Raw genomic sequence first — 72,089 nt, 5'->3', positions numbered from 1 at the left:
TACTGGTGAGTGTTGTTTTCTTTCTTGCAGTGTGTGAGTGTATATAGATTGCAGCAGAGTGGGGGCTGTTGTTCTTTTGTCTGTTCCTTGCCTGGTTGGTGGGGGACTGCAGCTAATCGCATTTGCTGATTTGCATTAGTTGGCAGTTTTGCCTGGGGCTGACTGCTAGTTCCACCCTCTGCTGGGTGGGCCTTAGTGCTGTAAAAGGCTCGCTATCCAAAGGGCAAGAACTAAAGGGCTCTTGGCTTGTGGATCAAGCGGGGGGAACTCTGTAAGTGTTCCAGAGTTTTCAGAAGGGATCTGTTTTTTCCCACAGTGGATCAAAGCAGTGCACCTGGTGATGGATCTGAGGCTGTGACGTGCACTGTCTTTGGCATGTTTGTTTTTTTACCTCAGGGAAACTTTAAATACACATGCTCCTAGTGCAAGTTAGTAGCACTTCTGGAGGAGTAGCGCTTCTGTCCACACTTTATTCTAAAAAGGAGGATGAAGAGTTCTTGGAAGGAACTCATGGAACACTTTTTGAAGGGTGATTGGGAGAGGTGGGAAAGGTGTCAGACCAATTAGAGGAGAACCCAATACAAGAGGGCAACGAATGAAAGAATGTTACCCAGAAGTGTCAAAAAATAAGGAGATGTTCTGATTCTCAGAAATCGTTTCCAGGATCTGCCTGTAGATAGTGTCTCTGGACCACAGGAACAAGGGCTATTCCCCCAATTCCTCCGAAGCTCTGAAGATGTTTCTCAGGCCCCTATAAATGAGAGGAATAGCTCTTCTGCTCCCCAATGTATTAGGACTAGGAGATGTGTGCTGGTAATTGGGGATTCCCTGTTGAGAGGAGTAGAAGCCAAAGTGTGTTGACCAGACTTGTTGTCTCGAGAGGTATGCTGTCTACCTGGTGCGAGAATCAAGGATGTCATGGAAAGGATGGATAGACTTATAAAGTCCAAGGACAGATATCCCTTCCTGCTCATTCATGTGGAAACAAATTATACTGCCCAATGCAGTGTGGAGCATATGAAACAAGACTATGTGGCCTTGGAGGGGAAAGTGAAGGACTTGGGAGCACAGGTAGTACTTTCATCAGTTCTTCCTGTTAATGGCCGAGGGTTAGGAAGGGAAAGAAAAATAATGCAGATCAATGACTGGCTACATCATTGGTGTCATCAGGAAAGGTTTGGGTTTTTAGATCAGGTGACCAGATTTTAAGATTGGTAAAGAGGGACACAATTGACCGGGGGCAGGTCAAGATAAAGCCTGGAGTTCTGGAATCACCACTCAAGCCTGCACAGCTTGGAGACACCAGGGGTTTGCCAAGTTCCAGGCATGGCCTGGAGTTCTGGAATCACCACTCAACCCTCACAGCCAGGGAGTCCTCCCGGTGATGTCATGAAAAGGCTTCCCCAGGGAGGCAGGCAGGGGTGAACCCAGCTGAGAGCCCGTGCACAGGGGTGCAGAGGAGCACTTCTCTGGGCAGGTGGGCCCGCGGGTCGCACTGAGGAAGCCTGGTGGCCTTACAGCTCTGCTCATCTAGCTGCTGCCTGCCTGCCTCTACTGCTTACAGGATTGTCTACCTTCAGGTGTCCTCCCGGAATTCCAACTGATCTCCAGACTACAAGGATCAGTCTCCCTGGATAAAATTACTGCTTTGGAGATTGGACTCTATGGCATTCCATTCCATCTGAGTTCCCCCACCTTTCCAGTTTCTTTCCTACCCAGGCTCTCCCCCAAGCAGGAAGTTATAAACTCATAACCAGGGCAATTGCCACATCTCCCTCTGAGCTCCCCTTCTCAAAGGCAACAAGAATTTTCTAATACTGGTTCTTAAAAGTCTATATTCATTTCTGATATTTGCCTTTGTGTTACCGAGATAGGAGGTATCTTCAAATTATTTTGGGGGATTTAGCTTAAGGATTTGTAGTGAGGGGGGATAACTCGTGATTTGCACCAGTGTTTACAGGGATTGTTCCCTTGCAGAAACTCAAAATTACCAGAACTGGAATGTTAAACTGGAATGCTTTTTATTAAGGAGAATTAAAGGGGCCCTGCAAACACACAAACACACCGAAAAACTCACACACAAGGCTAAGAAAATAAGGGAGGGAAAGGGAGAATTTTTGGGAAAGGCAATATTTCCAATCACAGTGTGGACAGGCAAACAGATTCAGCAGCAAAATGATCAGCATTTCATGGACAAAGATTGATTGTATGTGAAATGCTGTAAGCTGCTGTGAGCTGGTTATACAAATCTAAATAATCTTTAACCACTCCTGCAGAGCGGATAAACTAAAGCCCTAAGGGCTAATGGGGAGGAGTTAGGGCGGGCCCTGTCTGTGATAAAAACCCTCCGAGGGCCATTTGAGGGCCAAGCAGCCAATGGGGAGCCGCACAAAGCGCGGCTCCCCATCGGCTGCTTGCCCCAGCCTCGCCTGCCAGCGGACTTGCTGCACAGGACACCCAACCTTCCAGCGGTGAGTCCTCCTGGCACCTTCCCCTTGCTCTCGGGAAAGGAGCAGGAACGCCGTGTCTTTGACCCCAGAAAAGCCCGTCTGACGTCAACAAGAGCCTTCTCGGTCCTGGCTCCCACCTGGGGGAACAAGCTCCCTGTGGAAATCAGAGCCTTGCCCGAACTTCCACAGTTCTGCAGGGCCTGCAAAAGGGAGCTCCTCCACCAGGCATTCGCTTGAGGCCGACCGACTGAGAACATCTGCTGGTCCACCCCCCCCCCAGACACCGTGCAATGACTGAACTATTTGATCTCCCCAGTGTTGTTGTTATTCATGTTGTGTTGTAATTGTTACTGATAGATTGAGATGTTCTGTTGAAAATTGGATATTGTTATAAATTGTTATAATGTTCCATGTACATTTATGCAGTGTTCCATGTAAACTGCCCAGAGCCGTAAACAATGGGAGGTATAAAAATCCAAATAAATAAATAAATAAGACAGGAAGTTTCTCTGAATAGGTAGAGACCCACACCTTTTCTGTGGGTTTCTTTATTTTGCTGTGCTTGTCGTCCATTCAGGGAACTAGCCACTTCATTATTAAAGGTAAAGGTAAAGGTATCCCCTGTGCAAGCACCGAGTCATGTCTAACCCTTGGGGTGACGCCCTCCAGCGTTTTCATGGCAGACTCAATACGGGGTGGTTTGCCAGTGCCTTCCCCAGTCATTACCGTTTACCTCCCAGCAAGATGGGTACTCATTCTACCGACCTCGGAAGGATGGAAGGCTGAGTCCACCTTGAGCCGGCTGCTGGGATTGAACTCCCAGCCTCCTGGGCAAAGCTTTCAGACGGCTGCCTTACCACTCTGCGCCACAAGAGGCTCGTCACTTCATTATTAGATAAGTAATAAAATGTATCTGATAAAAATATTTTTGCAAGCAGAAGCTATGAGATTCTAGAGTCCTCTTTAACATAATATCTAAACAAGATAAGCAGTGACACCACTACATTGCATTTTTGTGTTTTTGAAGTGTAGAGACGTCAGTGCATAAAACTGCAAATCTCACTGGCATTTCAAGCCCTTCTAGAATAGACTTCTTATCTTTATTTTGTTCGTGATAATTGTTATTCATTAATACTGCAACATTTCCCATAGTCTCTTCAGAGAATTATTCTCTGAAAGTATTATTTTACAGTCAAAATGCTGTTTTAAAAAACTTAACTCATCCTATGAGTCAGAATCCCTATAAATGTCACATCACTACCTAATGTTGTTAAGGTTTAATCTGAGACGCTAATGTTAAATGAAGAAAAAACCCACTTTCCAATACGGATCTCTGAGTCATAATCACATGAGGTCTCAGAAAATTGAAGTCTACTCTAAATCCTATTCAGGTCTGTTCAGTGTGGCTTACTCCCAAGGATACATTTTTTAGGATTGCCCAAAAAAGAGACAATTTTTTTCCAAGCCTCTGTGATTCCAATGCTGTACGGTTAAGGGTCTTCATGCTTATATGACTTGTAGACCACAAGAATGGAAAAAGTATTATATGTATGCTTTGTTAGTAATTGAGCATGCACATCACTCATTGAGCATGTATGTGAACTACAAACCACATAAGTTTGAATGTCCACTTAGCCATTGGGGCATTGTGTTTGTACATCCCACAAAGGTTAAAAAAAAAATTCAACAAAGGGAAGGTTTCAGTTGCTGGTTCCAACTATCCGGCGGGGGGGGGGGGCACAATTATTTGTGCAGCATAAGTAACAGTGCCAGTTGTGATCTGCCAAGGCACTACAAATCAAACAGGCTCTGGTGCTATGGGCCCTGTGAAGCCTTAAACCGTGCCTGATCATTGGGAACATCTTTTGGAAGGCCAATCAAAACCAATAACGTGCCATTGTTAAAAATAAATAACATTGTTTTTTTCCAGAATGATAGAAAGTTAGCAAACAAAAATAAATGAAACACTGAAAACAATTTTTTTTAAAGCTCTGTGTCTAGAGAGCTTGTGGAGGTCTCCATCATTTTCAAGACCTCTGGTCCATTATCTTCAGGACTTCTTGGAGGACAAGACAGGAGGAGAGTGAATGTTATTCCAAGCTTCAAAAAAGGAGAAAGGATGATCCAGGATACTACAGGCCAATCAATCTGACCTCTGTCCCAGGGAAGATACTGGAATAGATTTTAAAGGAACAGTTTGTGAGCATCTAAAGCAGTGGTCCCCAACCTTTTTATCAGCGGGGACCACTCAACGCTTGACAATTTTACTGAGGTCCAGTGGGGGGGATAGTTTACTCCTCTACTCTCAACCACTGCCCTAACACTCTCTGACTCTGGTTGCTATGGTAATGTTTAAACATCCCTTCAAAATAAGATACAGACACGCCACAACAATGAACATAAGGAACATTTGTTTTCATGGAAATTTTAACTCATGAAAATGACAAATCAATGGGAACCCTGAGCTTGTTTCTCTGCAACGAGCTAGTCCCATGTGCGCCTGCCGGATCGTGGATGAAGTAAAGGGCCGGGGGGGGGGGAGAAGGCGTCCTTCGCAGCCCACCTCCAGTTAGTAGACGGACCACATGTGGCCCGTAGCCCACAGGTTGGGGATCGCTAATCTAAAGGACAACTTGATGATCTGGGGAAGTCAGCACAGATTTGTTCCCAACAGGTCCTGCCAGATCAATCATGTTTCCTTCTTTGACTGAGTGACAGACTTACTGCATTATGGGAATGTTTTCAGTGTTGTTTATTTGTTGTGCCCCGTTTCTATTTTCTGGATTTGGGAAATGAGCTGGGAAAGAGGGGGAGGGGGTAATACAGAGATCTGAGCGCTATTTTTTAAGGCAACCCTTAACACAAAATGTCTTTCTGGGCTCCAGGGTTCATGTTCAGTATCTCAGAAATCCACCCAGACAGAAATAAGATCCCAAAGAACAGTACAGGATACCCCCCCCCCATTTTTTTGGGGGGGGGTATCCTGTACTGTTCTGGCATTTCTCCATAGCAATGCGGCAGCCTCACTCTGTATGAGCAGGAAAATGCAGAACTTAAAAAAAAAAACTGCCAAGGCCACCTGGAGCTCTTCTGCTAGGCTGCCATTTAACCACTATTTTAGTAAATAGTTGGGAGGTGTGGCTACTCAAAGAATCATTTGCCCTGGGGGTCTGTAAAACCAAACCCCTTTGCTCTGTCTTCTTGAAAATGGGGAGGGGTAGATTGTTGTTGTTGTTAGATGCGAAGTCGTGTCTGACCCATCGCGACCCCATGGACAATGATCCTCCAAGCCTTCCTGTCCTCTACCATTCCCCGGAGTCCATTTAAGTTTGCACCAACTGCTTCAGTGACTCCATCCAGCCACCTCATTCTCTGTTGTCCCCTTCTTCTTTTGCCCTCAATCGCTCCCAGCATTAGGCTCTCCTCCAGGGAGTCCTTCCTTCTCATCAGGTGGCCAAAGTATTTGAGTTTCATCTTCAGGGCCTTCTAAGGAGCAGTCAGAGCTGATCTCCTCTAGGACTGTCCGGTTTGTTCGCCTTGCAGTCCAAGGGACTTGCAAGAGTCTTCTCCAGCGCCAAAGTTTGAAAGCCTCAAGGGGGTAGATTAAGGGTAAGTAACACCCTCATATACATTCCCCACTGAAAATAATCGTTCCAAACTCTGGGACTATGCAGATTTATATCCCAAACTGGTCATTTGCTATCTGACAATAAACAATCATGGTCACCCCCACCCCCAAAGGCCAAATCCTTATTAGGTGCACACCCCTAGTAAGAAGCATCATTAAAAAAATAAAAGCTTAGAAAATATGGGGATTTTTTTTAAATACTTGATTCCACTAAGATCCTTATCAGTTTAAAACCTTACATTATTACTTCCTACAGCATCTGGGACTAACTAATATGCTCATTCATTAAACAAGCTCTAGTATCCTGTTTTGGTAATGTTCATTAATACATACTGTGGTTCCCATAATTGTGTTTGTGTCATTCAGAATCATTATTGGGTTACTAAATTGAATTCTTCCCTATGGGATAGGCTATCTGTTATCATTCATTTCACAAAATGGTAGTTACAGGAGGAAGTAGAGTTTGAAGTTTCTTATTCAGTGTAATTTTTTTATCTATCAACAAGAGGTCTAAATCCAAACAGAAATTAGGCAACTTGTTTCCTTATGCTCCCCCAGCTTCATTTAAACATGTCACTCAATGTATGGCTTTCTAAGATGAGGCTTGCTTTTACTATCTCAGTATGGTGTCACACCAAATTAGTATTTTTTTTAGTATTGGGTTGCACCAAATTAGTATTTTTTCAACATTATTTCAACAATTTGGATATTTAAAAATGGTTAATATGATGTGAAGCATATTTCATACACAGATTACAAACATTGTTCCCTCAAGGCTTGAATTCAGAATAGGACTTATCTTGTTTTCTAGAGTAAATTGGGTCCACCTAATGATGTGCTTATCTCTTTAAATGCATCAAGTTAATGTGATATTCAGGCCAATAATAGGAGTTGAAAACAAAAACAGGTGACGCTCAAAGTGTTTGCCAAGAGAATTCCTAAGAGACGGGGAGTTGTTTAAAAATGTGTTTGACTCCTGTATGTCTAATGGTGAGTCAGCAATTTGATCGTAAGTAACTGTGTTTTCATTTTGATATGCACTTATAAAAGTGATGCATGTATGATACAAAGTAGTCTTTGAATATCACTGTTTGTATTCATTTGCATTGTATTCATTTGCATTGTATCAACTGTTCTGAGGAAGACATATCTGAAACGGACTTCTCTACTCTTGAGGTTACCCTTTCTACTGTGACAGATGACACAGAGAAAGCAGAAAGGCTAAGTACCTATTTTTCCTCTGCCCCCCCCCCCAGAGCAATATGGACACATCTAGGGATGGTAGTAGGTAAGTTGCAGTGTTTGGATGGTGGGTTGACATGGGCAGAGAGGGTATCAAGAGGCACCTGGGTGTGCTGGATTAATTCAAATCCCCTAGGCTGAATGGTATACACCTGCTCAAAGAACTTTCTGGAGAGCTTGTGGAACCTTTGTTCATCCTCTTCAGCAGCGGTCCCCAATCCCTGGGCCGGGGACCAGTACTGGTCCGTGGATTAGTCGGTACTGGGCCGCAGATTCTTCTTATCCTCCATGGCTGCTGCCTCGGGGGCTGCCCTGCCACTCTGTCGATGGCTAACCTTTGGTGCTCTCCAGCGGCTGTCATTGCTGGGTCTCTCCCTCGGTGTGGTACTGCGCAGCTGCTGCTGGCAGCACCCCCCAGTGGGCAGCAGCAAATCAGGGCCACTGGCAGGAAAGCAAGTGGAACAGGGGCTCAGGCGGTGGTGGCGACGTCCCTCGGCAAAAGATTACCCCCCCCCCGGGCCTCAGTAAAATTATCAAGTGTTGACCGGTCCCTGGTGATGAAAAGGTTGGGGACCACTGCTCTTCAGGACTGTTTGGAGGACTAGAGATGTGCCAGAAGACTGAAGGGCAGGAGAGATGACCCGGGACACTATAGGCCAGTGAATCTGACCTCAACTGCAGGGAAGATAATGGATCAGATTTTAAAGGGAGCAACTGGCAAACATCTGAAAGACAGTCTTTAAGTAATTGAAAATTGTCACTTAGAGCAGGGCAGAAAGTGGTTCCTGTTGGCAACAGAGGACAGGACCTGCAGTAATGTCTTTAAACTACATAGAGAGCCAGTTTGATGTAGTGGTTAGGAATGCGGACTTCTAATCTGGCATTCCGTGTTCAATTCTGCACTCCCCCACATGCAACCAGCTGGATGACATTGGGCTTGCCACGGCACTGATAAAACTGTTCTGACCAAGCAGTAATATCAGGGCTCTCTCAGTCTCACCCACCTCACAGGGTATCTGTTGTGGGGAGAGGAAAGAGAAGGCGACTGTAAGCTGCTTTGAGCCTCCTTTGGGTAGAGAAAAGCGTCATATAAGAACCGACTCTTCTTCTATTGGCTAGATATCAGGAAAAAATCACAGTCAGTGTAGTTCAGCAGCAGTCGACTATCTAAGGAGGTGGTGAGCTCTCCCTCACTGGAAGTCTTCAAGCAGTGACTGAGCAGATACTTATCATAAATGCTTTAGGCTGATCCTGCATTGAGCAGGGGGCTGGTCTAGATGGCCTGTATGGCTCCTTCCAGTTCTATGATTCTGTTCTATGACTCACAATAAAAATGTCTTTCCTTTGCAATGGAAATTCTTCATTTGTCATATTTCTGTTTTATCTTTTTGTAGCATCCTTTCACATCCTTCCCCTATCCCTTTCTATTGGTCTGCCATAATTTCCTATGGGTGACTACTTTTCAAACAAATAACTCCAAAATTGCAGTGGAGTTTGTGCTGCTTGTCCTTTAAAGGACCACCATGTTTAAGCAGATTGAGTTAATGGGACAAACTCAATGTGCCCCTGAACAAGTTGACCATAGCTTCTTTATTTTCCCAGACATAGGACTTGCAAAGAACAAAAAGGGTACACCACCACAAAGGAAAGAGGGCCCTCTTGGATTGTTTCCAAAATTGTTTGGCTAGAATCGTTCAGTGCTCCTCTGTTGCAAGGATCCATTGCATGGGAAATCAATAGAATCAAAGAAAAACATGACCAGATGTAGCCAGCTAGCTACATCTGAAAATGAAACACAGGCGACTGTTTCCACACTGGGAATTCCACTGCTCTGGCTTCCCTGTGGAAGCACACATCCAGGGTGGATGAGGTGCACCGGGCTAAATGCTCCACCATGCGGGATCAGGAAGAGGTGGGCAACTTGCCCCAACTCAAACTCCAGCCTGCAACCTGGCATGAAGTCTCCAGTGGCTGGTTTTGGGAAGGTGGTTTCATCGCCCTAGAATCTTGGCTTTGTGTTATTATTCCAGAAATGTATAGTAATGCCCTGATATACATTTTTACATATCTTCAGTTTCATAATTTCATTATGCACAAATCTAATTCTTATAGCTCTGCATGCCAGATATGGTGTTGTGCAGTAACTCCAATAAACCATATCTGTTTAATTTTAAAAGGTGAGACTATGGTGACTCGTGCACTACAGATCATCACAAGAGTCTCTGAAAGTGAGAAGATTACATTACTGGAAAACCTTATTACGATTTCAAAGAGTTTGGTTGTTTATATTGGTTGAATATATTCCTGTTTGGAGACCATACTATTTTAGAAAGATAGAATGCAATCTCAGTAAGTAGATCTGTAATGGCTGTGAAGAGTTAATACCTTACTACAGTCTGAGAACCTTATTTATATTTATTTGTTTGATTTATATACCGCCTTCCTTGCAAACTGTTAGTATACATCGTTCTGCTCAGTAACAATAATATAAATTAAACAATAACATTTTAAAACTACTTAAAATCAGCATCTGCATCTAGCAGCAACAACAATGATTATTATTTCTAGCACAATCTCCATCAGTAGATTTATTTCCTGCTGGTGTTTCGTGAGGGTGATTTTGTAGGGAGGGACACTGATGACTATAGAGAGTCAGATACATTTTTACAGTTGAGAATGAAAGTTAGGAATGATAGTTGGGAGTGGACTGAGAACAGTGAACTTCAGTTAAGCAGAATGAAAGGATCAAGGAGGATCCTGAATTAGGAATCCTTCCTGAGGGAAATAGCTCCTAATAAAGGGAGGTTGTCCCCATCAAGTGGTTAAGGAAGAAAATTGGAATGTGAATGTTTCTGCATTTACAAATTTAAGACAAAGAAGCTGATCCTTATTTAAGTAGAGACTGTCAGGAGTTTTAAAGACCAGTCTGTTTACCAAAACAGCTACTTGATTGTAATAAACTATTTTTTATAATTATAGTTACCTCATTTCTGTTGCCTGTTCACCTCCTAAGTCCTAAACGTGATACCTACCTGACCATTTCCTTGGGAAGGGTAATATAAAATGTTAATAAATAAATAATGTATTAATGATACTTCCTGGTCTACTTTCTGATATTCAACATGCGGAAAAGCAGTATAACCATGTGAAGATCATTGGCTTTAGAGGCTATGGAATAATATTCAATTTGTTCATTAACTCTTCCTTGTACATGAAAATGTCCATGTCTGGAACAAATATTTCTCTATATATAAGTTCTAGGACATGATTTTGTGACTGCAATGCAAAAAATAAACCAAAAAAACCCTGTTCAAGAATCCATACAGGTGAAAAACTAATTAACCCATTAATGCTTCTTGCACAATTCTGTCATTCTGAGATGAACAATGCAATGACATGGGTTATGTGTGGAGATGGGAATGCACTGTTGTGAGTTGAGACTGCATGTTGAAGGCACTGTGTACACCTTGAGTGCAGGAAAAATTGTTATCTTGAAACAGACTAAGCTGCTACTTCATTGTGGTTTCCTGAAAAATATCTCTCTACATGAAGAAACCTTCCTTCTCCCAACTTTTTGTTTAATATTCCTTAAGCAAGTAAGATTTTGCTCAGTTTATGAATATTTAGACAATTTTGTCAGTCTGCAAAGCAATTGTACAAGGAAGTATGCAAGACTAGACCCTTTCTGAGAAGGAAAAATGTATCATAATGCAAAATGATTGATGAAAGGATCTTTCAAGCACCAACTCATGTGATTGTCATAGGGAAAGAACCGAGGACTAACAAACCAAAATCATTATGTGCAACAGTGCAAAATTCAGGAACTATTGATTTTGACAGTGCTTTAAAGCAGAGAAAAGCTCCATGAACGCCACCTGTACTAAGCCTATTCTCTCACCTCTACCTGTTTTGTCAATTTTAATATGACACTACAGAAAATTTAGGAATTGCAACATAATGTATGTACACTCATGTTGTGCTAAATATTCTTTAGTAACTCAGGCCTGTAAATGCCAGAAATGCTTTGATATGTTTTTCACCATACAGAAATCTGCAAGATTAAATGAACTAAAGTTATTAATTCAAATGTAACTCTTCTTTCCTCTCTTCACAAGAAATACATCATATAGTGTTGAATTTATCACAATTTAAATTTTTCCAAAAATAAACGGACCTTAATGACTCCTAGATGAATGTCTTCATCTGCTCCTTATGTTGTACGCTCATAGAACAGCTTTGGCATTCCAACACATCATAATTACCTCTCCCAAAGTGACAACATTCCCATGGCAACATTTGCATCTTTTTAATTCAAGAGCTCATAATGCTCATAAGTGAAAAAAGGCACAACTGGGATTTTAAAAAGCCCAAAACTTAAGTTGTTAACTTCTGGAGGAGGCATAAAATGGCAAGTACAGTTATTTTGAACTAAAGCTACACAAATATAGCTGGTACCTATGTTACTTTTATGAGACCTTTATCTTGTTTATTTTTAGTCTGTAGAAATGATCCAACTAAAGCTAATACAACATTCTTATCATATATGACATCACTTCCTTGTAAAACAGATCATAAGTCCGCCAACCATAGTATCTGCTCGCTGAGACTGGAAACACTCTAGAATAACAATCCCCAACCAGTGGGCCCCGGACCATATGTGGTCCCTCGACTACTTGGAGGTGGGCCGCAAAGGACGCCTTCTTCCCCCCCCCCGGCCCTTTACTTCATCCCCCCCGGCCCTTTACAACACACTTCGGGTGTCATTGTCTCCCATCACTCCCAGATGGGACTATCTCGTTGCAGAGAAACAAGCTCAGGGTTCCCATTGATTTGTCATTGTCATGTGTTAAAATTTCCATGAAAATAAAATGTTCCTTATGTTCATTGTTGTTGCGTGTCTGTATCTTATTTTGAAGGGATCAGAGAGCGTTAGGGCAGTGGTTGAAGCGGTCAGAGAGCGTTAGGGCAGTGGTTGAGAGTAGGGGAGTAAACTACCCCCCCACCAGGCCTTAGTAAAATTGTCAAGCGTTAAGTGGTCCCCGGTGATAAAAAGGTTGGGGACCACTGCTCTAGAAGACATCCCAGTGCTGCCTCCCAAAATCCTGTAACCAAAGATTGTTGGCAATTCAGTTTAGGACTTTCTGTATGCAGTTCACCAAAATCAAAGAAAAACATGTGGCGATTTCACATGAAGATTAATGATGGTGACAACTCATGGATCCTCCAATAGAACATGCATACTTATTACCTGTAAGCTTTGCTCCAGTTTTTTGGCCGGGATCACTTCTATAATGAGATATTGAATCCATTCTTACTTGGCAGATCAGCCTGAATCATGCCAACACTTAAAATATGCAGAGAAACACATCAGTTCAGAAGATTTTTCACAAAACACAGTAGTCTTTTCCGTGATAACTTTCACTTTTGTACTTTTATAAGTCACTTACAATTTTATGTCAGCCTAACAGAAACACTAGAGCATTAAGGCTTGATTTATGTGTGTAGTACAAAGGTCCTTCATGTCACCACAAAATGGCTACCATAGGGGCCATTTTTCTTTGACAAAGATTATTCCTATTTCCAATGAATTGGGAGTTATACTCTTTGTGTGAGAGGGTACTATTAAGACACATAAAAAGTGTGCCCATGGCTAGTTGAAGGAACACAGATATGGTAATCTTACTTAAGATGAGCTCAGTGCTGTGCTAGTGAGTTCTCATTTGCAGAATCCCCCCTCCAAAACAGCCATTTTCCCCTGGGAACCTGGGATGACCTCCAGTACCAGATTTCCAGGCCATACCTGGAGGCTGGTGACCCCTGGGTCAGGTATGTTCTTTGCAGTTCGGAGGCAGGGCCTCAAGACTCCAGGGGAGGGCAGGAGCTTTTGGCAGGTGTGCATCCTAGCACCCATAGTTTCCCTGGGTGCAACAGACTTTGCCTCATTTCAGTTTATAATGCATAAGTCATCAGTTCAGGTTGGTGCTGCAGAAGTGTAAAGGAATATAGGACAAGAATGGAATATTTCCCTGACCATGACTTCCAGCAAAATTAGTTGGTTTACTGTAAACTGATGATTAGTTTCCAGAAACCATCATTAAGCTTTTATTTAAGAATTCAGTTTTAACCAATTTGGAACCTACTCACTCACTAGCATGCCTCTCTTTCACATTTTCACCTGCTGGAGAGACAATTCCGAGTCTTAGGGGTATCAACTGAAAAGCCTTTTTCTAGTTGATGACTGTCCTATTTATAACCTGAATCCAAGCCATTTTATCCTCTGAAGATAGATCGCACACTGAACTGGGCACCCACTGTGACTGTGTCACTAGAAAACAGGGTTGCACTTAACTGTCTTCTGCAGACACACATTGGGACTGCACTTGCGTAGGCCAGACACAGAGCATTTTCCTACTAGCTGAAGTTCTAAAAAGGGGTTGTTCCTGGCTGGAGGAACTATGCATGCACCAGTTTTCCCACTGGCGGGATCACACATTCTCTGGTCTGGATGCTCTTTCCCTTGGTTCTGAATCCCCACCATGAACACCAAATCCTGAATGGTCAGTGTTTAGCACCAACACAACCCTCTTATATGGGCACAATACTGGGCTTGCAATGAGGAGAGGGACCTTGCGAAGGTGTTTCTTGAAGCACCATCTTGAGCCTTGGGAGTCATACCTAAGGAAACACACTTGTCTATGTACTTTGACTGCTTATGCTTCTTGGGATGACTCAGAGGTTGAAAGAGTCCTCATACCCTTAACAGGGGACTTACATCTCTCTGAGGTTGCTGGAACAGGAATGATCAAAGCCACTCTTTTCAGAGCCAAAGGCTGCTTAGATGGCATGGTTGGAACTGACCGGGCCTTGGAATCTAACGTCCATTCTGACGGAACCAAGGACTCAGACTGGGATTTTGGAGGAACAGATCGACAGACTTTCACTCCATGGGGCAGGTTTTAAGTGAGCTGCACAACCAGACTGCACATTGGTAGTAAATTTCTGGCAAATTATGCAAGTTTGCACATTATGGGATTCAGCTAGGCATATGAGACAACAATCATGCTCATTGGAATGGGCATTTTAACCCAGCAAGTTGAAGATTTTTAAAAGCTGGCCCTGGACAGCATGCTGGGGACTACAGAAAGAAGAAATTCACACCAAAGTCTTCCAAGCACCAGGCAAAATTTCTCCGGAATGCTATAAATACAAGTCTAAAGAAATAGCAGGCCAACGCCAACTATGCAGAAAACCAGAGCACTAGTAAGCTGCATGCTCCTCTCATGACAGCAAAAAAGGAGCTGAGGGAAGGGGCATCCTGACCGGGAAACAAGTAATCCTGCCCGTGGGAAAATTGGTGCACTTAGTTTCTGCTACTAGGAATGCCCCCATTTTAGAGCTTTAGCAAATTGGGCCGGCCTGTACAAGCTGAGTCTCAATGTGAGGCTGCTTGTTAATGTGAACCCTGATTAAAACTCTGGCTGCTGTAATTTGGACCAGTTAGTTTCTGAACATTTAAGTGACTGCTTAATGTACTGCCGGATACTTATTTTGTGATTGCAACACAGAAGAAGAAAGAACCTGGGTAGCATATGTTTTCCAGGATATATAACCAGAGTGGTGGTGGGGTGGGGCAACCAAATTGGGGAATGGAGGTAGCTTTGGGTACTAACCTTATGCATCTCAGGTCAGCTTACCGATGATGTAGAGTCAGCATGTTGTAGTGGTTAAGAGCAGCAAATTCTAATCTGGAGAACTGGGTCTGATTCCCCAATCCTCCAGCTGGGTGATCTTGGGCAAGTTAGTTTTCTTAGAGTTGTTCTCACAGAGCAGTTCTCTTAGGGTTCTATCAGCCCCACCTACTTCATAGATGTTTGTTGTGGGGAGAAGGAAAATATGTTTGTAAGACACTTTGGGGCTCCTTTGGGTAATGAAAGGTGGGGTATAAAAACATCTATCCTCTTAGATCAAAGAACCAAGTTGTAATCTAAATTCACAAGAAAAAAATGGGGTGCGGAAACCAGAACATGGTTTACAAGCTTGAGATATAGCACTGCATTCACATTGCTTATGGATTTAAGGCAAACTGCTTTCCCATTAATTTTAATTAAGTGGAAGCTTCATGTGCAGGATATGTGTATGGCCTAGCACCCTCCAGTGGAATGTGTGCATACAATGCTGGGTTTGCAATGCTTGATGTTTAAACTTAAAAAAAAAAAAAAAAACAGCAATCGCAGTCCTTTACTATTCTTTTTGAAATCCTTGACTCAGCCTTCCATCCTTCCGAGGTCGGTAAAATGAGTACCCAGCTTGCTGGGGGATAAATGGTAATGACTGGGGAAGGCACTGGCAAACCACCCCATATTGAGTCTGCCATGAAAACGCTGGACGGCGTCACCCCAAGGGTCAGACATGACTCGGTGCTTGCACAGGGGATACCTTTACCCTTACCTTTTAAACAAAAAGAAATGTAATCATTCAACAGGTCAGTAAAACCAACAGATAATTTTTTTATTAATTTTGTGGGGAAAGAATACATAAAGGAGATTATACAACATGACATCTAAGAACAGTGAGAAAAAATTAAATTTTTATTGACAATGATCTTGGATTGGTGAGTAATCTACACATTATTTGCTGGAATGCATTCAGCACAAGATCAGCTTCTACAACAAAAGAACATAGAAAAATACAAGATGTTCTGAATCCGACAAGCAACGTTCCAAGCATTTAACTGTAAATGTTCAGAAGAGAGTTCTTAGATTCACAAACTGGCTTTCTTCTGAGAGAGATTGATTTTGTCTCCAAGACTTAGAGCCATTCCCTGCAAAGAGATAAAATGGTCATCACTATTTATATTACTGGCCCATAACTAATGGAACTATTAATATGTAGATTTTTTCTCTACCCACAAACCTCCATTTGTACATTTAACCTCTTATACCAAGGATTAAAAAAAATTGTTCTGATTAACATTACATGGAAATGGTTAATGGTTAATCATTCTTCTTGTAGAGTGCAGCTAAATCTACACTAACTACTATTTTAATCCTTCATCTTCTCAATTTGAATGCTGCCAGGCAAAAAGGAGAACAGTGTGGAATTGGGAGGGTGGGGTTGGGTGGGGACCCAAGCTCAGGGTTGTCAAATGCTATTATGTAACAGCATGAGCAACCAGCTTTCCATTATTGTTCCTAATACCTTCTAATAGATATACTGGATACAACCAGACATTTCAATACAGTGATATTCAGTGGTTTGGGAGCTACAAGTGGCTCTTCTCAGCACTCTTCCCCAATGTCATGAACCCCGATTCATGCCATTCAAGTTTCGTTTCTCACCAGCCTGGTGGATCCGAGGCCATAAACCTGTAAATCTGTCTGTAGGCTTCCAAGCCTCCCTTCTTTTCCCAGCGTGAGTTTTCCACTGTTGATGTATCAATCTCACTATAAGTGTCCTTGTGGAGACAGCTCAGTCTCAACAACATGGTAACAACTTAGATTAGATTCCTGACAATCTGGCGTCCTGTGAACCTACTCACCTTTAATGCCCTTTCACTCTCCCGCCAAAATGCCTTTGTGCCCCTCCCTTATGAATAGGGCTCTATATCTGCCCTGGGTTACCCATTGCTCTTTGTTATTATCAAGATCTTTGCTTAGGAAGATCTTGGCTTGCTTTAGCATTCTGTGGACTCTATTTAATAAAGCTCTCTTTGGATTTTCAACTATCTGTTGGATCTTGGATGTGTCTTCAGGCTTGGCTCAGCCTGGTTCCTGACACCCAATGTGGCACCTGTTCCATATTTCAAAAAAGTGGGCAAGGCCCTTGCCAGTGGGGCTTGAGGTTGGCAGGTGGTTCCAATCTTAAAACGCAGCTGCAGGAACAGGTAAACGGTGAGCCTAGCTTTAAAGAAACTGTTGCTTGCTGTGACTTTAATAAACAGTGGTTTGTTTTTTGACTTATATAACAGAATCATAACCACAGTTTAATTCTGGCTTAGATTCCCATTTTGTGTGGTTTTCATTAAAGCCTGTAAATCTTCAATCTCAGCTCTGTGCATGAGGCAGAATGGACATCTAAGATAAACCAGGCTTGCTCATGCCACAAACAACTGGAATTTGTTCATGGTGTCTGAATGCAGTAATTGTGGGTCTCTTGCTACAGGAAGAATTCTATTTCTAGGCTGTGTGTCAGAACCAAAGTTCTGTCCCATAGCCAAAAATCCTTGCAAAGATGGATTCCTCCAACTCTGAATCTTCCTTCATTACTCAAGATCTTGCGTTATTCTCAAGGGGACAACTGAAATTTACCACAACTAAAGAAGCCCACTAATACCAAGCACTCTGCTATTTAAAAGGCCCTCTATATCACTGGAACCACATTTATAAAAGTTTTACTTGTAGCTGTATTCCTGTTTGCAATTTGAGCAGTACTGTCTACACATGACACAATGCAATAAAGTGCTTTGAATTATGGGTTTATCCTACTACTCCACTCAGTTACAGATCACTACAACACATGGCACATCCTGCCAATACAAGTGAATCCTTCATTGACAGACTAGAAGTGCACGAAAGATACTTTTCGACACCACACTGGCATCAGAGCAAGTGAACTCCTACACCCTCCCTGTATAATTATCAGTAATCTCAGAAGTATCTTGCCTCACTTACATGGATCATTTAACCTGTGTCCACCCAAAGCCCTGTATGGCACCAAAGTCCACCCAAAGCCCTGTATGCCACCATTCCAGCTATGAATGGTCTGTGTGCCAAGGGTCTGGAGAGTAGAAGTCACTACGTGAGAATAAGTAAGGCATGAGAGGATCTGAGCCGATCAAGGATTATGTTGTAATGCATTAGGAAGGTCATTTGAGGAAGGGGAGGGGGGTTAACTATCTGTATGGGAACATCTTCATGCAGAAATAGGACTGTTTACTTCAAAAATAAAGGTCAAAATGTGGGGGTTTTAAACCTCTGATCCTATATGTGCAACAAATCAGTGCAATGGTGTATAAGCTCGGAATGCATATATACTATATCTGAATATATCAATGAATAGACTTCATTGATGCACAGTTTGTACATGTATAAAATTATTTCTATAGAAAATTTACACCAGAAGCATATTTTTATGAAAAACGTGTAAATTGTTTCACAACATATAGCACAACTTTTGACCAAAAAGTTAAATACTAATGACATGCAACTCCATTTAGTCTGAATACCTGTTCTGTATATTAAAGTAATACTTATTACAGCTAAAATATAACTGAGTCTAAGGGAACCCCCATCCACCTAAAAAGTACTTAAGGCACCTTCAGGTACCTCCAGTGTTCCTACTGATAACTATGAGACTGTGAGAAACTCTGGTAGACATTCAAAAGCCACAAAGATCTCTGGATCCCTCTTTTTTATATCAGCACTGCTTCCATTTCAAATAACAGATCTCAGTCTCAATCCTAGACAACCTTGGACATTCACTTACAAGAAAATGTGCTTAAGATCCCAGTCTCTAACATATAAAAGTTAATCAGATTACATTACGTTATATTGCAATTTTCAATCAAATTCTGAACAACCAGTTTGGAAGTTTGCAAGACTGAATATAATACATAGTTACCTGACTTTTTGCACGAATTCTAATGTGTCCGGTGACGGGAGCATCAGGGCCAAGATGGATTGGTTTTTCAATGCTAACATTTGCAAGTGCATCTTCTCCAAATATAGACCGTGCATACAGATTGGCAGCCATAAAGCCACAATAACCAGAAAGAGCCTGGAAGAACAACAGATATTTCAAACACCTTTCAAGAGCACTCCCTCCCTCCAAAACCTTAAAGCACATCTAAACAGGACAAGTTTTAAACCTGAAGCCTTGTTTGTTACAAGCATTTTCAGCTGTACATTTTTAAAATATATATTCTAAAAGTAAAATATGTGAGGTCAGTGCAGAAGCACAGGGAAATAGTTTAAAAACCACTCTAATCGTCAGTACACTCTATTCAAACAATATTGGATATCAAAACAAATAATTCAGTGAAGTAACATATGCCGCTTGAATCAGAGCCACAATTTATTAGCAAGGTTCCTACCTTCTCAGGAGTAAGACATTTCATATTGGTTGACTTTAGTATATGTTGTAGGTATTCATTCAGATCCACTATGTTTGTGTTCACTGTAACCTTGAAAAATGAAATTTAAGGACTCACATTAAGAAATATTGGTACAAATCAGTATTTTTTACAGGCCTGCCATAAGTAAACTCACTCGATATTCACATAGATTAAAACAATCTGTAAATTACAATCTATAAATTTAGAGCCTTCTGAAGTTACACACTGTATAATAAAGTGTCATTATATATTTCCAGAATATTGGAATAAAATAGTCCAGGCAACTCAGAAGTTCTTTAAAAAGCGCAACCACAGCCTGCAAAAGAGCATTCTCAGCTGCATGGAGTATATCCATGAACTAACAGGCAAGTGGCCCTACCTTGCAACAGAAAACTTTATGATTCTGTATTACTGTTCTGAAACTTCCGACAATTCTTAATGATAATCATTTATTCAAAATTTTATCTTCCATTGTAGAACAACTACAAGTACTGTCTCAGACCCCATTACATCCCGCTATTAGAGATAACCACTATCCTTCAAAGTTTATACATTCACACTGTACACTATTGGAGTCAAGCTTGCAGATATTTTCAGCTGCATGGCTTGCGAATAACATTTAAATGTGCCAAATAAGACAACAGATAGAGCTCACTTTGTTTTCCCATTCAAATTCTGCCCACATCTGGCGGAACTCTGCATCTGTACAAGTAGCTGGTTGGATGTAATCCATGATGTCAATGTGGATGTCACTGAGGACAACGCAGTTTCTGTCACTGGCAGCTCCAGAAACGTCATATACTGGAAAAACAGATCAGCAGGCAATGAGCCAGGCTACCCTTCTGAGGTTGTAGGACACTGAACCCTTTCAATATGGAGCAGAAAAGTAATTTTGAAAACAGAATTTCCTACTGCAACAGAAACTACCAATTAACAGTAGTTCAGTTTATGAAGTCCTCCATTATGATCATATTCTTACAAGAACAAGTTAAACATATCACACACTTAAGACTCTTGAATTAAATAAAATACGGTGCTTACCAATATTACCAAAAATTATGCCATTCTCTGTAGAAGCTACTTTCACATTAGCCTTAATATTGGCAAAATCATGTGGAGCAAGTGTTAAAGGAGAAGGTTTTTCCACAAGCTTCAAGTCACCTGTTCAAAACAGTTTGAAAAACAGTGCTTAACAATGTACAAGCAAATGGCTGGATCACAGGCAAGTATTTATGGGTGTCTCTGTTGGGTTATTTACCTAATGTAGCTAACTCTAGAGTGCAGTTCTGCAAAGTATCACCAGTTTGATTTACCACCAACACATCCAGCACAATATCATATTGATTGACATGAACATAAGCTTCTGCATAGACTGGATCTGAGAAGCCTGTCAACTGAGTGACCTGTAAAACACAGAAATTAAAGGTTAAGGAGCTACTGGATGTGGCTGAAAATAAAGAATGCTACCCAAATGTTTGAATTGCTGTGTTTGATTTTTGCTAATTGGTAAAACTCTTCTACAGTTCAGACAGCAACCCAAATATTAAGTTACTCTCTCTAGAGTTTGCTTTTGTAAACAGCCCTTTTGGGAAAATTATAATGCAAAACACTCCCATGAACTAAATTTCCACATGTCTAATATTAGTTATTAGTATTATTCAGTAAAACAATTGCTGTTAAACAGTTTACACCAATCTTCCCCGTTCATGGAAATGTACCCCATTTGCAGATTTTCATCTGAGGCTTTGGTTGCTTGATTACAAAGTAACAATTATACATAATCATCTAGGAATTCTAACAAACCTCAAGCACATTTCAGAATCTTGCTTCAATACAAAGGTAACTAAAACATTAACAGCCATTAGGGTAGTTTTATAGAAAGCACATTATTACATACAGGACTAATAGGTCAGTTCTAACTACTTAAACATGGCAAGTGGAAACAGTGCACAAGTTATGGACACAAAGGTTGTCTGGGAATAATTAGATTTAACATAACCTTATTGAGTTTGGAAGCTAGCGGATCAGCGGCTTCTTTTCGTTGTGTGTTCCCCATCGCTGCTAAAAGACTCAGCTGAAACTGATCCTCCTTTGAATTCATTTCATTTTTAGCAGTAAGTTGCATAAAAGAAATGGGATCATCTGGCTGAACTGTCACATTTCTCTTCTCAGACTCTTTCTGTGGCGAGGAGGAATAAAAATAAGTTATCCCTACACATGAGTGACAAAGCAGATCTTTTATTCAGCTCCCAGGGATTCTGACCTGCTTATAATGCAATCCTATGCAGAGTTGCCCCACTGAAATTACCTGGAGCAATTCTGCAAGGAACTGCAAGGGTTAGTCAGGGCCCCTAGCAGTGTGCCAAGTACACAGGACATCAAAGAGTTCACCTTTTGAGAGAGTTTCTCCTCTTCCAGCTTAGCTGATAACATGTGAGAAAGGGATTGCCTACACTCCTTGTTGAAAATGTCATTCATAAGAGGGGAACATTCAGAGAGCACTTTCAGGCACAGAGAAATCCGATCCACATCATCATCTGTGATTGGCTTCTTGGGAAGAGAGGACTTGCCCAAGTGGAGAATGGTGGCCATGACCAACATTGCCTCAGCAACAAAAGACTAAATGAGGAAAGGAAGAGAGAGACAATAGTATGACATTTCCATAATGGCTACATGTTCCTAATTCCAATGATCGCAAATTGTATTTAAAAACAGACTGAAACTTGGCACACACATTGTGTTGAAGCTGAAAGGATTATATGCAGTGATCTGTTGTCCTGAAACCAAACTACATAGTTTAACGCAAATCAGGCAGTCAAGAACTTATGCTGACTCAGATGCTGAGTAATGGTCAAGAAGTAGTCCATTAATGGTCTACTTGTAAGATTTCATAAGGAACAAATCTATTCAAAAATCTAACTTGCATTTTGTTTCTTCTTATCCTGAAGCAGAGTCACGTATCGTAAAGCAATCTTGGTCAAAGTGGTGGCAAGGGAAGCTGCAACAAAAAAGTCTCCATCCAATAAGAACCCTCTCAGTGGAGGTCTAGAAGGAAAGACAATCATGAAATTTTTAAAAACACTTCTTTAAATCCCTAAAGAGTCCTACTTCAGGCTTATCATATTGCTTGTTCCCACAGTTAGTATGATCAGATTTCAAAGGAAAGGATTCCTTTGCTGATACCTAAATAGGCTTTTTATAAATCAGCTAGCTATACTTCTAACCCAGATTCCCATAAATTATAAATATATATTCAATAAAACATATTATTAAACAAGAAAATGTTACCAAACAATGATTATCCCACCCATCCAGCCTGCACCAAAATGATCAATCCATACAGATAAAGGGGAGGGGGAGGATAAAGAGAGGGAACAAATCCATATACATAAACATGGGAATTCTGAATAACTCATATTTGGTTACCACAATAGCCTTCAGATTACAGACAGTTAGTGACAGATGATTTTCTATTTTGATGATGCATCAATTAAAATTTGATAGCGTCAAGGGTGCATTGGCTAACTTCTGTGTTTCAGCCTTATCCAAAATGGAGCAACAGGAAAGAAGTATCAGCATTTATAGAACAATTGTGCTGATGCCTCAATTCTGGAATTTGCTCCTTGCAACTGTTTTCCAAGTGGCTGGCTTGTTAAAAGCACTGGGTGAAACATGTTTCATTTTCCCAGGCATTCTGTTCATTTTGGTCTTCGGTATTATCACTCACTTATTCTGCAGTCTTACAATTTTATTATTTGGTTTGTTTGTTTGATTTATTTATTTATTTATTAGATTTATATACCGCCCTCCCCGAAGGCTCAGGGCGGTTTACATTAAACTAATCAACAATACATGATGCTTTTATGATGCTTTTACATGATGCTTTTATGTTATTTTAGTAACTGCCATAGCTTCTGTAGGAAAGTATGCTATCTGCTGATGCAAACTGATTTTTTCAAAACACTGTTCATTGCGTTTAATTAGTTTTTGGTTTTAAAGATGTATATGGTTAAGACAAAGAGCCTCTTGTGGCGCAGAGTGGTAAGGCAGCTGTCTGAAAGCTTTGCCCATGAGGCTGGGAGTTCAATCCCAGCAGCCGGCTCAAGGTTGACTCAGCCTTCCATCCTTCTGAGGTCGGTAAAATGAGTACCCAGCTTGCTGGGGGGTAAACGGTAATGACTGGGGAAGGCACTGGCAAACCACCCCGTATTGAGTCTGCCATGAAAACGCTAGAGGGCGTCACCCCAAGGGTCAGACATGACCCGGTGCTTGCACAGGGGATACCTTTACCTTTACCTATGGTTGTCTTAGATGCTCTTTTTAACAGTGAATACGGACTGCGTTTTGAGCAAACAAAAAAGTTCCCACTTGTGGCCCATATAATTAATTGTACCATTAATCTTTCCACTGAGAAATAAAATGAGTATGCTGTGATAATTTCATCACCTATTAAGAATGAACTCAGCAGTAGTTTCATGCTACAATTAACACCATACTGCAATTTAGGTAACGGTAAACTATCATATGCAATTAAAAGATAAGGAGAATGAAAGTGGAAGACTGTAATTACACATATCTAAATTTGGAATAAATGATATACTCACACCATGCCCATTTATGATCAAGGGCTGCAGGAGACTCCCCCCCCCCCCATCTAAAACCTAAACTTCCACTGAACAGTCTGAGGGGAAGCGAAAAGCTGTTACAGCTGTTTCCAAAATGCTTGCAAAAAATCTGCACAAAGCTGAAATAGGTAGATGCAAGCACAGAAAACTCTCTGAATTAGTTTCACTTTTCTTGTGTAATGTTCTTGAATAAGCAGAAGAGTCTTTCTGCATGCAGAAAGCGGCCTTTGGATTCAACACAATGGCTTGGTAAATCTCTGCTGACAGAAAAGATTTCCATCAGCAGAATGAGACTACTTGCCCTGTCTGCCTCCCCCCCCCCCGGCAGCCCAAAACAATCCCTCATTGCATGATGGAAGAATTGGTAAATATCACACTCTTCTTTCACTGCATTTGTTTCCCCCCATGGGATTCAATCCAGTGCTTTTTGTTATCACAGAACTTTTGCAGATGATCATGGAAGATCTGAAATTAAGTACAAAAGCTATGAAAGTATAACAAGCAATACTGGAACTACGGGCAAAATGATATGGAACAAGTCCAAATTAAGGCAAGATTATCCTTTATATTTTAAAGGCTAGGCACACTTCTGCAGCCACATATAATTAAAATGATGGCAATAGCCTGACCAATATTCAAGGTTAAAAATTTCTATGCAGAGCAGTGGTTCTCAACCTGGAGGTGGGGATACCTTTGGGGGGTAGGAATGACCCTTTCACAGGGGTCGTGGCAGGGTAAGCAGCTTGGCTGGGTGGGGGGCGCCATCCACACAAAAGACTTGTGGGGTAGATCGAGATAGAATGTTCGTCTGTCTGGACCAGCGGAAAAGAGCAAGATTGGCATGGTGGGACAAGAGGCTGAACTGAGCTGAGAAACCCCGGAAAAAAACAATTTGTATACAATCATGAACAATGGATCTGCACGCCATTGGTCAATTTCAGTTTAATTTCTGTTAAAGAACACTTGCATAATTTTATGATTGGGGCGTCACCACAACATAAAGAACTGTATTAAAGTGTCACAGCATTAGGAAGGTTGAGAACCACTGATGTCGAGTCATCATTTCTGCATATCATAATTCTGGAGAATGTTTTTAAGATAGTTACATGTATTTAATTTACTGAGAACATGATATTTTATCCTCTTTCCAGATACTTTTATACTACATTTCTATAATTAATGCACAAAGTTGTGGCAGACGTGGTTTAAACATATAACTGAACAAGGATTCAAGGATCCATAACTATCTGCAGCTCCCTTTTTCATATGCAAACCTCACACATTTCCTATCCCAATTCATCAATACATGTGAACAATGCCATTTAAGGTGAAAATGCTCGGGTATGCTCTGACTTCTTTGGGAACCATGGTTCTCAGTGGAGAGTTTAGACAATTACAAGTTTCATGTTACACTGGTTTGGAAACAGGCCCCAGGTAATACTAATGCAAGGAGGAGTGACTACACATGAAAGGGTAAGTTATACATAGACTTGTGGATTACCCCTATTATTTATTTATTTATTTGATTTCTATGCCGCCCTTCCATAAGGCTCAGGGCGGTTTAGAAATCCCTAGTCTCTAAAGGTCCTCATTTGCTTGTACAACTTAGGTATACTGTTATTGCCTTTCTAAAGTATAAGGCAAGAAGCAGCCCCAATGAAAAGTTTCATATAAAGCCATATTTTACTCACACAATGAATCTGAGTATTGAAAAAATCTAAAACTGGACCAAAATTATTGTGTTAGGGATGAAGCTGGAAGTGGGGGGGGGGGGGCATTCTAATCACAAGGAACAAAACTTCCCCAGGGGCAAATATCATCTCAAGCCTGGCTGCACAAAATTAAAGTCACCCTGTCCTAATATAGAATTAGCTAGCCTCGAGCTGGAAATTACAGTTTGTTTTTCAGAAGCAGCTGGGCCCATCAATGCATGCTTTTCAGAAGCAACTTTGCTCAAGCTGGAAACAACTGTTTGCTTTGTAGAAGCACTAAATAAGTGCCTGGGACTACTGCTGACCAGTGTGAACTTACCATTTGCTGCCAACACTGTGCTTTTGGCTCCCAATGTCTGATAAAAGACGGAAATGCCCTCAGGAACTGTATAATAAGGGTCTGTCCCTAGTAATCCCTTGTCAACACTTGCTGTATCTTGCTGAATTAAAAAAGCCACATTTCTCTGGGTTTTCTCACAGAAAAAAACTGCTGTAGTCTGTACAGGTAAGTGTCATTACTGGAAGGTTATCTGATCAGAAAGGATGCACTAACACAGAGCACACATTAAAGCATGGGGGACAGCTAAAACACCAAGAAATATAAGCAAAAACTCATTGGTTGTGATTCTGCTTTAAAGAAGCAGATTCTTGTGAAGAAAAAAGAATTTGAGACATATTTGTTCTTCATAAAATAAGCTCCAGAAGCAAAGACAAATGTGTTAATTAATCACCTGTCTTCTTCCTTTTTGGAAGGTCTGGAACTACTAAGGGCACTCTGTGTAGCATAAGTTCCCATTTCAGTAACCAATTTTTGGGTAGGGCCCACAGTGATTTCCTCTTCAGGTTTCAGCTCACCGGCTTCTTTCTTGATTTCAGATTCTACTATTGGGATCTGGAAATGAATAAATAGCAATATAGTTCAATCAATAATCCAGATTGTCTCAGATTCTCCACAGAAAATCTACTTTTAACATAAATGTAGCATAATTATATTTAGCATAATTACATTTAATGCTGCACTGTAAGCTGACCCATAAGATAATACATAACATTTATACAAAGTGATTTCCATGTCAAAAGACTTTCTACTGATGATCTTGTTTTCATTCTTATGATGGCCCTGTAGATCTGCGGAGGGAGGGGCTGAGAGAGATTGCCTTGCTTAAAATATCCTAAGGATTTGAGGGAGGAATAAGATTTGAAATGGACCTTATAAATATTTGCCATAGAACTAACATTTATTTCATGATTCATGAATCAGAGTATCAGAATATTCAGCAGTGATGCTTTGAGTCACTGTCTATTTATGTTATTTACAGTCAACCTTTCTCACTAAGATTCAAGGTGGATTGCATAGTGCAAGTCAAATACAATCAACAGGAAATTCTAAACCGTTACTAGCTTGGTATAATATTTCATTTCAAAAGTACATAGTCTAAAAATGCATCTTCAAGAGAGCAGTAACCACCACTGATCTTAAAATGCTGCATCTTTCACAGGTATATTTTCTTTTTTGAACTGTACAAAAAAAGGGACAACATTTTTTCGTGGACAATACATACCTCCCCTAGTGATCGACGAACTTCTGTCATTACACTTTGTATATCTTCCTTTGTACTGCAGTATTCTCCCAGGATCCAAAGTGCTCCTCGATAAATTCTACAAAACAAAGTTAGAGGCCAGCATCATTACTGAAATGAAAGATTTCTTTTGTACTGTAATGGACTACAAGAAAAGCAACATTCATTTCAGCTGAAAGGAGCTAATTCAAAGCTTGTCAAAGTATATATTACTTAGGTGAGCTGCAAATTGTACTCCTGTCTTTTTGCCAAAGGTGAGCAGCAAACTGCCCACTGGCAAGCAGAAAAGGCAGAACCTTGTTCTTCTTCCACCACTCTTCCTTTGCCAAAAGCAGAACAAAGACCTACAACAACTGCAGAGATGCATCACAGGCCTTTTAAAGGAGTGGGACTCTGAAAGTAGATCTGGCAGCCGTGGAAAGGAAACGAGAGAAACAAGAACATACAAATAATGGATAAGCAGTCACTAATAATAAGGACATAACTGGGTTAACATATTTAACTTGGATTGGAGCCATTCTATGCTCCCCAAGCTAGTATATGTAAAATCAATGCATGCATCTCAATATCCCTTACAGTTTCTCCTTTAACAACTTAAATTGCTTTTTAAATTTTGAAAATTTAGTTTCCACCTTAACTTTATAGTTTAATATTAAGCACCCTTGATTCACAATATGTTCATTTGGTATTAAAGAGCAGTCAATGTAGCTTCAGTGATTTTTAAATAGACATGGGTTAATTTAATTACCCTGTGAAGTTTGACCGAGACTTCATCATCAATGCTACTTGTATGATAAATATGAAGGCAATGCAGTTGACAGTTACACATAAAAGCACTGCAACTGACACCAACAGTTTAACCCAGTAGAAAAGCACCCCCATGTCAGTAACTCTGTAGATATATAATCATCTTTTAACTATAAGGAGTAGTACATGATTGAGTTGCACGGTCAACATACTTGACAGATTTAATAGCATGGAACACTTCCAGCATCTTCTCTACGATAAGTAATCTGAGATTATCAAAACGCTGAATGGCTTCACGCACAAACTCCAACACATCAGCAGCTGCAGCTTCATTGTAATCACTGAGGAACTCCATCAACTAGGAAAAAAATATGAACAAACTGTGGCATCATACAATTTGAAAGAGATGATAACCATCACAGAAAGATACAAAATAAAAGCAAACAAGATTCCTATCAGAGCTACTTCTGAACTTCATGGATCTTTGGGCTCAAGTTTCTCTAACACATTGTTTGACAGGGCAAACTGAACAAGGGGATGTTTAGGAATCATTCACCAGTATCTTCTCATTGCACAACTCCCATTAAAGTAGGTAGACCTGTGTCAGGATACAGAAGGTAATATCACCAAGATATCAGAAATTCCCAGGAAACTGTTCCTTTTGCTAAACTGTAAAATTTCTCTTCACCTTTATATAACTGAATTTAACAAAACATACCTGTGTCTAGCCATATTATACATGCAACTTTTAAAGCCAAAATATTCTTATAAACAACTTATTTATCCTTCAATCTACTTATGTAACTATACCTTTTTCTTTCTCCTTTTTAGTAAATGAGAAACTATAGCTAATTTACAGATCAGTTAAACTAATCCAGGCTAGAAAAAAAATCTGATAGATAACTATCTTTACAAAGGCAAAGATCTCCAACAGACTTACTTGGAATTAGTCCTGAATGACAGGTCTAATTCGGGTAAGTTTATAGAAGCTTATTGTAAGAAGAATTTTGGAATACATACCACAGGAATGACATTTGCAGCCATGTCAGGGAACCGAACACTACAAGAATGTAACGTACGAACAAGTAACTGTCTGTATTTATCCGTGTCTTCATGTTCTGTTACATTATTTGTTTTAATTACTTCTTTCTTTAAAACTATCACCAGCTAAGGGAAAGGGGGGAAGGGGGGGGGAGAACAATTACCAATTAGTACCAATTACTTGCCTTGATAAACCAAAGAATTTTTAAATATATTTAAATATATATATTTTTTACCTCTTCTACATTTCTGGAGGATACAAGATCAAGCGCCAGCTGCAGGGTCTTTTTCCGCACTTCCAGATCTGGAGTACTCAAAACTCTCAGTATGTCCATTACCAGATCCTGTAATAAAATACATTTTATTTGCCACCAATTTTTAAAAATGCACATATTTTTCTGCAAAATTAAGATGGCAGTTTTCACACATTAAAATAAATTAATAAAGCAAAAGAGAACTGCCTTCCACATAACTATGGGCCAAACTATGTGATGCAGAAATGTACATAACAAAAGTACAGATTTTAAAAAGAAAAGAAAATCAGCCTTTGGAAATAGAGCTTTGGAACAGGGGACAGGCTGTCTTCCCTTGCTGGATGTTTCCCTACTCAATCTGTCTCTTTCCTCAAGCAGTTTTTTCCACATGCAGTGTTCCCAGTGTATAAACTAGCACCAGGAACCCACCACAGTAGATCAGCAAGTTGGTGAAGAGGTTAAGTGAACAACAAACAAACCCAGTGTCAAGAAGTCCCTTTTCAGCCCTTCCCAAAAGTATTTTACTGTTTCCTTACTTGTAATACTCTTTCATGAGCAGGGTGCTCCTTGAGTTCAATCAAGCGATCCAAGACAATAAGCTTCACATTATTGTCACTTTCTTTAATAATCAAGTCAATGTAGCACTGAGCTGCTGCCTTAAATAAAAAGGATGAAAATCCTCAATTGTAGTATATGGAAAGCATCAAAATGTGGAAAACAGATCAGTTGACAGAATCAAAGTGTTCCATTAGTGAGATCTTTTTCAGTAACTGCAATTCTGTTTCCCATTTCAGGCTTTACCTTAAATATTTGCAATGAGAACTACAAGGAGCATTCAACACATCTCTAACTGATTTATGAAACAATGCAGATTTCTAGTCTTCGGGCGGGGGGAGAAACACCTTTAAGTTAGCAGAAATTTTACAAACTAAATCCAACGGATCAGTAATTCAAAGTGGCTTCCTTGTATTTTAACCTGGAGCACTAGCATGCAACTGAAAAACAGTTACCAAATATCTAATAAGCACTATTAAAATGTTTGCATATTAATCAAAAATAAAATGATCACACAATGTTCATACCCATTTGCCAGTCAAGAGGCAGAATTCTGAAGACTTTGCAAAACTCAGAGGAATTCAAATTGGCTTCCTTGCATCCTGATCTGGAGCAATAGCATGCAACTGAGAAATGGTCACCAAATCTCTATTAAGCACTTATATGCAAGTTGTTTGCATATTAATTTAAAATTAAAAAATTGTTTACATAATGTTCATATCCCTTTTATATCCATTTGCTAATTAAGAGACAGAACTTTGAAGACAGTCTTAACAATTTTTCTTTTTAACTCACAAATCTTAAACCCATTATATTAAATGTATTCTACAGTCCAGAATAGCATAACAATATTTTATAAAGTCATAATTCAGTTCAGTACCTTGATTGCTGTTGGCGCACTGGAGAGTGTAACTAATGTTCCTGCTGCTTCATATTTCACAGCAGGACTTGAAGACTGTAGTAAATTGTAGATACAACGAATAAATCGTGCTCTTTCTGATGGATTAGCATGACAAACCTAGATGAGAAAGCAAGGTTAAAGCATTAGGAGCAGACTGAGCATTTTTAAAAGAAAAAAGCGAGTTATGCTGTTTAGCACTCCAAATTACTATACACACTGTAGGCAGTGAAGCCAAGGAGAGGAGCTGGGTAGTAAGTCTACAAATATATTAGCAGTAACAAAATAAAGTCTATCACTGATGCAAGTCTATTTAAAAAAAATGTCATATTAGAGAACACAATGGGTTAGATCCAAAGCTCTGCTAAGAGTTCTGCTTGTGGAATAATTCTTTCCCCACAATTCTCCCTTTGTTTGGCATTTCTTTGTAATCTGTGAAAAGGAGTTTCTGGAGTCCAAAGAAGCCTTGGTAGCAGCATGTATAACGTGGCGATTGATAGTAGAGGAAAATTGGTGAATATCTTCTTTCCTCATGTGAAATGACAGAAATCTAACCCACTTTTTAATTGTTTTACAAATTTAACAAACTTCACTTAAATGTCTGGTTTAGACTACATTCAGTTCAGTCAGAGTGTGTGGTTCTTTGTTTCTTGTACCTTGTAGATTAGCTCCACAATAACCAGCTGGAGAATGTCACCAAATGTCTGGACTTGATCAATGCAGGTACTCAAGTAGTCCAAAGCTCGATCCTTCAAAAATAAACATGAACATATTTTCAATTATGAGCTTTGGTATTTCATAATTCTTAAATATTTAATCACTATTTTGTATAACAGAGGCTTTTCAGTCTACCTTTGCAGTCAGTAATTACTATCTGTAAACTGCTCCGCGGTTATAAATAAAAGCCTAAGGGCAAGTTGGGAGGAGTTAAAAACTTGGAAGGGCGAATCAGGAGCTGCGAAGCCCGTACTTGCTGCCTCGCTGACCACCGCGTTCTCCCCTGGCCTGCTCCGCCCGGCTCCCACACCGCGGCCAGCCTGTGCCACACGCGCGGCTGCCGCAATGGCTACAGACTGAGCCGCGCATGCGTGGCCATCCGCGCATGCATGGCTCGCTTCCCCCACGCTCCCCCCTCCCACCCCCGCCCGCCAGACCACGCATGTGCCGACTCCCGCACATGTGTGGTTTCTCTCCGCCTCCGCTCGAGTCCCCCAAATGCCGCCTCAACTCCTGCTGCCCCAAGCTGGCCCGGCCCGTCCCCACACTCCGCCCTCCACCCACCCCTACCTACCGCCGCCGCGCCACCTCCACAAGCCTATCCTTTTTGCCCATTTTTATAAATGGGCTTTGTTTCTAGTCAAAACCATAAAACAGAATTCAAAATGAGGAACAATTTGCAGGCCACTGTTTTTACCTGATCTGCATGAATTAACATCATGAAAGCATTTCTTTTGCAACTTGCATCCTTCTCATTCACCAGAAAATCATGGATCAGTTCAGGGGCATCAGGTATTAGATGTTCAAAGTTCCTTTTAAAAGACAACAGATAAACTTAACAATTGTAATGCTCAATACCTCCAACAACTAAAGTAGTCCATACTATGAATACTGCAGCACTCGTTCATTCTTTCTGTGTATTTGGACACAAGCCAGACATATTTTATTACATATTCTCCTGCAGGAATTATTAACCTTCCTCTGAAACAGTAAATAAAGAAGGTGAATAGGGTGAATCTTAGCAATGAAATGATACCAAGGCTGTGATGATGAGTAAGGATAGGCACAAACCTAATCACAAAGCAAAACTTGTCACGAATTTTGTTCTGTTCATGATTTGTGTACCAAAGTTCATGGTGGGCCTACTGTCATGAACTTCCATAAGCTTTTAAAGCAGTTCATGGATAGACCAGAAAGCTTTCTTTCCCCATAAAAGCAGCAGAAACAACTGAACAATGGGGAGTGCCTCTCTACTGCTCAACAGTTTTTTAGGCTGCCTTGTGCAGTCTGATTCTAATCCCTTTAAACCCAGCTTTTTTCAAGTTTTCTGCAAACCTTGTTTAAAGAGACTGTGGTCCCTTTCAATGGGGGGAGGGATGCACCATGAAATGGTTCCATTCACAAACTTCCTGGTTTGGTGTTTGGTTCATGGCAATCCCTAATGATGAGGCATTTTACCTGTTCATACCGATTCTTAATGATGAGGCCACAATGTAGACTCCTTGTGATCAGCAAGGCTTCCAGAGCTTAACCTAAAGCATCCCAATTCCCTGCTCAATAAAGTTAGAGCAGTGTTGTTGTTGTATTTTAATTCTAATACAGTAAGATGAGCTACTGTTATTGAAAAGCAGCACACAAAGGGATCCTCCGGACCAGTTTCTGTTCAACTTAAGGTAAAGGTATCCCCTGTGCAAGCACCAGGTCATGTCTGACCCATGGGGTGACGCCCTCTAGTGTTTTCATGGGAGACTCAATACGGGGTGGTTTGCCAGTGCCTTCCCCAGTCATTACCGTTTACCCCCCAGCAAGCTTGGTACTTATTTTACCAACCTTGGAAGGATGGAGGGCTGAGTCAACCTTGAGCCGGCTGCTGGGATTGGACTCCCAGCCTCATGGGCAGAGCTTTCAGACTGCATGTCTGCTGCCTTACCACTCTGCGCCACAAGAGGCTCTTTCTGTTCAACTTAACATGCAACAAAATGCTTGTATTAAATTCTTTTAAAAATCTTAAATAAACCTATGTTCTTGGGAACCATAACTAAACGTAAACAACTCCTAACACACAACTAGTCAAAAGGACTTGGCACTAGCTTATATCTTGGCAGGCCCAAGCTACACACAGAGGAACTATACTTTCATGCATAATTGGAGGTATTAATATATTGGCTCGCTACATCAGACATAAAACAAAAAAACTTTCATAATGTGAGAATTACATATTCTTCCTAACAAAAGAAGTTCATCTCCCAGCTCTACAGATGTGTAGTTGTGAAGAGGTATTTGAATAGGCAGCAATACCATGATCACAGATATCATTAGGATCAGATAACAACACTGTTTTTCATAACCGATTCTATCACACATACACAAAAATAAATTAAGCTCACTCTCAAATAATAGGACAGCTTAGTATAATCAAAAGAAACAAAAGAAATTACTGCCAGAAGTAGCAACCAAATCCCAATCTTATAATTGTAGCAGAAAACATTATTATTTAAGGATTTTCAGTTTATAAACTGAAATATGATTTTAAATTACGAACCCTGGTATTAGAACACTGGTATCACTTTTCCCCAGACAATTTGGATAAAAAAAATCAAAATATTTAGAAATCAGGACTGATAGTTATTAAATGCCAAGGGCTACAAAATCATTTCACTAACTTGTGAGAGCCTACAATTACTGTCTTTAGCAACTTGAGAATTCACCAATGTAATATGCAATTCAAATTTTGAGATCAGTAAATTCACAGAATTTACCTGTAAATAGTATAGATTGCAAGGACTGCATTTCTGCGCACATAGCTATGACGATGTTCCAGACATGCACGAATAGCTGGCATCAAGGGTTCCAGTAGTTCTGCTTCTTTGAGCTTGCAGAGAAACCGCAGAGTAGAGCCTCGAATAAATTCATTTGGATGTTGAAGATCCTGGTCAATGAAACCAACATCTTAGTTTTCCCAAAAATCAAGCGTTACCATGTTTCACTTTCCCTAAAGCTATCAGCCCTCCTAACTGGAAAAGAAAACATAACCTAAAATTAACACTCCTTATTGCAACAGAGATATGACTTAGATCAAAACATCAGTTTTTCAGGAGGAGGATGAAGATGGGAAAAATCTGTACCCTGCCCTTAAGAGGCTTCCTTTTATGCAACAGAATTTTAGATCTGGTACCAAGAATTTTTGATTTATATACTTTATATATTTTATATTTTACAGTTTCTCTAAAAGTCCTTAGTTAATATAATAATTTGTATGTGATAAGCTATCAACATCCTGTTTTTCTCTCTAATGGGGACCCAAAGTGGTTTATAACATCATTCTCCCCTCCCTTCCATTTTATCCTCACAACAACCTCAGTCATGCAACTTTCTGACCTGCCTGTGAAATAGGTTAGGCTGAGAGAGAGAACCAGCCAAAGTAGGCTTCCATGGCAGATTTGGGATTTAAACCTGGGTCTCTCAGACCCTAGTCCATCACACTAACCACTATACTATGATGTCCCTCTATGCAATTATCCTCTTAGTACATTTTCATCCCACCCTTCCTTCAAGGAGCTTAAGGTCTGGCTCTCGTTCCTCAGCCTGTTATCTCAACATCCATGTAAAGTAGGTTAGGATAAATGACAGCACCCAAACTTCTCAAGTAAGTTTTATTACAGAGTGAGGATTTGAACATGGGTTTCCCAGATGACTTCCACCTCTTCACCATCATGCACTAGTATGTCAGGTGTTTTAGTGAGCTATTCTCTCCCCAATATTATTTTAAAAATTTATTATTATTATTGTTGTTGTAGTAGTTGTTGTTATTAGATTTATTTCCTGTCACTCCCTGGGTAGGCTCGTGGCGGGTAACAATTGTATTAAAAATCCCAATTAAAACCCCATTAAAAGACATTAAAAATCATAACATGGCATCAGTCAATCACAATCTACTCCCGCCTGCCAAGGCGATATAGAATGGGGGGAGATGATGTATACTTCAGACCCCCCCGGGGGGGGGCAACACTCTACCTCGCAGACCCCAGCCTCAACCATAAACCTGGCGGAAGAGCTCAGTTTTACAGGCCCTGCGGAATGCTGACAAATCCCGCAGGGCCTGCAGCTCACCCGGGAGCTCATTCTACCAGGTGGGGGCCAGGACCGAAAAAGCCCTGGCCCTGGTTGAGGCTAGGCGCGCTTCTCTAGGGCCGGGAATGACCCATAGATTTCCCCCCGCAGAGCGTAACACCCTGCGGGGGACATATAGTGATAGGTGGTCCCTCAAGTATGTGGGTCCCAACTCGCGTAAAGCCTTAAAGGTTAAAACCAAAACCTTGAACCGGATCCGGGAAGCAATTGGCAACCAGTGCAGCTGCCTCAGCACAGGCTGGATGTGGGCCCTCCAAGATGTACCAGTGAGGATCCTAGCAGCTGCATTTTGCACTAGCTGAAGTTTCCAGATCAAGGACAAGGGTAGGCCCGCGTAGAGCAAGTTACAGAAATCTAATCTGGAGGTGACCATCGCATGGATCACTGTGGCTAAGTGATCAGGGGACAGGTAGGGCGCTAGCAGCTGGGCTTGGCGAAGGTGGAAAAATCTACATATGCCCTCTCACCCAGCTGGTCCAGAATTTTGGGCTGGGATGTCACCAATACGTGGATGACCCAGCTATATCTGTAGATGGGCAGCCACCCATCTGTACCCCCAGATACTTTGGCTGGATGCCTGGAGACTATGGCGAATTTGCTCAAGTGGAGTCAACTGAAGTTAAATGCAGCTAAGGCAGGGGTCCTCTGGCTGGGCAGGAATGGCCCAGGTAAGACACTAAAACTCCTGACTCTTGATAAGGTCCAACTAACAACTTCAGTAACCATCAAGAGTCTAGGTGTGATCACGGACACCTCCCTATCTATGAAGGCCCAGGTCACAAATGTTGCTTACCAGGTGTTTTACCTCCTTTGGCAGGCACGACAACCTGTCAACATACCTTACCTGTCAACATACGACGTGCAGATCTCCAAGTTAGACTACTGTGTCTCCCTCTACACAAGGCTACCCTTGAAATTGCTCTGGAAACTACAACTAGTCCAGAATGCAGCAGATCGGGTCCTTACTGGAACCCAGTGCATATAACATCTGTGCTCTCCCAGCTGCACTGTCTCCAGACTGTAGACCAGATAAGGTTCAAGGTTTTGGTTCTTACCTTTAAGGCCATAAATAGTCTTGGACCTTTATATCTGCAGGATCACCTCTCCCACTATGTCCCCCAATAAACATTAAGATCTAATACTCAAAATCTACTTAGGATCCCTGGCCCTAAATAAATCAAACTGGTCTCAACCAAACTGGTCTGTGGAATTCTCTGCACAATGACATCAGAACCCTGCAGGACCTTGGACAGTTCAACAGGGCTTGTAAGATGGACCTGTTCTGCTGGGCCTATGGCTGAGGCCCTGAAAATAATATCAAGAATTCCTCTGGTCTCCCTACCCAAACACATACAAAATGAAGACTACTATCACCTACCTTCTCAATTGGTTTCAATGGGGGAGGGAGAGGTGTTTAAAGGGATTAGTCATCTTAAATACCTTCTGCAAGTCATGAATGAACTCCACAGGCATTTCAAAGGCTTGCAGTCTCTTTAAATACCTTCTCCAAGTGGTGCATTCACCTGCTTGCAGAGGCTCACAATCCCTTTAAATACCTAACTTTGACTATCTAGCAGTCCTGAAAAATTCTGAATATGTTCAGAATTTTGGGGGCCTGGCCATTTCAGATTGCCAAAATTCAGCCCAATCTATAGCCAGCTGAAAGAATAGCCAGAAAATACCAATAAGGTATTTTCAGATTTTTTTTTACTTTGATTTAGCTGAACATACAACCTTAATATGAATACGTAAGTTAGAGATTAACCTTTCTGTAAGCATCACAAACAAGGATCATTTCTTGCAGCAGTCTTCCATCTGGAGTAGTCTTGGGAACTATCTCCCAAAAAACTAAAAGCAGTTTTTTGATGGTATGGTCTTGAAGTGGCAGCACAAACCGAATAATAGTCATCAGAAGCCCTGGCAGCTTTTCACCATTTAAGATCATTATGATTACTTTCTTCAAGGCCTCAGTCTTGGACTTCACATCTCCTTTTTCTGTGAAAGAAAAGCAGCAACTCAGTATAAGATGATGCACAGTTCATGCTGATATATCAAAACTTTGCTACATTGCAGACCACTGTTACAACTTGCTCACTTGCACTATCATTACTATGTGGAAGGCTTTTGAATTAAAGCTCAGTTTTTCTGCATTCTGATGGAGATGTACTGTGTGCATATGCTACAGAAGGAAAAGAAAGTGAAAGTAATCCTGGTAGGGATAGATTTCAAAAATCAGTATGAAAATATGGCAATATGGACACCAGATTATCTGTACTTAAAAAAATGAAAGCTAGAAACCCAGAAAACCTGGTACATACATTGCTATGCTGTTATAATTATACTATGGTCTTATATGGTCTTGAAGTGGTCAAAATACAGCGGGCTCTAGCATGGTGGGTGGGTGGAGAGATAGGGTGAAGGAAGGAGGAAAAGGAGAAAGAGAGACAGAGAGAAAGACAGAAAGAAAGGGAGGAAGATAGAGACAGAAGAGGGAGAGAAACAGATAGTGAGAAAGAGGCAGACAGGAGAGAGGAAGGAAGGAAGGAAGGGAAGGACAAAGAGAATGCTGGCAGGGCCCGGCAGAAGGCTCAGGATGGCGGCGGGATTTGTGGCCTTTTGCCGGGCCCAGGGGCAGGCAAGCCTGCCCCAGGGCCTGGCAAAAGGCTCTCTGGGTGAGGGGAAGCCGGCCGGAGGACTTATCGCTGGGGAAGGCTTCTTTCTCTGAGCAGCGACTCCCCGGCCAGCCCAGGCAATGCTGGGCCAACCAGCCAATGGGGAGGCGCGCTTCGCACGGCTCCCCATTGGCTGCTTGGCCCTCGAGTAACACTCGGAGGGCCCAATCTGATTGGGCCCTCCGAGTTTTTATCACGGATTGAGCCCGCCCTATCTCCTCCCCTTTAGCCCTTACTCCTTTATTTTATGTACTCCACAGGAGCGATGCTCCGCAGGAGCGATTAAAGATAGCGCTACTGAATTGCCTAGTAAAAACAATAAGCCCCTTGTGGCAGGAAAGGAAACTGCCATTGAAACAGCCAAGCCTTAAAGAAATCTAGGAGCACGCTGCACAACATTTCCCAGCTGTAGGGGTAGGCTCTGCTGCCTCCAGTGATGACATAGGGGAGGAATCTTCAAAAAAGATAATGCTGGCATGGTACATTTGGAGTTAGTTTGGTCTCAGCCTTTCAAAATTAAAAGGACCAACTATTCCCCAGGTTGCCCTTCTCTCTTTCCCTCCCCACTCACTCCTGCACCTCCTCCGAAAAATCCCAAACTTCGAGATCAATTTTCATTCATCCCAGAATTTAGGGAGTATTTTGCATCATTTTGGGTGTCCCCAAGTCAATCCTAAATTGCTGGACACTGAGTAGGCATTATTTGAATTGCATACCCTTCATGTCACAGAGATAATGAACACAGAAGACAATTCTACTCAGGGAAAACTGTCATTTTACAGTTGTTCCATAATGTGCAAAAGCTGCAGGCCACAGAGCACATGCAGAATGGTGACATTTATCTCAGCAAAGCTTGCACATCCCCTTCACTCCATCTCTTCATTAATACAATGACAGTACAGAGTACAGCTTTATCATTCACACTGTCTGTAAAATACTTTCATTTTTCTATCTTATTTTTGTTATCTGGAAGACCGCCTGAAAGTAAACTGCAAAGGGGGAGCTCATATTTAATTTTTTTGTTGTTGTTTTAGCTCTTATGACTGCATAGGAAATTTTACAAGATAAGATGTCAAGAAAGCAGCAGAATCAAAATGCGGCAAGAGAAAATATTTTGATTATGTATAGTCAAAGATATCACCAAGATTTCATGAGCTAATTCAAATTGTTCAGATTTGGGAGTAACGGGGAGTATGAATATAGAAATGTAAGTATAAAAAATTGAACTAACATTCACTACATGTACTGTTTGAGAAAATTATACAAAAAATTGTCGGTTGTATGCAAGTGAAACATACAAATTTGCAGCAGACCTCTGCTTCACAGAATATTGACTATTTAGTTCTCATTGATGAGCAACTTAATCTACAGCTACACTGTACAAATACATAGATAAAACATATCTCTGGGCACTGATGGGAGACTTGCAAACCAATCACCAAACACCCATACAAGACTGCTTTATCCATCATATTCTGAAATAGTATCTACAAAGGGCATCCACAAACCACAATGTCAAGTTCTATACAAAAGGTATCAGGCCTATATCAACAAGAAATGTGATCCTTTTCACTTTGCTTCATTTTCCTAGCTTTTATGACAATGTATTTCAAAATTCTGTTATTCATCCACACTTAGACTATTGAATTGTTCTCTGATGGCAGCATTGGTGCAGAAATGTTGGTGGTCTAGCTTTAAATGAGAACATGTCATAATGGTAATTTAACACTGATCTTGGCGCAGCTGTATTTGCTATCTATCTGCTTCCAGGCAAAATTAAAAGTGATGTTTGTGACCTTTAAAAGCAATTATCATGGCTTTCCAACCTCAGGGAGAGTCTGTTCCAATATTCTCCTCTCTATTCCCCAATATCAGGAGGCACAATCTCATTCCATGTCAGTCCAGATCGCCTTGATCATTCTTTGCAACCAGTGCCAGTGTGTGTTTTGAAGGAGGCTTTGCTTTGATTAACTGTATGCTGAACTTAATGTGTTTAGCTGCCACTGTATAACTTTAGATCTTACTTTAACATTTTTAGTATTTTATACACTTATATTTCAGGTTGCCTTACCATCTTCTCACATACCATCCTGGGTACCTTGCTGATATTGCATATGGTTAATGGTTAATAAATACACAAGTAGAAAAAAAGTCTAAGAACTTTACTTACCTAAGTCATTTTTTAAGCTAATTTCAGATGGTGGTTCCGAGTCCATAGGAACATTAATTAATGTATAACATACATTTTCTGCAGCTGTCATTGTGTTTCTTCTTAAGAGTCTCAGGAATGGAAAAACGTCTTCAAAACACCACAGGAACTCTAGAAAACATTTAGTTAACAGAAACAATTCATAACATGCTTTTACTTGAAGACTACGAGTAATTTCCAAAACTGGTAACAAAAAACAAAACTATTTTTTCTGCAAGATGGTCTGAAGGCCTCACAAACTGTATATAAATGTTGCCAAAACATCAACAACCAAACTTTAAGGGAACCGCTCACATGCACAAAAACTGCAGCCTTTCCACTCAAAATATAGAGTTTGTTACATTACATTACAGTACTATGGGCAGCTATGTCTATCCCAACTGAAGTGCTCCCGGCGTATAGGATGACCCCCTCCCACACTTGGAGGCATGTTTTTCAGGGGGGGAAAGTAGTCTTATAGGCCAGCAAATACTGTAAATGTCAGCCACAGTTAATCACTTTAAGTCTCAGCAATCTCAAAGGGAGAGTCAAATAAGAGTGTACATCTTTAGATGCTTGACAGATTTATGTATATTAAAGCAGCGGCAATCTGACCCAGGGTAGTTGACACAATACTAGGAAAAAGGATTATGGCACGTAGGTCAATCCACTTCCTAAAATCACTTGGTGGCTGTTATGTAAACTCTCAACAGGTGCCATATTGCCCACAGCCACCATGTTGGGAGCCTCTGTATTAAAACATAACTCCCAAGTAAATCCTTTCACATTAAGGATGTTATCCTAAAGATTATCCTAAAGATGTTTACTTGGAGTTATGCTGTAATACAGTGGATCCCCAATGTGGTGCATGTGGGTAGAAGATGTGGTAGAAGAGGCAGTAAAACTAAAGAGAGCAGTCAGGTCAGCTTATATCCTCCAGCGAACGCTGGCAGGGGGCTCCTGGGAATTGTAGTCCATGGACATCTGGAGGGCCGCAGTTTGACTACCCCTGCTCTATAACCTTAAAAAACAAAATCAACGACACTACACCTGAGTGAAGTATTCACATTTGTTCATCCAAATGATCGAGACAGCAGTAATCAACTGCAATCAACTGCTGTCCTTGAACACAAGTCTGATTTCCTTTATGTTTTCCTTCTTTACTTTCCCCATATGGTCCAGACAGACTTCAAAATCCATTAACATTAAGATAAATCCTTAGCAGTATTGTGGACTTTCTCTACCAATTTTTACGCAATAACAGTACAGCAATATAGAGAACAGAATATTGGGCCACACCTAGTCTGTATTTTCCACACTCTTTGCTAGGTACTGTGTATACACCAAAGACCATGGGAAATGTGATTCCCCCCCTATCTTTATGAAAATAATATATATATATATAAAAAAACATGGGAAATGTGTAAGCATATCTTTCTTATGCACACCATCGGCAGTCAGCTGGGGGAAAATCACAGATAGCAATGGTCCCTGTCAACTACATTAAGCAAGAGATCAATGTGAGTTTAGATATCTGTCTATTTAGACAGCAAATACTAGAACCAGTAAAACAATAAATGAAGTTCCTAATATTAAAGTCATTTTCACATATTATAACACAATCTAATTACATCAGAACAGGAAATGGGGCATGAGTAACTATTTACTGGACCAGTTTTAAATCAAACTTCCAACGTATGCCTTTTTCAGTCTAGATACTTAGAGATTAAAAATAAATGCTTGAAGAAGTGTTTTTCTCAGACTTATTTCCGCAGGGGCTGCAAAATGCCTCCACAAGGCATTTGGCTGAGGCCTGACACAATCTGCCAACAACATCAGCAGGGCCACTGCCCCCCTCTCCCTCTCCCCCCCCCCTTAAATCCACCAAGACTCCTGGACCTGTTGTATTGTTATTGTTTAACTAGAAATTAAGCCTGCTGCTCCCCAAATGCAGCGGGTGCTAGTGGGATGTTTGGCTGGAGGGGCAGAAGGAAGGGAAGAAGAGAGCGAGAAAGGGAAAGAAAGAAAGGAAGAAAGGGAGGAAGAGAGAAAGAGATGAAGGGAGAGGGAATAGAAGTAAAGTTGAGAGGGAGAAAGGAGGAAGGAAGGAATGGATGAGCAAGGGCCCGTTGGGAGGGAGGAAGCGGCATGGGGGTGGAGAACGTGGGGTGTGCAAGTGGCGGCGGAGTTCAGCGTAGGGGGGTGTTGTGGGACGTGGGGGGTAAAAGGCGGAGGTGAGCGGGGATGGGGAGGGCTCGGGAGTGTTTGGGGGAAAAAGGGTTTTTGGAAAGCGGGGTCGGAGGTGCGGGCAGGTGGGGAGGGCTTCGCAGGGGGTGAGAACGCGGCGGCGAGTGTGTATGGGGAGGCTTCTGGGGGGAGAAGGGGTGGCGGGCACAGCGGCGTAGGCACGTGCAGATGGGGAGGGGTGTGAATGTTGGGGGGAGAATGGGGAGGGTTAGTAAGGAGGGGTCGAGGGCGTTGCGGGAAGCGGCGGCGGGGAACTTGCCTCGTGAGATGGGACCGGAATGGGGGCAGCGGTGGAGGTTGCGGGGCCGGGTCGCATTGGATGGAATGGCGGCAGGGAGACAACGTGGCTAGGCGCCCGGCAGCCGCAGAATGGAGGGCTGGAGGCGCAGGCGGGCTATGGTGGGGGTGGGCGGATCGGGAAGCAGGGGGTGGTGAAGGCAGGACGTGGCGTGATCGGGAGCGGCTCGGGAGGTGGTGGGGAAGGCTTTGTAACGCCAGGACGTCGCCGTTTTCGTGGGGTCGTGTGCGGGGAAGTCTGAGGGTGGAGAAGATGGGTAGATGAGAGAGGAGGGCGGGCAGCGAGGCGCGTGTGCGGCGTAGAGGCGTGGAAGTGTGGCAGGCCGGCGAAGGCAGCCGGTGGTGGGCGGTTGGGGAGGCGTCTGGGTGGGCCAGCGGCATGTGGAGATGGAGGCGATGTTGTGGTGTGGCGGGGCCAGTGGGCTGCGCGCCACATGGGAGGGCAGGACGGTTGGGCAGCGACGTCCCTCGGCGGCGGCGAGCCTCGAAATGGCCGCCGCCAGCTGAAGGCAGGCTCCCGTGGAGGGTGGGCATTCGGGGAGGTGGGCTGTCAAGTGGAGGGCCCAATCGGCTGCCGCTTGTCAGTTCGGGGGCAAGAGCCCAATCGGTGGGCCTCCTCATAACGGACGAACTCCTCCCACACAGGGCTTACCGCTTTATTTTTACCGCGGAGCGGTTACAGATGTTATACAGTTACTTTGTTATTATCAGTCAATAATATTAATGTTATAATTATATGTAATGTTTCATGTATAGTTTCTTCAGTTCAATGTAAACCGCCCTGAGCTTTCGGGGAGGGCGGTATACAAATGTGAACAATTAATTAATTAATATTTTCTCCAGTTCAACATATTTACAGTATATGAACCATTCACTTAAACTATCATTGGGGAGAATGCTCTAGATACCCTGTATTTAGGGAAGGCAAGTAGTGACTGAAGCCAAGCCTTTTGAATGGCAGCATTTCACCTCTGAAATATCAGCTCCAGGGAGGTCTGCCATAGCATCAACAACTTTATATTTCAGATAGCAAGGAGCTGTTCAAAGTTATTGAGCACTCACAGAAAGGTGGCAAGACATACATATTTTTACATGCACATATTTCTCTCACACTCAAATGCAATTTTCATCCACTCTTCCTCCAAAATGCTGAGGATAGAGGTATACGGTTTTCTAGTTTAGTCTCATAGCAAGGTTGCGGATGAGGTCAGGCTGAGAGTGGGGAGAAACTGATTAGCATGATTAACGAAGGGTGCTTGCACTCGAAAGCTCATGCCTTGAATAAATCTTTGTTGGTCTTAAAGGTGCTACTGGACTCTGATTTTATGAGGTCCCTCAGTTAGCTTAGTGGTACAACGCTTTGCAATTAGGCAAATAGTCCCAGTTATGCACTCCACTGCAGCATGAAAACTTTACACTTTTTAAAAATTGCTCTCAAATGTACCTAGCCTGCCTAAACCAAACTAGAGTTGTACAAGCATATCTTGAAAGAACAACAAATGCATACCCATTTAAATGCCTATTTAAATGCCTACAATTTCACCACAACAAAGTGGTTGATGGCTATTAGAAGGGTAACTACTTCATGTTAAAAAAAATCCATAACAGCCATGTTACTCTGTTGCAAGAAAAACAGCAGTCTTGTGGAACTTTAACAACTAACAGATTTTTCACAGCATCAGTTTTTGTAATTGAGAGCCCACTTCCTCAGATCAGATAAATGAAATAAAACCTCCTATGGGAAAGAGATGTTTTAGAACAAGGTCAAAAAACCAAAAGATCTTTGATAAAGGCTTATGTCACACATTTTATGAAGCAGGCTATAGCCCGACAAAGTTCAACGTGAGTCTAGTCAGTTTTTGCAACCAGTCAGGTGTCTTGATTCTGTTGTCCACATAAGCACCACCTTATACTGAAAGCTCACTGACTGCAACATACATCTTCTGTACACACTATAACTGCATGTCACAAAGCTCTTTATTGAGGGGCTCACATCTGAAGGATTTATAACAGTGATTCCTGGGATTACAATGCGAACTCAATGAAGGGAGACAAAACAGATTGAGGAAGCTCGACTGGTACTCAGAAACAGCCTACTACAAGATGGGCTATGAAATAACTGCAGATAATCACCTACTTCTTCCAGCTCAAAACTGTTCAACACATCATTCCTGGATCCACTAATGCCTACCCTGGATATTTCTATTTCTCTCACTAATGCCATGAGTGACAGGCATTCCTTGCCCATAGACAGCCCCCTGATTTAAAACAGCTCCTTACAACCAACATTGGGATAAGAGAGACTTTGACACAAGGCCTTGCAACAAACCACTTTCTTTGTGTATACACTTAAACAATACTATTACGGGACTTAATAACATCAGCATTTTGGCCCCATCCACTTAATTATCCTCCAATGTGATAAATGTGGTAAACATCCTTTTGCTCTGTACAAGGTCACACTAGTCACTCCTTAACCTAAAGATTTTAAAAATCACAATTCTTCCACAACACAACTATGAAGAAGGAAGGCAGCGCCGAAGTACTATTTTGCCCCTCCCCCACCCTTCGGATTTCTAATTCACTATCGCTATTAACTCTTGGTAAAGCACAGGGCTTCCCACCCCCTACAGGTGCTAGAAGAAGAGTTGGCTTTCATACCCCACTTTTTATTGCCCCAAAAGGTGTGTCAAGGTGGCTGTCAATCGCCTTACCTTCTTCCCTCCACAACAGTCACCCTGCGAGGTAGGTAGGACTGACAGCTCCGGCAGAACTGCTCTGTGAGAACTGATCTAACAGGTCTGTGACTGGCCCAAGATCACCCAACTGGCTAAATGTGAAGGAGTGGGGAATCCAGGCCACTTCTCCAGATTAGAGGCCACCGCTCTTAACCGCCACACCACGCTGGATAGCTGATTTAGCAGAACTAGTGACCGATCTAGGTAGTTTTCTTGATTCCGTTCCTTCCAGCGGGCCTGGCTCCTTGGACCGGCTGCCCCCCCCCCCCCCAAGGCTGAACACGGAGGAGCCATGCCCCACACTGGGAGAAGTGGGCTCTCCTCCACGGAAGCTTAACATGGACTCGTCTTTCGGGCGCCACGACCCCCTTCCTTGTTCCCCACCCGAGACAAGGCCCAGCGAGAGCCCCCGCACGCCTCCCGGTCACTGGGGAGCCAAGAGAAGCCCCGAGAACCAGCCCCGCCCGAGCCCCCCTCTGCTCCCGCCCCTACCTCACCGGGGAACGGTCGCTGAGTCCGCGCAGCCGCCCCCGAAGCGCCCCGCTGCCGCTCGTTCCCTCCAGCTGACGTGGAAGCACCCCGAGCACAGGCCACATCGATAGTATGGCGGCCCCAGCGAGACACGCTTCCGCCGTACGCAGGAACGCGTCTTCAGCGAGAGAGGAAGTTCGGCCCCTTCCGCCTGGAAGGGAATGAAGGGAGCCGCTGAGGGGACGGCCACAGGCCGCGGTTTGTATCGGGTCGGCCAAGACAGCGTCCCCTTTACGTCTGAAATGTATGGGATTCATTGGCTTAGATGGGCTGTGGCCGGCCACGCTCAGTCGTACGCGGCGCATTTTAGGAATGGAGTTTCTTTCTTTCCTTCCTTCCAAGCTCGTGTCCGTTAGGCAGCGTTTATAACTCGCGTGCCTCGTAGGCACTTCGAGTTCCTAAACCTCTCGACTGTCTTTAGTAGTTTAAAGGAATTCACCCCGCAGTGAAAGACTCAGCCCTACGACGCAGTTGCTAGGACCCAAAGCCTATGTGAATGTGAAGGGTTTTACTTCAGAGTATGCTCCTGCAAACCTGGAAGAAGGCTTTAAATGGAGGGGGGGGGGGGGAGTAGTTGAGTTTTTTTTTTTTTTAAATAGGGCTTAAACTGCTTTGCCCCCACCCCCAAGTACACAAACAAATCTCAGTGGATAACCCAAGGGCCTCAAGTTGCTCCACGAACGGGCAGGGGATAATGTCAGGGGGAACCTTCTGAGACAAGCAACAATGGGCATGGAACCAGGGAGCAGGAGAACCCACACAATGGGCCTCATTGAGGGGGTACCACAGGGATTAGAGAGGTTGGCATAGGAGGGGAGGCTAGCAATTTAGGTTGGATTATCAGCAGGAGAGAAAGGGATGACAGTGGCTCGTCCTAGGTCTTTCAACCCCACACTTCCACTGAACTGGCAAGCGGAGTCTTTACCAGGGTCTTACACATTGGACAGTCCCAAACCCCCACTAATCAGCTGATAAGTAAGCCTTCACAGCAAAAGGACATTAACTGGCAGGAGAGGAATGGTGTTTCCTCGCCCCATGTGCTCTCATAGGTACTCCACTTAGCAGTTATAGTGAAGTATGGCATATAACTGAGTTAAAAAAAAACTCAAGACAAAGTATAGGTTTCTGCCAACCTAGGGGAAATCTCACATTTGCAGATTTCCCCCCCCCCCAAAAAAAAGTTGGGAGTTAATCCTCCATTTGATTTTATTTATTTTAACATTTTACAAATGCTTTCACTGTACATTTTCTCCTGCAGGGCAGGACGAGTGTGGATTACAATGATGAGGTTAACCATTTAGTCATGACCGACTCCTAGCGATCCTATGGCTCAGCTTTCTCCACATCTTCCTATCTTGCACCGCTTCTCATTGTATGACAGAATTACAATAAGTTTCACTAAACAAATACCACAATAAAACTTCAAGTGACTCTCAGGTAACTTCTCCAGAGGGAGAGTTTCAATTATTTCCCCCAGGCAGAAGTTTGTCCTAATATCTCAGGAAGAGGGGAAGGCAGCCCCAAGAAGCAGGTCTTCTATAGCTCAGATGGATTTTTCTCTGTAAAATGTTGTCTGCACATGTGTAAAAAATTAAATAAATTACAATATTTCTTGTCATATGTGGTAGTGACTGGAATCCAGAGAGGTAAGTACTCTCATTTAAACTTAACTGCATTGGGAGTGTGACAGTGTGCAGTGGGTGCCTGCCCCAGCCCGGTTCTTGGCCTAGCAGAGTGGGCCACTGGGACATTTCTGGTGATTGAGAAGCAGGGTGGGGTGGGTGAGAGAGTGTGATGTCACATCCATTGGGAGTGTCTGAGATTTCCCTTCTGGTGACCTGTGACTTCAGAGGGCTCTTGCTGTTTTCTCCTGTAAGATGACTATTTTGTGGTTGAGCTTATAGCCTTATATCAGATTTCCAAAGGTGCTTGCTTAGCTCATAAAATTTGGGACCCCTGAGGTAGAGGAAGGGAAATGGGAAAAGTAAAGTATAGGTCTAGATCACGAAAAGCAAAAAAATAAAAATAAGTGGATTTATGAAAAACTAGATAGGAACCCCTTTCAATATCAGTTGTTAGGACCTTCACTTATTTGCAGAGAATACACTTCTTTGGCTTGGAGGAAAATATTGTGATTCTTTAATAGAGAATATGAAAAAAATTAGCAGGTAAAGCTTTTCATGACATGGAGGTAAGTAATATTACCTGGTTAAAAACATTCTCTTGAAGGGCCATACTTCCAAACATTCTATTATAGGGGCCATACTTTTTTCAACGGACTCTATGCTCTGCAGATACTAATCTGTTGGTCATTCCCAGCCCCAAGGAAGTCTGACTGACCTCAACTAGGGGCAGGGCCTTTTCAGTCCTGGCCCCTACCTGGTGGAATGAGCTCCCAGAAGAGCTGAGGGCCCTGTGGGAGCTTTCAGCATTCCGGAGGGCCTGTAAAACGGAGCTCTCCCACCAGGTCTGTGGTTGAGGCTGGTGTGACCCAGGAAGATCTATATGGCCCCCCTTCCAGGCACTCCGTGATTGTTTGCAATCTGACACCTGTACCCTCCTCCCTCCCTCCCACTCGGTTATAAGTTGGTTCTTGGGCTTTTAAGATTAGGTTTTTCCACCATAACTTGTTTTTGACTGGATTACAATTATTATTAATAATAATAATAATTAGGGGTGGACTGGGAGAACTCTGTGGACGGCCTCTCCCTCTCCCCAGGACCTGGAAAGGCTGCAGGCAGCTGTTAGGGAATTAACCGGCAGGGGCAGCTCTCATGTGGCAGGGACCTGCAGTGTCTGAGTCATGGAGGGAAGTGGAAGGAGTGGGTGGTCAGGGGTGGGGGACAGAAGGTGATTGGCTAGCCCCTGGACAGACTTTGGAGGCAAGCTTTTTGGAGGAGAAGGAGGCTATAGAAAAATTGGATAGGATCTTGGGTCACTATGAAACCCGAGAATAAGAAACCTTAGAAAATAAGAAATCAAGAGTGATCAGAGAACAAGAAGAGGGAAGGAAGAATACAGAAAGAAATAAGCAGTTAGGAAAGCAGATGATGGGAATGAAAAGTCAGATGGATGACAAAAAGGGCAGAGCCAGGATGGAGGAAATGAATACAGGAGCTTGCAAACAAATTCCAGCTGCTGCAGCAGGTGCTTTTGACAACAGAATCATAGAGCTGGAAAAGACCTCCAATGTCATCTAGTCAAACCCCCTGCACAACGCAGGAGCTCACAACCATCTGCCTACCACCCACAGTCACCCTAATTTCGTGCACAAATGATCCCCACCACCGCCACCAAAAATCTTCAGAGTCCATTTTGCCATGAAACTTGCCAAGTCAGTCACTTCCACTCAGTGCAATCTACTGCACAGGGCTGTAGTTGCAAGGATAAAATGGAGAACTGTGAGTGCTCTCATAAGTCCTTTGGAGAGGGTGAGTGATAAAAATATACTATCCTGCATTTATTCAGAAGTGAGGCCTTTTTCTGACAGTTTCCTCCCAGATAAATGGGGAAATGGATCCACTGTAGTTTTGTCCAAATCTGTAAAGCACCTTTCAAAGTTCAAATGTGTGTATAGATCTGTTGAATGCTTTAGTGGTGAGTCAAGAAATACCTTCAAATCTCAGCATTCAGTTACAAAGTAAACTTACAAGTAGCTTTAAGAACCACAGTATTAGCACACCAACACATCTAACAGTTATAGTGGGGAGCTTGCATTGTTTTTACGAAGATCACTGACTTGTAGCAAAGCACTGCAATCTACCAAGCCTGTCTCCTCTCCTTCACACCCCAAATAAAACATAGCACCACTTCAAGGCTTCTTACAAATGTCTACAACTTTTATCAAAATTAACAAGTAGGTCATGGAGTGAAGGAATTTATACATAATTTCAGTCTTCTCCATCATTGGATAGAAACAGAAATTATCATGTGTTACCCTCCTTGTATAAGTTACATTTTGACTGATTTTATGGCTAATTCAACATGACTTATGCTTTCATACAACAGGATGACACTTGTGCAATAAAAATTTTATCTGGTCCTCCCAGAGAACAGAGGTTGCCATTCCAACAGTCCCCAAGCCTGGCAGACTATGAAGCCAGATGCCCTGAAGCCCTGACAACTTCAGACTGAAGGGGAGTGAAGCATCCAAGGATGGCATCATCTGGCTGTGAGAGGTCTGGCAATGGCTAGAGGCATCAAGCTGGCCAGCTGGCTAGAGGCATCAAACTGAAGAAGGTTGCCTGCATGCCCGAAGACATAACAATATGGGGCTACAGGGGAACAGCTTGACCTCTGAACAAGGCCAGAAACAATGTCTTGTATGCAGGTACTTTTGTGGTATGAAAACAACCTGTGGCAAGCCTCTCAGCAAGAGGAACAGCAGAATTGAACACTCTGACAAGGTAAAAATAAGTCTGAGCAAGAGGTTTCAAGAAAGAAAGGAGTTTATTTCACAGAAGATGCTTTTTTGAGATAAAAGCAACTCATTTTTCATATAAAATGGTATTCCATACTTTTCTTGTTTAGAAAACATCTTTCAAAAGAAGTGGTTAGCATAACTTCTTTTTGCCATATATTTTAAAGACTGACTCACCAAGATGTATCTTTACTATATGCACTTAGTTTAGAGTGTAATTACCAGAATACAGATGAATGTTCCAGCATTATTGCATATTAAGTAACCTATGCACTAGTACATGTACAGTAATTAGTGCTCCATTGGTTCATCTGCCTTTTCTGCAGAATCCTCAGCTGGCTGAGCAGGCTTGAAAAGAGAAAAGAAAATCTTGAGATTATTGCAAATGGAGAAAAATTAAAGAGCAAAGTTCTAGAAAGAACCATACAACTCCACCAATATTTAGAGACCATAGAAGTACAGTATATGACATTCAAATATTTGAACTTTCATGCTAACAAAAGTCCATAAAGCTAAAGGATGCTCTGAAGTATCTTTTCCCAATGCATCTGGTTACTTCCATATACTTTCCATCTAGTTACCAAACCCACGAATCACATTCATACTGGACAAAAAACACAAAAACATTTCCATATACCTGAGGAGCATATTTCTCAAACCAGCTTCCCAAGACACACTATAAAGGGATGATGAAACTCAGATAACCTTCAAAAACAATTTGTGATATTGGAAAGGAGTCTGGTTTAATGGAAATCCAATTAAAAATTCTACTATGCTCACACAAGCCCTTGGGCACAACTAAAGTAGCTCTCTGGATCCCAGCCATTGTTTTTTCCCCGCTTTCGCTTACAACGATGAAAGCTTAATCTTATAAAGTAACTGCTACCAAGACTTTCATATAGCTATTTGTCTCCAACAAGCTTCACAAAGATGTCTTTGTGCTTTAAAAAATCTAGTATAGGTAGCCCAGATGTATTTCTTATTGGAGTTTAATATGTAATTTATAATTGAAGAATTGGTTCTTATATGCCGCTTTTCTCTACCTGAAGGAGTCTCAAAGTGGCTTACAGTTGCCTTCCTTTTCCTCTCCCCACAACAGACACCCTGTTAGGTGGGTGAAGCTGAGAGAGCCCTGATATTACTGCTCAGTCAGAACAGTTTTATCAGTGCCGTGGCGAGCCCAAGGTCACCCAGCTGGCTGCGTGTGGGGGAGCACAGAATCAAACCTAGCTCACCAGATTAGAAGTCCGCACTCCTAACCACTACACCAAACTGGCTCGCAAAGCAATTAATAATTCAGAAGGAAATAAATCGAAATGGAAGTATGTGAACAGGCCTTAAATATGGATACTCCCCTTATGTAAGGCAAGCTGATTCGCAACTTCTGCTTTTGTGACAGACCAGTTTGCTTTCTGAGACCAATGCACTGACACTTCTACTACAAACAAGGATTGTAAATTGTGGTTTGCTTCCCATTCACAATCCTTGGTAGTAGAAAAAGCACAAATCACACTTTGCTGATCTAGATGCAACAACAAGCTATATGGTTTGTCACAGAAGGGACTAATTAGCTGGTGGTGTATGTAGAGAGAAGGGGTTGCAAGAACAAACCTGAAATTTTTTCCCATGAAAATGTGAGTTCTGAGAAACAAAAGCTCATGCTCAAATAACCGTTGCTAGTCTTCAAGGTACCACTGAACTTTTGGTTCTATTCTGCTTCTGAAACGGCATATAGTGACAGCAAATAAGACATTCTACAAAAAAATTGTCTCTAGCTTATACTTGCATACCTTTCTTTGTGGTCTTTCTTCAAGACCTTCCAGAAACGATGCTACATCATCATCATCATAAATAGTGAATTCCATGTCTTTACCAACAATCCCAATGGAAACATTCTGTTAAATAACAAATTAAATTAGATTCCCAGTCTCTCATATATAATTCATTGTAAATACTTTATACTTTATGCTGTTTGCTTCAAAGCAAACATTTCAATATGCTTCAGAAGCAAATATAAAAAGGAATATGAGGAGTCCCAGACAATAATCTGGGCAAAAATCCTGAACCATGGAAATGAAATGCTTTTATGAATTTTCCAGAAACCAAGAAATTACATTGACTGAAAGGGTGCAATTAGATTATCTCAATACTTTCAGTCTGTAAAAAAGACAACTAAGAGAAGACGTGAGGCTCGTAAAATTATGCCTGACACAGAGAAAATGGATAATGGGAGCTTTGTCTCCTCCCATAATACTGGAACTTGAAATAAAACTGTTGGTAGATAAATTCAGGACAGACCAAGGAAACACTTCTTTAACAACTAAACTGTGGAATTCACAGGCAAGGTAATATATATAGTATATATAGCTGTAATAGGCGGCTAAACATGTAGCCCATCAGTAGTGACTAGCCATACTGACTAAAGGGAGCCTCCATCTGCAGAGTTAGCCAGGTCCTAAATACCACTGCTAGTAGGCAGCAAATTGAAAGTGCTTTGGCTTCTATATCCTGGTACTGTTGTTTTTTTACTTCCAGAGCAACTGGTTGGCTGCTGTGTGAAACAATATGCTGGACTAGGTGGACCACTAGTCTGATCCAACAGGCTCTCCTTTCATTTTTATCTGTGGAAGATCTCAATCTGGGTAACTGTGTATTTACATAGGCTACATAAATTAATTGCATTACCGAAGAAAGTAGGAATTCTAGTTGCATTAATAAGACAATGTAGGTACACATGCTTCTGAGTAAGCTTGTTTAGGATAAAGAAGAAAAGCCACCAAATTACTACAAAGCAACAGTGAACCAGAGTACAGTGTAGGTTAGTATTTTATCCGGCTTGACAGCAGAATGTGTTGGAGCCTTCTATTTTAGGGCTCTGTGCCTACCCTGTCCAAGTTAGCATGCCTCTAACATTTATTCATTCACCCATTTCTTGATTCATTTTCATTGGTCTGGCAAATGATTAACTGATAGTGAATTTTGGCTTGGAGAACATGCTGTACCACAACCATGGGAGTCTTCAAATAAGAAACTGCACTTGCCTTAGTGGTCAAGTCTTGTTCTGCAGGGAGGGTCTCTCTTAATGCACGTAGCCCATGTTTAACCAGTTCATTCAGATTACCTGCAAATATAACCAATTTAGAAATACAGTATTTCTAGAACTGTTTCTTAAAGTGAAGGAGATATCTCATGAATTGCTTTCCTGAAACACAGGACTGGCTATATAGTCTCAATAAACCAAGAAAATCGCCAAACATACATGAGAGAAAAAGGGGTAAGCAATATTAGCAAAATAAAACCAGATAGAAAAACCTCCACACTTACAGTCAGCAAACTCAGTCATGTGTCGCTCCAAGTAAGTTCGAGCTGACTGGGATCTTGCACCAATAGACATTGCTTTGCAATCAAAATAATTTGCAGAAGGACAGGTCTGGAAGATATGTGGTCCCATATCCTAACAAAACAAGGTGATTGGTTTCATTTTCAAAGGAGGCAAATCATCAGAGAATGTATAAGGACATACAATGTTTATTTCATGTGTGTGTATATATTATGCAGACAACATATTAATTTATAATTGTACATGTAGCAAATTCTGTTTCATGACCTGGACTAGTTTTCTAAACACACTGCTTTGAAGTTAAGTGCACTGTCATATTTCAAGGAAGGAAATTTCTCAAGATATTATAATTATTACATCTTCTGCAGATAAATGACAGAGTACATTTTTCTTACAAATTATTTAAAAACACCTAATGTACCTACATCATAGCCTGCAATGAGAAGTCCCACACCATAAGGTCTTCTTCCATAACGCTGTGTTGGTATTTGTGTTTCTTGAATGTGCTAAGGAACGCATGTCAAATCGCTGGCTCATACATGTAAATATGCAACATTTCTTCATTCAGTGACTTGCTGCAGAAACTGTTTTAGACTATCAAACCATATACAAATTGTCTCATATTGGTTTAGCAATAGCTCTTTTGTTCAGCCAAATTATCACTTAATGTTAATAAACATGCACTTGTGAATCCAGACAGAAAGTGAGTTTTGCTTTTCTTTGAAATACAGAAACATTTAGAAAGTCCCCATCTATTAGTAAGTTTGCATTCTCTTTTGTAGTTAAGATCCCCGCCCCACCCTCATCAATAGGTGTGAAATCTTCACTTGTAAAGTAGAGGGACAGTGTAAATATCAAAGTGTATTTTTTTATTCTGGTCAACAATAGCCCACAAATACAGATCTACCTCTCAAACCCTGCTACTTCTGCACCCTGGTCTTCGGGTGTGAGGTGGGTGGCGACTAGAGAAAGGGCATTTGTCTGTGGAGGCACATCACCTTTTGATGAATACCCTCCCCGTTGAGGCTTGCCTGGCACTTACTTTACACTCTTGTGGGTGCCAGATTAAACCATACTTTTTTACCCCAGCTTTTAATTAGCCATTTCGTTTTTCAGCTTTTTAATAGTCTGCTTCTGTTGTATTGATAGTTTTTATGCTGCTGGTTTTTCTTTTAAAATGGCAAGCTACTTCAAGCAGAACTCTAAAGAGATGGCACAGAAATATTCTACGTAAAAGAAAAAAGAAAATTAAGATCTGACAATGTGGCACCACGTTAATGCTCTTGAATGTTCCAAGGTAACAAGTGAAAAAGGATACTGCTTCCAATTAGAGACACTAATCGAGATACTGGAAGAGGCCTATCAAATACAAATCTTGAATCCAGACACTCCTGACGCATGAAGTTACTGTAAGATTAAAAATAAATAAAAAGGCAGAATGTGGCCTGTTAAGCATGGGTTTCATTTATTATTTAGTCCTAGAACTATTGTTTAAGAACCATGGCCATAACATTGAAACACCATTGTTAACTGAGCTGGTATAATATAGCAGCTAGGGTTGCAAGCCAAGAAACCCATTGTTCAAATATAACTTCAGCCATTCACACTGCAAGACCCTTCCCTTTTACTATTCTCTTACAGTGCATACACACACAAACACCCAATTTGTAATATTATTTATTATTATTTATTGTATTTGTTGACTGCCATTCCCGGACCTTACTGGCTCATGGTGGTTTACAATAAAATGATAAAAACCACATAAAAACAGAAGAAAACATACAATCCCATACCATTGGCAATAAAAACTAATCTAATCTTGCCCTCCCTTCTTTGCACAACTGACTGCAGTCACCCACAGCCCACAACCACCAACTCAGGGGGTAACTCATGCCCAGATGACTGACAAATGGGCCTATATGGGGAAGGACCCGATCTTCGTAGCCTATTAGAATAACTGCACTGATACCCCTTATGATAAAGTGCTTAAAGATAAACATTTGCTTTATCAATGTCAAATTTTAATATTTGAAGCCTTAGAAAATGCATTTTGAGAAAGAATGAACAAGCAAACCTTATCTAATGTGAATCTGATATAAATGGCCCAGTACAATGTTACATGTTTTGTGACTTTATCCATTTTGACCATGTAAAAAAACAAATCACTGGCTTACCTATCTCAGATGAGTACTGCAAATAGAATACCTTACTTAACATACTAACTACAGATTCTTGGAGTATAATGTAAGTATAAAAAGGATCACAGCATAATCCTGAACGTAATTCTTCAAAGGTAAACCCCATTAAGTTTAGTAGGACGTATGCCTTGTGTGAGTTTAGAATTTCAGTGAATACTTAAGCTTTGGATTCTATATACCACCTAGCATAACAGGATGCATAAAATAAATACTAATATTAACAATTGTAATGTATTTTCCTCATATAACCTATCAGTTCAAGGAGCCAAGATGGTGAACTAGCCCACAGGCTCCTCCTAATTAGATATAATTCCACATCCAGTGTGTATATCCATACCCTAGTGCCATGTACATACTATACAAATCAGCATGCCAATTTACCATAGAAGTCTTGCATCAGCAGTAAGTCCAGCAATAGAAATACCAATATGGTTGTCAACATACAGGATTTTTTTCTGATGGGCAGCCAGCTCTGATTGTGCCCTCTACACATGCAAAAAAGAACATTTATGAGAAATATAGTTCATTCACCAATCTGTAAATATCTACAATAAAGACTAAGCATATATTCACAAAGGAACTCAAAGGGTGTACAGGGGGAATAAACTGCATTTAAGTACTGCAAACAAAAGGATAGCCTAACCAATACTGTTGTCAACTAAATTTATGGTGAAGACAGAAATGGGGAAGAGACCAATGTTGCGACATGCAGGAAATACCAGGTTCAGTCACTGGCATCTCAGGTAGTAGTTTATTAAAATTCATATTCAGGCTAATAACAATTTCTATACCATTTTTCTGAATTGTCATCCCACAGATGAAACTCAGGAACTGGTCAGCAATTATCAAATGCAAAAATCCAACATGCTCACAAATGCTGTATAAAATAATTTATCCATCAGACCACACAACTGGTTCTAATACACAAGTGTTCTATATCCTGTGTTTCCATTAATGCCCAAGCTGAAGTAATTTCAGATTTTACACCAATGTTTACCTTCAAAGCAACCAGAACAGCATGGACTTTTGATTTCAGTCCTACAGTTGCTGAGCCTTGCTTGACAGCCTCCATTGCATATTCGATTTGGTGAATTCGGCCCTAAAAAACATAATATAGTTTAAAATGTATCTCCTTATCGCTCTGAATTATGTGTTGACTGATGGAATGCTGAAGAATAGGATTTTTCAGATTAATAAAACCAAACCTCTTGTTGGTTTTGTCTCTCTCTCTCTCTTTTTAACAGAAATCAGATGCTACCTTTCAATTTTACTCACTATGATCACCAACAGTAGCTAATGTTTCTTTTTGCCAAATATTTCAAATTATTATCCAAAAGGATCCCAAAGCGGGCTTCCACAGCATTATGATACACAATTAATTCGGCAATATTTCGATCTCCTCTGACATAGCAAGGCTCTTGGGAAGCAAACCATTTCCCAGTTCTCATTGCTCCCATCCTCTTTCATCCTGTCTCACTCCCCTGACTGCTAACAACCGGAAGGTCAGTTACCAGGCAATATGCTTCCTACTCTCTTCTACCATAGGACTGCTGATCTTTTCACTGGCCCAAAGAAGTTGGACAGCATGGTTTTTGATTACCTTACCTAATAGCATTTGAGGATCAGTTACCAGGCTGTTTGTACCTTATTCCCTATTTACTTATCATCATAAAATTAATAACATCAAAAGTGGTCAAAACCCTTTACTAGCCTCATAAATTTTGAGAACTTCTAAATGAAAATGGCTCTTTATTGTATACTAGCTTGTGTTCAGCTTCTTTCATAATTACAGTTTTCTCAAGACATCCCACCCTGAGTTGCCAGAAATCTTATTTTAAGTAGGTGCCTCTTCTTGTTCCAAAACAGTACATTCCACAATATAATGAATGCCACATTATATTCAAGGCAAGCTATTCCTTTGCACCTGAGGTTAAGCAAAAAAGGAAACAGACAAAAATCCAGAAATACCTGTGGGCTCCAAACAGTCACATCATTATCATACTGGTTGCGAAACTAAAGTGAACAAAAAGAAACCATTAATATGACAGTACATTCTGCAGAAAAACCTAAACTACTGTCTTTACAATAGATATTTATATTAATATAACCCCTCAAAACTACTGCTAAATGTTTGAGGCTTTGAAGAATATCTATATAAAAACACAGGTGTAGGGATAATTTTACTTTTAAAATAATTTATTTTATATCAGATTAGGCCAGTTCAGAAAGTTTTAAGATTAAGGCAAGACTTTTGTGCTAAGATGATGTATAGTGAAGCATAATTTACCTAGTCACACAGGGTGGGAAATTAATATGAAAACTTGATGAGTCAAATTATTATGTATCAAGATTTCAGGAAAAGAGTTTCAATAAGTCCTTTAATCTGAATATGGTCAGCATGCTGACCCAGAAACAAATCCCACTGAACATTCTGAGGTTTATTTCCAGCCTGAGTATTGAGGCTCTAAACCTGGCAAGCCACCTTTACTAAAAGCCAAGAGGAGTTTTGCTTTCAATTTCAACAGGAACAGGATTTCTCTCTAACTATAAATTTCTTGAGTGATCAGGAAGAATCCATCAACTAGGCAATGGTGAAATAAGTAAATTAATTGAGGGTACAAGGTCTAACAGTTAAAGCCAAACAACAGTTACCCAGAAGCAAGTCTTTTTTATTTCATTGGGTCTTCGCTTCAAATTGGTTGTAAGAAATGAAGTGACCTCTGTACATTTGAAACATATTTTATTTCTTACTTAAAGTTTCACAAAACAGACTAGTTATATTAACTCAGGATGATAATAATATAAGTTTAAAGGTATGTAAAATTGCGTCACCAAGTATTCTAAAGATAACTAATATATCTATACATCATTAGACTTCTGGCATACAAGTCTAACTTATATAAATACATTCGTTATCAGGTGCTTTTGTTTTTTCCTTTCTCCAAAAAGGAGGAAGAAACACTGGCGTAGAAAAGCAGAACACGAAGTACTGGGGAAGGATTCAGTCCAGATGTAAATCAGACAGCTGGATTTAATACAGTAGGGGATGAAAACGGAAGAGTTAAAAAAGATTTTAGTTCAGGAACAACTTTCGTCTATTTAAGCATGGAATTATACAAATCTCCACTTGATGAGTCAGCTGCTCTTTGGAAAAATAGACGCAAGAAAGTCCTCTCATCAGAAATGCCGGCCGGCTTTTTCGGAAGCAGAAAAGCAGCAGTGAGCGTGAAAAGACGGTGGATTTTACAAAGAGTGTCTTGGGAGATTCGGCGGGAGCAAAACCATCCAGAAACGGCAAGTCTCCAGGTGGCGGGAGAAGATGCGCCGCTTGGGCCGCAGATGAGCAGGCAGCATGTGCTGACTCACCCCCCCCCCCCTCGGACAGGAAAAAGCTGAGCCCCACCACACACACACACACACCCCGAGACCCCCTCCTCCCGCTCTCCTCGCCCCCCGCTTCCTTTGCCCTCACCATATCTGCGGCTCCCCAACACCGGCGTGAGTCTCCGACCACCGAACGAGGAAAGAGTAGTTCGGCAAGCGCTACGTTTGGCCTTGGCCACTTCCTTCCGACTCTGCTAAGGCAACGAAGCCGATTCCCGAGCCGCTGATCAGAAACTCCCCGCGAAGAAAGCGACGCTCTTTGACGAACAAAGCGCTGGCCGGGCAAAAGTCGGAAGCGACGCCCCGCCCGGTAGAGCCGCCCGCAAGCGCGCGCGCACGGGAGGGCTGACGGCTTTCCTGGGAAAGCTCGCGGGGAGTGAACGTGAGAGGAGCCACGCGGGGGCAGATCAATAGTCCAGCCAGTCCCGAGCTCTGGGTTGTGACGACGTGAATGTCAGAAAATTGCTATGGATGGATATGTTGGCTGTAGGAATGGTCTGAGGGTTTATTTTATTTTATGGGTTGGGGGGAGCAATGAGCAGTAAATTAGTATGCAGCATAACTAAGATGTTTAACAGATTCAAGGACCAAACAGGAATAGCAAAAGTAATTTATATGGTTACTATTTGCTGTATGCTAATTTACTGCTCACGCTCTACCCATATGTATGGACTGGTGATTTTCATTTCGTTGTATCTGAAGCAGTCTGCTTGCACATGAAAGCTACCTTGAATACAACTTCGTTGGCCCTAAAGGTGCCATTGGACTCAATTTTGGTTCTGCTGCTTCAATCCAGCACTGTTACCCACCTGAATCTGTTTTCATTCCTTCAGTTGTAAAGGTTTTCTGTAGTACTATGTCACCACCTAGAGCCTCTTGTGGCGCAGAGTGGTAAGGCAGCCGCCTGAAAGCTTTGCCCATGAGGTTGGGAGTTCAATCCCAGCAGCCGGCGCAAGGTTGACTCAGCCTTCCATCCTTCCGAGGTCGGTAAAATGAGTACCCAGCTTGCTGGGGGGTAAATGGTCATGACTGGGGAAGGCACTGGCAAACCACCCCGTATTGAGTCTGCCATGAAAACGCTAGAGGGCGTCACCCCAAGGGTCAGACATGACTCGGTGCTTGCACAGGGGATACCTTTACCTTTACCTTTATGTCACCACCTAACCCCCGTCATCGTGCAGCAGTAAGAGAAAGCCATTGTTTTTCAGTTTGCAAGCCACTCAGGGAATAACAGCAGTAATTTGATTTCACTGCAATGATTGTGCAAACAATGTGCAGACTTGACGTACAATTAAATAATACAGAAATTGTTGAAAAGTAAAACATTTATGCCCACCATTTATACTTTCCATTTAACAAGGATATCTGCTTGCCTAACTAATTTCAGATACTAGTGGGGTGTATGGCCCTTTACGGCTTAAAAGAGGGCATGGTCTAGAGCTGCCCATGTACCAAGGATTCAGCTTCTGAGCAGCTGACACAGATATCAAGATATTTTATACACTCTATCTAGTCATGGGTCATTGTGGAACAAAGTTTACTCTGGATGGGTAATAATGAGGTTGCATTCCTTGTTCAGATGCAGGCCTTCCTGCATGTTTTGCTTTCTGTATTGAAATTATGGAATTGACTTTAATCCATCTTCAGAATAATCTTATACGTAAAATGTGATTCATACTTCTGACAACATGCTGAAGGTTCCAAAGACTCCTATTGGTGGAATCTCCCCTCCCTCAGGGCCAACTGCTGCTCTTGCTCAGGATTCCGCACCCCCCTCCTCCCATCAGGCCTGCTGTGAAGGGAGGCTCAAACAGCCCCTGACTGAGGGGAGGGAGGCATCTCTGAGAGCAACACAGGGGAGTCTGTGGGCATTCCTTTTGAAGGGGGAAAGCTTTCCCCCTCTGCTGACAGGGAAGCCACAGGAAAGCTCCATCTCACTTAAAATACTGCTGTGGGCAGCCTCCCTGCTCGAGGGCAGATACGGCCAAACCATGCATGTCCCTTATCTGCAACTCTCTCAATGTTTGAGGCCTACCATGCAAGATTGTTGTGCAGATGAAACTGAATGCTGTTGCAGAGGTTCTTTTGCTTCCTGTTTCATCTGCACAATAACTTTATGCAGTAGACCTCAAGTGTTTCATCTCCACAACAACCTGCGAGCGAGGCCTTAAATCCTTCTTCTGCACAACAACCCTGTTAACTCTCCAAAGCAGTCATTTTTGCCTGGGGAGCTGACCTTTATAATCTGGAGATGAGCTGTAATTACAGGAACAATCCAGGCCCAAATTGGAAATATTCTTGGAGGTTTGGAAGAGGACCTTAAAATGGTACAATAGCTCAGAGTCCTTTCTCCAAAGTAGCCATTTTTGCCTGCAGAGCTGATTATAATCTAGAAGTGAGCGGTGATACTAGAGATGATGGTAGAGGCTTGAAGCTTGAGGTTGGAGTGGAGTATTTGCCAGGAAGATCCTACGAAATCAAAGGCATAAGTGGCCCAGAATTTCAAGTGGAGTTAGCTTTACAGGAAAGTCGACAGTAAGACTTTAGGGGAAACTAAGTGATCCACTTTTATTAGGCAACGACTTGGCCTTGCAGAAAACAGGAACTGCAGTTGCCAGCAGTAGGCCTCAGGTGTCAGAAGGGCAGACATCACCAGCCAAGTAGACTGGGCTAGCCAAGGGGTATCTGTGGCTGTAAGGAAAGAGAGGGAAATGGGAAAAGTAAAGTATAGGTCTAGATCATGAAAAGCAAAAAAATAAAAATAAGTGGATTGGGTCTCTGTTTATGAAAAACTAGATAGGAACCCCTTTCATATGTCAGTTGTTAGGACCATCACTTATTTGCAGAGAATATACTTCTTTGGCTTGGAAGAAAATATTGTGATTCTTTAATAGAGAATATGAAAAAAAAAGCAGGTGAAGCTATTCATGACATGGAGGTAAGTAATATTACCTGGTTAAAAACGTTCTCTTGAATCTGTATTATAGGGGCCATACTTTTTTCAACGGACTCTACGCTCTACAGGTACTAATCTGTTGGTCATTCCCAGCCCCAAGGAAGTCTGACTGACCTCAACTGGGGCAGGGCCTTTTCAGTCCTGGCCCCTACCTGGTGGAATGAGCTCCCAGAAGAGCTGCGGGCCCTGTGGGAGCTTTCAGTGTTCCGGAGGGCCTGTAAAACGGAGCTCTTCCACCAGGTCTGTGGTTGAGGCTGGTGTGACCCAGGAAGATCTATATGGCCCCCCTTCCAGGCACTCCGTGATTGTTTGCAATCTGACACCTGCACCCTCCTCCCTCCCTCCCTCTCGGTTATAAGTTGGTTCTTGGGCTTTTAAGATTAGCCCAACTTGGGCTATTAAGATTAGCCATAACTTGTGTTTGACTGGATTACAATTGTGATTTTATGTCTGGTTTTTATGCATCTGTATGTAACCCATTACGAGCTGTTAGGGAGTGGCGGGTAATAAATCAAATTAATAACAACAACAACATCAATAATAATAGGGGGTGGGGTAGACGGCCTCTCCCTCTCCCCAAGACCTGGAAAGGCTGCAGCCAGCTGTTAGAGAATTCACCTGCAGGGGCAGCTCTCATGTGGCAGGGACCTGCAGTGTTCGAGTCACAGTGGGAAGTGGAAGGAGTCAGGGGTGGGGCCGCCGGATCGCCCTCCCATACCCACCGGTCTGCAGCCTAAAAAAGGTTGCGGACCACTGATCTACAGTACCAGGCTTTAAGAAGCAACAAATTAGATGCGATTTAGTTCTCTCTCTCTCTCCTTGTAAACAGTTTAATTGTACAGTCTAATTGTGTTAGGATTAACAGGTTAAACACTCAATAAAATTATTTTTACATTGTTGGTTGCAAATGCCGAATGAGTGAATGAATGAGTGAATGAATGAGTGAATGAATGAATGTGGACAGTCATGCTAGACTGAGTTGAAATGGGTCTATGTGCCAGTTTGCCTAGGGTACCAAAATCTTTGGGCTGGTCCTGTGTTCACATACTTTGGAGGCTTGGTAAGGAGTCGGTGCAGAAGTCTTTACCACATTTGAAGATATAATTACATCACTTCTGGGGTTTGCTGAACTCTTGATTTTCCTCCCTACCTACAGTTAAATTATTGTTTTAAATTATTCATTTATTTGTTTAAGCAATTTCCCTAGCCAATGTGACCTATATATGAAGAATATATTATATATACCAATATATTATCTTGGTACATTTTGACTACAATAACAAATTATAGTATTACTAGCAGATAAGCCTGTTGTTTGCAAAACTGATTGGCCCTATTCCAACTCGGACACCCCGGACTCGCTTCGCCCCAGGGACTGTTTCACAAATATTAAGAGGAACCATGGATAAGGATCACAATAAAATCAGAGTCCAGTAGCACCTTTAAGACCAATGAAGATTTATTCAGGGTGTGAGCTTTCGAGTGCTTGCACTCGAAATCTTTGTTGGTCTTAAAGTGATCAGAATTAAGGGAACCTAAGGCGGGATGCACCGCCGCCAGGCCCCTCCTTCCCATTTAAGGTCTCCCGTGCAGGTTGTTGTGGAGTTGAATCACTTGAGGCCTACTGCACAGGGTTGTTGTGCAGATGAAACAAGAGGCAAGAGAACCTCTACAGCAGCTTCCAGTTTCACCTGCACAACACCCCTGTGTAGTAGGTCTCAAATCTGCAGAGAGCTGCTTGGCTGTTTCTTCCCTCCAGCAGCATGGCTGGCCACAGCAGTATTTTAACTGAGAAGAGGCTTTTCTGTGGCTGCCCTGTCACCCCACTGTTTGACAGGAGGGGAAAGTTCCCCCCCCCCTCAAAAGGAAGGTCCTCAGGCTTCCCTGCGTTGCTCTCTTAAGGAAAATGCCTCCCTCCCGTCAGTCAGGGCCTGTCAGAGGCTCCTTCACAGCAGGCCTGAAATGGGGGGGGGGGACCTCCTGCCAGCTCTGTCAGGGTTCTGAGGCAGTTTACAGTTGGACATGGCAGTTAGGACAGCCTTGGGGCGAAAAGGGCTGGCACAGCCTTCCAAGCCGCTGTTCTCATCCCCCTTGGCAGCCCTACTGACCTCCTATCCCTGCAGTGGTCAGGAGCAGACTGGCAGCGACGTTTGCAGATTGCCCCTGGCAGGGCTGGATGGGCGGGTCGGGAGGTGCTTTGCGCCTCCTGACTGGATGAAACTCTGGTCTGTCCTGGTGAGGGCCCAATTAGATTGGCCCCTTGGCCCCAGACTGACAAGTGGAGGCGCCAATTGGAAGGCGCTTCACGCTTTCCAATTGGCCCTTCCGCTTGTTAGTCTGGGGCCAAGGGGCCAATTATTGGCCCCCCATCCTGGACTGAGCCCACCTCCACACCCCTTAGCCTTTTATTTATACTGCGGAACGCAGCTTACAGGTGTAGTATTTTAATTATAACTTTGCTTTATTATTATTATTATTATTATTATTATTATTATTATTATTATTATTTCCCACTATTCCTAGACCACAAAAATACAGTATCAGATACATGGTGGAAAGCCTCCAACTCCCCCCACCCCACCCTACCCCATCCCTACCTCTGGAGAGAAGGAAAGAGGTCAAGATCACAATAATTGCTGTTTAATACCAGGGGGGGCGTTGTACTCTCATATGCAGCACTGGCCAGAAAGTAATCCTTTCTGTCTTTCATATCTTGTTTGCTAGTTGTGTTTACTCATCCATTTTCTCTTTAGTCGTCAAGCAACAACTACCCAAACTCTATCCTCTGTGCCAAGGAGGGACAACAGATGGTCTAGCTTTTGAAACAAAGAGTTGCTTTCATTCTCAGCTCTTTTCATTAGGAAACTGTAACGGAACATTTGACTTTTACAAAGACCAAAAGTAAATAAGGTTCTTTACATGTTGCTCTCTAATCTTATTATTTAACTTTAAAATGGTTTCTGAAATCCTGTTTTACTTTAAAAATTGTTTATTCCTGCCCAAATCTATCTTTGTGTTTTCTTTGAGAATCTTTTATCATATACTTTCCTCAGAATGCAGAAAATAGAGAGAAGAGTCTTGTGAATAATTTATTTGGGAAGATATACTAAGTACAATCTTGGTCAGAACTACGGGGAAGCATCCAGGTAGCATCCGGGTGCTTATTGGTAAACATATTCCATGGAACATATTCAGGAAGAAAGGAATGAAGGAAGAAGGAATTTATGTTTCTGTTTAAACTCAGATCAACTGGGATAACCTGGTAAATGTATAAATTAATGTGCTGGGAAATTTCTATACAGTTGATCGGGAGAGTAAATGCAGATGAGCTAAGACATCTGGTTTATTTTGTTTATATTCATATTTATTAACTGCCACTCCTGGACCCAGCCAGCTTGTGGCAGTTTACATAAAAATCATAAAACTCAGCATAAAATACTACAAACCCAAGATGACGGCAAGGCCTCAATCCGTGGAATATCCCTGCTCTCTCCCACCCCCCATATGGAAACATTCTAAAGCAACTTCATAAACATTATTATCACTCATTATAAGCTTAAACAAACTCTCAGTGATGTTTGAGACCACTGAGTTGAACGAAAAAAAGAAAAAAGAGGTCTGTGTTGGCCTCAAGGGGGAAGGCATACCAAATACAAAGAACTACCTGAAATGCCTCACTGTGTTTGCCAGCTACCTTACATCTGTAGGTGGGGGCACAGAGTTGAGATTGAGAAAAGGCTCATTAAGTGGTGTGGTGGAGAGTATCACCTCTGCAAGGACTAACACAAGACATGGTAAAATAGTAGTTGAGTCTTTGGGTTTTGTTTTCTGTGGTAGAGAATAAAGAGTATTACCATTTTCTTCTACTATTGATTGAGATGGGTGTTGACTCAGCAAGATAAGAAGGTTATGTTAGCCTCTTGGGGTGAAGGAAGCAAAATTGCTTAGGGGACTGTCCCTTGGAAGTGAGGTGGTCAATGATAATATAAAGGTCCTAAGCAATCCACAAGAGCCTCTTGTGGCGCAGGGTGGTAAAGCTGCCAACATGCTGTCTTGAAGCTCTGCCCATGAGGTTGGGAGTTTGATCCCCACAACCAGCTCAAGGTTGACTCAGCCTTCCATCCTTCCGAGGTCGGTAAAATGAGTACCCAGCTTGCTGGGGGGTAAAATGGTAATGACTGGGGAAGGGAATGGCAAACCACCCTGTATTGAGTCTGCCAAGAAAACGCTAGAGGGCGTCACCCCAAGGTTCAGACATGACTCGGTGCTTTCACCGGGGATACCTTTACCTTTAAGCAATCCACAGACTAGAGTTGGCCTGCGAGGAATTTCCACTTCTCTCTCTTGGAAATGAAAAGAAAAATCATCCCACTATCACAGTCATGTGGAAGCCCACTTTAATAGGCAATCTAGAAGCCTATTAATTCTCTGAATAATGTATTTACTAGAATTAAAGCCCATTGTAGCTGATACAAAAGGCGCTAGCATGGGGGGAGGGGGGAAAATAAAGAGAGAGGGAGGTAGAAAAGAAGAGAGTGATTAAGAGAGAAAGGAAAGAGAGAAAGAGATAATAATAGAGAGGGAGAAGAGAGTGATAGGCAGAAATATAGGTAGAAGGAAAAAGTAAGTAAGAGAACAGAGTGACAAATAGAGAAAGAGGGAGAAGACAGAATTACGGAGAAAGAGAGAATGAAAGGTAGAAATTAAGAGGGAGAGGAGTAAAAGAAGAGAGTGGAAGAAAGGGAGAGAGAGAAAGAGTGATTGAAAGAAAGCGATAAGGAAAGGGATAGAGAGGAAGAAGAAAGACAGAGATATAGAGGGAGAAATGTAGAAAGAGGTAGAAAGGAAAGAGAGAGGAGAGAGAAAGTGGGGAATGGCTGGTGTGGCCTCACCAAGGCTTGCCGGGGCTTTTCGTGGCTGGCGAGCCTGGGAGAGGCAGTGGGAGACAGCCCTCCCAGACACACTCTCCGTTGGGCCAGGAAGCACTTCCACAGCCTTGCAGAGGCCGTGGAAGGGCTTCCCAGCCAGGGGGAAGAGCAGCCAGCCCTCCCCCTGCACTCTCCGTTGGACTGGGAAGCCCTCCTGCAGCCTCGCCGGCCCGGTGGGGGAAGCGCAGCCAGCCCTCCCCCCCCACACAGTCACCAGCCATCCAGCAGGCTCTCTGCATGGTGGCCAGGAGCGCAATGGTGGCAAGTTCACCAGAGTGCTTCTGGCTGGGGCTGCTGGAGACAGGCAGTAGTGGGGCTGGGCCAATCAGGATTGGTCCAGAGTCTAGACAGGCACTCTGCTCAGGAGGGCACAGCACTTTTATTTATATAGCCAATGGTTATGATTAGGTAATTCTGAGGTTATATCAGGCCTGTGGTTTGTGCATACATTTCACAAGGATAAAGTCTTCCCATAGTCATTACCAGATTCTTGAACGCTTGCGGCTGATGAAAAACTAGCCTAGAATTAACAGGTGCTGATGGTGTCTGACATTCTGGATTATTGCACAAATTAATTAGTTTTCAGACAATTCCATTTGATTGCTTAGATGACATGATGCAATAGTGTTGTTGTTTTTTTGCTTTCTACATGTCATAATGGTACGCAGAAAATTATTTTCAGTAATACTTCTCTCAAAAGACATTTCTGTTTCTTCTTTATATTCTAAAAAATAACATTCACAGAGGCTTGTACTTGTTCTGGGATGGAGCCTGTCATCATGCTATTCTCTTAATTCCAGAAAGAATGTTCAGGGATTTGTCCTTTGCATTCATTCCATATTCCAAATCTTTCTAAACTTAGCAAAACACAACTAGACCTAATAATTTATTTTGCGGAAAAGGTTTTGCTCTTGTGTTCCCCAGCAAGCCTTCCTATCCAGGCAGACAGAATCCAGTCTTCTGTATAGTTCCTAATGGGCATTTGAGTTGGACTGTTCCCTGATCTTCCGCTGTTCATTTCCCTACAAGACCGCAACTAAAGTTGCCAACAGGAAGGGGGGGGGGGAATCTACTCCTTTAATAAAGACTTAATGTGTACTAATTGATAAATGAAGCTCTTCATGGCATAGAGGCAAAGAACAGCCCCTTAAGCCTCTATTAAAGGGACTGGACATATTTTTCTCCATGCTGTTGGTAACCCCAAGTCCAAAAATGTTCACTGCTTCCCTTGAGGCTAGAGTTCTAAATTTTGACTTTGTTTTACATACTAGCAAGAAAGCCCATAGCAACCAGGAATGTAATGGGCGGTAGGACTCAGGGGACACCGGTAGGCGAAGACCTCTCTCACAGCAGGAGCCATAAGAGGTAATCAGGGCTTGTTCCTAGCAGGGAATCAAGGCTGGTTTGCAGTTTGGGGCTCGTTTGCAGCTTTTCTCTGTCTGTCTCCCTCCTTTGCAGCAGGAGCCATAGCAGATAATCAGGGGTCGTTTGTGGTTTGACAGGGCTCTCTGTCTCTCTCTCTCAGGCATCTGAGAGCAAAGTGGCTAGCGCCCAGGGCGGGAGCTGTAGGAGCAAGGCCATTCAGGGTGCAGCCACCTTTTCTGGCTGCACCCTGATTGGCCCTATTCCAGCTCGGACACCCCGGACCCGTTCCACCACGCAGGCTGTTTCACAAATATTAAGAGGAACAATGGATAAGGATAAGAAGGTTTTATGCAATTAGTCACTATCTACTTGATTGGAAAGTCCCTGCGGAAAATATATGTGACAATGGAAGCTAGATAAGAACTTGCAGGGGTTGTCATCTGGCCAATGCAGAAAGCAGGAGTTTACCCACAAAAAAGCAGCAGTCAGCAGAAAGCAGGCAGTTAAATGGCACAATGCCATTTAAACCCTGCTTTCTGTTTTTCATGAAAAACAGCTGAGCAACAAGGAGCAGAAAGCAGGGGTTTTAAAAGGCTTGGAGCTATTTAAATATCTTTCTGCTGCAAAGGCACATAAAATCATCTTTCCAGATATAAAGTGGTTATTCACAGTAAACAAAAAATTGATATGCTGTTGATTTTAACACGAAGAAACAACTAACCACAAAGAAATAAAAATGGTGACTAAATTGTATTTATTTAAATATTTTAATGGTGATGGTTCACTCAAACATGGTCCCCAAAATGACATACCTGGAAACGTGAAGACATCTGAATAATTAAGAACAAGATTTAAAATTATGAAATTAAATTAAAACATAAAAATACAGTACCAGGGAAGAGGCCGTTATTGGGATATGACAGATTATACAAAAAAGACTGGCATGGTAAAGAAGTCAAGAGCTGTGGACTCTAACCTGGAGAACCGGGTATGATCCCCCACTCTTCCAAGTGAAGCCTGCTGGGTGACCTTGGGCCAGCTACAGTTCTCTCAGAATCCCTCATCATCACCTGAGATTGTGAGGTCCTTTAAGGCTCCTTAGGATAGAGAAAAGCAGGGTATAAAACTAATTCTTCTTTGGTGGAAGACATCAACATAGGGAGACAGACAAATCTCCCTGGGAAGAGAGTTCCGAGTTAGAATCATAGAATCATAGAGTTGGAAGGGGCCATACAGGCCATCTAGTCCAACCCCCTGCTCAACGCAGGATTAGACCTAAGCATCCAAGAAAAGTGTGTATCCAACCTTTGCTTGAAGACTTCCAGTGAGGGGGCGCTCACCACCTCCTTAGGCAGCCTATTCCACTGCTGAACTACTCTGACTGTGAAAAACTTTTTCCTGATATCTAGCCTATACCGTTGTACTTGAAGTTTAAACCCATTACTGCGTGTCCTTTCCTCTGCAGCCAGCAGAAACAGCATCCTGCCCTCCTCCAAGTGACAACCTTTCAAATACTTAAAGAGGGCTATCATGTCCCCTCTCAGCCTCCTTTTCTCCAGGCTGAACATTCCCAAGTCCCTCAACCTATCTTCATAGGGCTTGGTCCCTTGGCCCCAGATCATCTTCGTCGCTCTCCTCTGTACCCTTTCAATTTTATCTACGTCCTTCTTGAAGTGAGGCCTCCAGAACTGCACACAGTACTCCAGGTGTGGTCTGACCAGTGCCGTATACAATGGGACTATGACATCTTGTGATTTTGATGTGATGCCTCTGTTGATACAGCCCAAAATGGCATTTGCCTTTTTTACCGCTGCATCACACTGCCTGCTCATGTTTAGTTTACAATCCACAAGTACCCCAAGGTCTCGTTCACACACAGTGCTACCTAGAAGCGTATCCCCCATCCAGTAGGTATGCTTTTCATTTTTCTGACCCAGATGCAGAACTTTACACTTATCTTTATTAAATTGCATCTTGTTCTCATTTGCCCATTTTTCCATTGTGTTCAGATCTCGTTGAACTCTGTCTCTATCTTCCGGAGTATTTGCCAGTCCTCCCAATTTGGTGTCATCTGCAAACTTGATGAGTAGTCCCTCCACCCCCTCATCTAGATCATTAATAAATATGTTAAAAAGTACCGGGCCGAGCACCGAACCCTGAGGTACCCCGCTACTCACCTCTCTCCAGTCTGATGAAACACCATTGACAACAACTCTTTGAGTGCGGTTCTCTAACCAATTCCCTATCCACCTAACGATCTGAAAATCCAGATTGCAGTCCTTCAATTTATCCATCAGAACATCATGGGGAACCTTGTCAAAAGCTTTACTAAAATCCAAGTAAATGACATCAACCAAATTTCCCCGATCCAGCAAACCTGTTACTTGGTCAAAAAAGGAAACAAGGTTGGTCTGGCAGGACCTGTTGGAGACAAATCCATGCTGACTTCCTTGGATCACCAAATTGTCCTCCAGATGTTTGCAGATCGCTCCCTTTAATATCTGCTCCATTATCTTCCCCACAACAGAGGTCAGACTCACTGGTCTGTAGTTTCCCGGGTCTTCCTTCCTCCCTTTTTTGAAGATCGGAATAACGTTTGCTCTTTTCCAGTCCTCCGGGACATCTCCAGTCCTTAAAGAGGTTCCGAAGATGATGGACAAGGGCTGTGCAAGTTCTCTGGAGTTTTGGTGCCACAACTGAGAAAGCCCCTTCTTGGATAACCAAGGCAGGGCCTCTGAAGATAACTGGAGTGAACAGATGGGTTCCTATTGGAGGTGGTCCTAAGGCTATATTGATCTCAGATCATACAGGGTTTTAGAGGTCAATACCAGCACCTTATTTATTTATTTAGATTTTTAAACCGCCCTTCCATACGGCTTTGGGCGGTTTACATAAACTGTTGTAGAATAGTTACATAGAACATTATAACAATATAAATAATAACATTCATAACATAACATGACAATCAGAACAGTATTTTAACAGAACAATAATGGAAGGGCATTTGATGGAGGAGGGGGACCAGCAGATGTTTTGAGTCGGTCGGCCTCAAGCAGATGCCCGGTGTAGGAGTTTACTTTTGCAGGCCCTGCAGAATTCTGGAAGGTCAGGCAGGGCCCTGATCTCTTCAGGG

At 42.1% G+C, this 72,089-nt stretch overlaps 2 protein-coding genes and 1 long non-coding RNA gene across 4 annotated transcripts; 1 reads left to right on the top strand and 2 right to left on the bottom strand.

Annotated features, from left to right (window-relative positions):
* Positions 1 to 15,803: 15,803 nt before the first annotated feature.
* COPB1 (coat protein complex I subunit beta 1) lies at positions 15,804 to 46,483 on the bottom strand. Of its 2 annotated transcripts, none has more exons than XM_077321699.1 (22): positions 46,332 to 46,483; positions 40,535 to 40,684; positions 37,458 to 37,687; positions 34,321 to 34,490; positions 32,259 to 32,373; positions 31,501 to 31,593; positions 30,827 to 30,964; positions 29,928 to 30,047; positions 29,374 to 29,481; positions 29,117 to 29,263; positions 28,309 to 28,454; positions 27,332 to 27,428; positions 26,501 to 26,661; positions 22,357 to 22,477; positions 21,824 to 22,051; positions 21,432 to 21,611; positions 20,691 to 20,835; positions 20,474 to 20,593; positions 20,088 to 20,233; positions 19,412 to 19,501; positions 18,940 to 19,095; positions 15,804 to 16,141 (listed from the first exon to the last, which is right to left on the bottom strand). In XM_077321699.1, the coding sequence occupies exons 2-22, from the start codon at positions 40,623 to 40,625 to the stop codon at positions 16,082 to 16,084; spliced, it is 2,862 nt and encodes a 953-aa protein (XP_077177814.1). In that variant the 5' UTR covers positions 40,626 to 40,684; positions 46,332 to 46,483; the 3' UTR covers positions 15,804 to 16,081. The 2 variants fall into 2 exon arrangements, with proteins under 2 accessions (XP_077177814.1, XP_077177813.1); XM_077321698.1 differs by having other exon boundaries at positions 46,327 to 46,480.
* Positions 46,481 to 50,642, top strand: LOC143829987 (uncharacterized). Its single transcript, XR_013228314.1, has 3 exons — positions 46,481 to 46,563; positions 47,624 to 47,802; positions 50,415 to 50,642. It is a non-coding gene; the product is annotated as an uncharacterized LOC143829987 (long non-coding RNA).
* A 153-nt stretch (positions 50,643 to 50,795) lies between these two features.
* Positions 50,796 to 60,148, bottom strand: PSMA1 (proteasome 20S subunit alpha 1). The gene is made up of 10 exons (XM_077321700.1): positions 59,796 to 60,148; positions 58,292 to 58,336; positions 57,321 to 57,422; positions 56,705 to 56,808; positions 55,444 to 55,532; positions 54,551 to 54,621; positions 54,110 to 54,239; positions 53,827 to 53,906; positions 52,576 to 52,680; positions 50,796 to 51,133 (listed from the first exon to the last, which is right to left on the bottom strand). The coding sequence occupies exons 1-10, from the start codon at positions 59,796 to 59,798 to the stop codon at positions 51,077 to 51,079; spliced, it is 786 nt and encodes a 261-aa protein (XP_077177815.1). The 5' UTR covers positions 59,799 to 60,148; the 3' UTR covers positions 50,796 to 51,076.
* Positions 60,149 to 72,089: the final 11,941 nt, after the last annotated feature.

Source organism: Paroedura picta, chromosome 2 (genome assembly GCF_049243985.1).
Source record: "Paroedura picta isolate Pp20150507F chromosome 2, Ppicta_v3.0, whole genome shotgun sequence".
Lineage (NCBI taxonomy): Eukaryota > Metazoa > Chordata > Lepidosauria > Squamata > Gekkonidae > Paroedura > Paroedura picta.
The sequence above is the reverse complement of the archived record's forward strand: the minus strand, read 5'-3'. Positions and strand labels throughout refer to the sequence as shown.

Coding starts and splice junctions, on each gene's coding strand:
- COPB1 (XM_077321699.1), bottom strand. CDS start 40,625: ATGACAGCTGCAGAAAATGTATGTTATACATTAATTAATGTTCCTATG. Junction 30,965..31,500: donor TTGTGGAGCTAATCTACAAG/GTACAAGAAACA, acceptor TTTCTCATCTAG/GTTTGTCATGCTAATCCATC. Junction 29,482..29,927: donor CTCATGAAAGAGTATTACAA/GTAAGGAAACAG, acceptor ATTTTATTACAG/GATCTGGTAATGGACATACT.
- PSMA1 (XM_077321700.1), bottom strand. Junction 53,907..54,109: donor CATGACTGAGTTTGCTGACT/GTAAGTGTGGAG, acceptor TTATATTTGCAG/GTAATCTGAATGAACTGGTT. Junction 52,681..53,826: donor AACAAGACTTGACCACTAAG/GCAAGTGCAGTT, acceptor GTTATTTAACAG/AATGTTTCCATTGGGATTGT.